This window comes from Vitis riparia, chromosome 4, assembly GCF_004353265.1.
Source record: "Vitis riparia cultivar Riparia Gloire de Montpellier isolate 1030 chromosome 4, EGFV_Vit.rip_1.0, whole genome shotgun sequence".
In the NCBI taxonomy this organism is placed as follows: domain Eukaryota; kingdom Viridiplantae; phylum Streptophyta; class Magnoliopsida; order Vitales; family Vitaceae; genus Vitis; species Vitis riparia.
This window is the reverse complement of record NC_048434.1, coordinates 22,760,046-22,821,876: the sequence shown is the minus strand read 5'-3', so window position 1 is coordinate 22,821,876 and position 61,831 is coordinate 22,760,046. Positions and strand designations below refer to the sequence as shown.

Genomic DNA, 61,831 nt, shown 5'->3' with positions numbered 1-61,831 from the left:
CAATTCGTAGAGATATATGACCACATGAGGCTCTCACCCATATGTCAAGTCTCCTGCTGATTTCAAACAAGCTCAATATCCTCTTAAGGTTGACAGTCCATGTAACATAGTAGTTTGGTAAATCATGACAATTCAATAGCTTTACGTCATGATTCACCATAGGTAGTTTAATGCGTAAACCATACACATTAGTGCACTGATCATGGAAAATTCATCCTAACAGCCAAGACAAGTCATCTCGTCAATTATGAGGTAGTGCACTATAGTCTCTATTGGATTGCCTATATCCATGAATCGACTGTGAACAACTTATCATCTGGCAAAAAACCCATGACTTGTATCCCTTATGTAACTCCTAATTCTTTTAAGTCATGTACAATGCAAATTATATGAGTCTAAATGTTCAAATCAATATTAATGCATAAAATATAGAAAGGGACATAAAGTCTATCTCCATTACATCATGTCTTGCTTTTAGGAATTGAATCCCAATAGAGATAACTTCATAATTAGATTTTGAGGGAGTTAGTATTTTCTCATAGGTCCTAATGGTCCTCCCCTCAAGTTTACACTCTTTCGTAGCATATTATTTTGAGGGATATTTGGGTTTTTATTCATAGATGTGTATAAAGGTGTTTTGACAAAAACATAAAGTTGTAAAGAGCTTATGAATTGGCTTTCTGGATTAGACTAATTAATTAATTGGAGCCTAATAGTATAATTAATCAATTAAGACCTATTGGGCTAAATTAAGTGACCTAAGCTCAAGATTAACTTAAGTCACTTAAACCCATTAGAAAGTCTATATAAACCTTCTTGGGCTATATTTGGTTGGCAGGATAAAAAAAGATAGGATATGTATGACCTAAGATATGCATTTTTTATCCAATAAGATATGATATCTTAGGTTGTGATTTCTAATGGAAAATGATATAATTGGATATTAAATCCAATAAACATGATGTCATAAGTTAACATATTCAATGAGATATGTTATAATATTCTTATATCTAATTTGTAAAGTAAATAAAAAATAAAAAGAATATATATTATTTTTCAATGTTTAAAATAAAAATTACATTCTATTCTAATATTTAAAAAATATATGAAATTTCTCTTACATTTAACAATATTCATAATTAAAATATTTAAACTTTATAAATAATTTTTTTTTATATTATGTTAGTCAATATATAAAAAAGAATTTATATACATATATTAATATTTTTTTACAATATATTTTATAATTATTTTTTAAATTCTTCTTTTTTAACCACAAATTTAATTTATAATAAAATATTTTATTTTTCAAAATAAGTAATATAAAAAAAATAAAAAAAGATAAAAATTAATAAATTTATGATTCTTGGTATATGTATATTCTACATCTTAGACTAGAATTAACATATTCTACGTAAAAGAAATATAAAAAGAATGGTGAATAATATATTTAACAACTTATCATATCCCATGTTTGATTGAATATAAAATATGATAAATGATGAGATAACTTATCCTACCTTTTACCAACCAAACATGGGATAGGATAAGAAAGAGAATATATAACATATCATATCCTATGTTATATATAATCAACCAAACATAGCCTTGAGATTTAAGATTAGACATTGAAGTTGATTATTATCGTTAAGAGAGAGAAAGAACCTTAGCCTTCACACCTTTAGAAAGAAAAGTTCATCCTTTTTCCATTGCCAAGATCCAAGGAGTTATCAGGTTGAAGATTTTTAGGTCTTCGAGATCGTTCATCATGACCCAAAAAAGATTTGGAAACATCCAAATTTGATGCATAGATTCTTGTTTACTTTACCTAAAATAGGTTTTTAAAGGTTATTGCACCTAGGATCTTAGATGTCGTGCCCGTTAGATATACAAGGCTTGGAATGGATTTTTCTAGGGTATTCCAACATTTATTTCTTGGGTTTTATTTTTTATTGCCTTTAAAAATTAAGTGGTGACACCAAGTAAAAAATAAATATAAAAATCAATTTCCAAATAATTATGTTAAAATTTTGCCTTTACATGTGAAAGTATATATTTGTAAAGCAAATTGTGAATCATGAAATAACAAAATAAGTATGATGAAATATTTTTAATTATGTTGGTCCTTTAATAGCGAAAGTCTCCCATGATTGGTTTTCTAAAAAAATTGAATTCTTTCTCTATTTATATGCAATGTTCTAGAGAGCTATTCAAAGAACTCATTTACGGAGATCTCATACTCCATTTGCCTAACGGTCCCATATGGAACAACTATGCTCATGAAAACATTTGTAGGATCAAAGAAATAAGTGTAAGGTACAAAGTAATGAAATCTAGATATCAATAGTGAGGCCAAGTATAGAGCGGCTCGAAGAACTTATTTATAAGACACTCATTCTCTATTCCCTTAAACGGTCCAATTCGGAACATGGAAGCATTTCTAGGATTATGTTAGTCATTTCATTAAATAATGAATCCAATATGAGCACGTGTAAAAACAAAGGAATAAAATAATAGGATATATATATATATATATATATATATATATATATATATATATATATATATATATATATATATATATATATATATATATATATATATATATATGTATGTATATGAAACACACAAAGTAATAAGAGGAATATACAAAGTAATAAAATCTAGATACAATGCAATGCTATCAAGGTACAAAGTTAGGAGATCAATGTTACAAAGCAATAGGATCAAAGTACAAAGAAATGAGAATAAAATTACAAAGCAACATGACCAACCAATAATGTTTTAATTTCACCCTTAGGAGCAAAATTACATATTTATGGAGCAAAATAATTATTTTTAGGAGTGTTATTAGAAAATTTGAGACTATCATATCGATTTTGTAAGTGATTTTACTACTTTTGGGAGCGAAATTAAATTTTAGGAACTGAATTTACGTATCTTCTCCAATTTCTTAATTAGTTTATTTCTTGATTCTCATAAATAAAATTTCAATTTTTTTTGTAATATTAATAAATAAATTATTATTTTTTCCTAAATTGTAGCATATATATGATCTTGTACATGATTTTTTTTTTTTTTTGGTAATTTTTTTCTTCAAGACAATATTTATTTCAATAATTTATTTTGAGATGATATTTTATTTCAACTAAGTAATTCTTTTTCTTTTTTTAATCTATTCATCAAGATAAATAAATTTGTATATAAATGAAAATTTAAAATTCTATTTTTACCTCTATTGGTTATCATATACATAAAACAAAAATTTTCAAGAATTTGTGTTATTTATGCCATTTTTTTTACTAATTTATTTGTTTCTTAACTAAGTAATTAATAATCATGATTAAATAATTATTTTTATTTAATTTTCATGCTAAATAAATTTTATAGTCATTAAATTTTACAACCTCAAAATTTAGGCCTATTTAGGCTATTTTTTGTTTTCATTTTCAAAGAATACGAAAATTAGATAAAAAAAAAATGCTTCAATGATATTTTCCCATTTTCATTTTTTAGAAAATTGATCTTAAAACTGAAAAAAAAAAATGAAAACATCAATTTGGTGTTTCCAAAATTTTCTTGAGAAAACTGAAAAATGTTTTCTAAAAAATTGAAAATAAATAGGGTAATAAAATCACAAAGAAGACATTATTGGACCATAATATAAAAAGGAATATAGATATTAAATATCAATATAAATAAGATTAGTTCCTATATTTTTTAAATCAAATATTATACATAGTCTATTTCATTTATTTAGTAGACTATAGATTATTACACACATTTTTATATTCAAATAATTTAGTTGATTAATTATAAATGTTTTACAATATTTTATTAAACCATTTTAAAATAAAACGGATAATAAATAAAATGGGTTATATAATATTTTCTCTTATAATATTTTAATTATATTTCATATGCCTATTATTATGCACATGTGTACATTTTCCCTTATAATACACATATATCTCACGTGTATTATATAATATTTTAATTATATTTTTTTCACCATTTTCTATGTTAATGAAAATTTAAAACAAAACAAGATTTTACAAATTTTTATTTTCTTAATTAATCATATTTTCAAGAAAAGAAAATTATGAAAATAGAGAATAAAAACTAAAAATTGTTTTTGAAACCGAACTTAAACTCAAATGTTTGAAGGTGATTTTCAAAGAAATAAGGTAACTTCATAAATCTATACTAAGATGTTCACTCTCATATAATGTTTCTTATTTAAAAAACAAAATATAGAAAATAATCCAATTACACACTAATAACTTGTATGGTAATAATTATTTTTTAAAACAATTTTTTGTTCTTTAAAATAAAATGAAAACATAAAATAATTTTCTATTCTTAAAAATATAAAACAGTATTTATAGAGAATATCTTTTAATTGTTTTTAATTATTTTTTTATTTTTTAAAATTAGAAAAAAAAAGATAAAATAATTTTTGTTTCTTAAAAGTATAAGACAGTGTTCATACATAATGTCTTTTAAATATTTTCAATTATTTTCACTTAATTTCCAAGGAGTGTTTTAAAAAATAATTATATTAATAAAGAATAATTAAAAATGAGGTAATATATATAAATTATTTTCAAAATATATTTAAAGACATAGAAAATAGGTTAAAATATTTCAAATTCTTAAAAATACTTTTATTCTATAAAACACAAAATAACAGTTTAAAAACAGTTCTAAAAGACATTTTCAAACAAAGCCATGTGTTTTTCTATTGGGAAATTAACTACCATCTTCCATCAGTCTTGCGTGTCAGCCGTGTTGGACAGTCTACAAATCGTTATTTGATTTCTCATACAAGGAAAAATTTTGGATCAGCACCGTCAAAGAAGGCGCTTTGTTTATTGGTTGATGTTAGCGCATTTATAAAATAGAAAACTTTGAAGAAGAAACATATACTTTCAAGTCTTTCCTCTGCTTTAAACGTCACGTCAAATAATTTTGTTTTCCCTCCGTGGAAAGTTGGAACTAGAAAAGTAGCAAGTGGTGTAGCAATTGGTGATGATAAGGACACCGTAGACCAGCATTTAGTAGGGGAAGCCACCCATCTGAGTCTTTCCACAAGGCAAAGTAGGAAATGGTCTAACAATTGGCAATGAAAAGGACTCGGTAGACCAGCATTTGGTGGGGGAAGCCACTCATCTGAGTCTTTCCACAAGGTGAAGTAGGAAATGGCGTAGCAATTGCCAATTGGGGATGATAAGGACTCGGTAGATAAAAGTAAAACAGATGAGATTGCTCTTTTCAAATATTTTCAACACTCAAATTCGAGCAGGGACACAATTATTTAGATTTTTTTTTATTAATTACATTAGAAAAAGGAAATTGTTTTTCTTCATATCCAAAACAAAACAGAGCTTTGAGAAAAATAATGAATATGTAAAACAACTACTTAGGCTTGTAATCTATATTATTAAAAGCCACAATTGTTTACTTGTCCCTTGTTTTGAGGCCCATTAAAATCTTATGGTTCCAAACTAAACATTTCTAGAAAATGTTTATTCCCTTATCTCCCATCGTGTCTATCTAAGGCGGAAGAATAGCGTTTCAGCGGAACAAAGAAAGCCATGGGTACTTGCAAATGTGTATCCATGAAGTTACCAAGTGGAAATTCAATCTAATGGACAATGATTTTTTTTTTCAAAAAAAAAAATACTCATAATATATTAAAAGGAAGGAGCATGTACTCGTACCTGATGATATCCAGCTCATAAGTCTAGTTTGGTGAAATAGGCTGCCCCATACAACTCATCTAGCATTTCGTCTACTGTAGGAATGGGAAATCGGTCTTTAATGATGGTTGCGTTTAGTGCCCGATAGTCTGTGCAAAATGGCCAAGTGCCATTTTTTTTTTACCAACAAAACGGGATATGAGAATGGACTGGTGTTGGGTCGAATGACTCCCATATTGAGCATATTCTCAACCTGTTTTTCGATCTCTGCTTTTTGAAAATATGCATATCTATAGGGCCGAACATTTTTGGGTTGAGTACCTTCTTTGAGAGGAATATGATGGCCGATATTCCTCAAGGGTGGTAGTGTGGTTGGTTATTTGAACACGTTTGCATAGTCCTCCAATGTCTGCTGCATGGTTAGACTAGTGTCTGTCCCAATGGACTTCTCGACAGTTTGTAGGTAGACAGCAAACAACATTTGGCCTTGGTGCATCTCTTTCGCAACCGACGCCAATGATGTCGCTTGAATGGTCTGGTTAATTTCTTGTAATCTTCGTGCTTGATTACCCCAGTGAAATTCCATGGTCAATTGTTTCCAATTGCAGACCACAGAGCCTAGCATCTCCAGCCATTGGATGCCTAACACCATATCAAGTCCTGCTAGGGGTAGAGAATAGAGGGTGAGTGAAAAAGTAATACCTTGCAAATTCACTTGCACCTTCTCAAAGCGACCCTGGCAGAGTAGTCGTTCGCCACTTGCTACGCGAACAACAAACGATTTCGTTGGCACCATTGGAAGTTGAAGAAATCTAGCTATTTTCTCGCTCAGAAAATTATGAGTGGATCCACTGTCTATCAATGCTATCACGTGTTGAGATCCAATGGTGGCTGCTACTCGCATGGTTCTTGGAGATGCCTAGCCTGTTAGTGCATGTATTGAGATTTTTGGTTCGGCTTGATCTCCCAGAGTATCTTCCATCTGCAACTTTTCGTCCACCACCTTATAAAAGTCACACCGAATAATGATGCTTCTAATAAACATCATGGAATTAAAAAAAACTACAATAACAATTTACACTTCTGATAAGCGCCATCGTATATCCCAACATAATGATACTTTTTGAAAGTGCTAAGGATTAAAGCATTATGATTTTCGATTTTTGTAGTAGTGACAAGTAATGAGACCAAGTATAGAGGACTCGAAGAACTCATTTATAAAACATTCATTCTCCATTCGCTTAAATGGTCCAATATGGAACAATTGTACTCATGGGAGCATTTTTAGGATTATGTTAGCCATTCATTAAATAATGATCCAATATATAAAATAAAAAAAAAATAAAAAAAGGTAGAAACAAAGGTACATAATAATGAGAATGTACAAAGTAATAAAATCTAGATACAAATTACAAAGATCAAGTTTTAACCAGAGGTACAATGCAATGGGATCAAGTTACAAAGTCAAGAGATTAATGTTACAAAGCAATAAGATTAAATGTACAAATAAATGAGAATAAAATTGCAAAGCAACATGACCAACCAATAATGTTTTAATTTCACCCTTGGGAGCAAAATTACAAATTTATGGAGCGAAATAATTGCTTTTAGGAGCGTTGTTTGAAATTTTGAGAGCATCTTATTGATTTTGTAAGTGATTTTACTATTTTGGGAGCAAAATTAAATTTTAGGAACTCAATTTACCTCTCTTCTACAATTTTTTAATTAGTTCATTTCTTGATTCTTATAAACAAAATTTTAATTTTCTTGTAATATTAATAAATAAATTATATTTTTATTCCAAATTGTACCATATGATCTTCTACATGAATTTTTTTTTCCTAATTTTTTTCTTTAAGACAATATTTTTTTAAATAATTTATTTTGAGATGATATTTTATTTCAATTAAGTAATTCTTTTTCTTTTTTAATCTATTCATCAAGATAAATAAATTTGTATATAAATGAAAATTTAAAATTCTATTTTAAAATTCATCAATATAAAATAAATTTTTGTTGCAAAGAATGTCTTTTAAATATTTTCAACTATTTTCACTTATTTTTTAAGGAGTGTTTAAAAAAATAATTATATCAATAAAGAAGAATTAAAAATAAAGTAATATATATAAAAAAAAGTTATTTTTAAAATATATTTAAAGACATGTTAAAATATTTTAAATTTTCAAACAAAACTTTGTTTTATAAAATATTGAGTCACAATTTTTATAAATTATTTTTAAAAACAATTTTAAAAAACATTTTCAAACACAGCTAAGTGTTTTTTTTTTTATTTGGAAATTGGCAACCATCTTTCGTCAGTCTTGCGTGTTAGACACTCTACAAATCGTTATTTGGATTTTCATTCAAGGAAAAAATCTTGGATCAGCACCGTCAAAGAAGGCGCTTTGTTTGTCGGTTGATGTTAAAGAAGACTTTGAAGAAGAAACAAACACAAGACTACCAAATAATTTTGTTTTATTAGCTGAAGCCGCCCTCCGTGGAAAGTTGGAAAAGTAGGAAATGGTGTAGAAATTGGTGATGATAAAGACAGGGAAGACCAGCATTTAGTGGGGGCAGCCACTCATCTGAGTCTTTCCACACGGTAAAGTAGGAAATGGTGTAGCAATTGGTGGTGATACTGACACGGTAGACCAGCATTTAGTGGGGGAAGCCACTCATCTTAGTCTTTCCACAAGGCAAAGTCTCCGGCTCCGAAGAAGAGAAATTTGAGGCGACTGGTACTACACGCATAAAGAAAGTTGGTCATGACACCTTTAAAAAGCCCCCTTAAATCTGAGTTTAACCCATGTGGGAAGGTAGAAATTGTTACTTCAAAAAAGTCTTTGTAAGAAACGTTTTTCAGATAATTTTTTCTAAAAAAAAAAAAAAAAAATCATGATTGTAGATCCGATTATTATAAAACTGTTTTAACTAAAAATTTGTGAAACATATTTTTTAAGTGAGAAAACTACTTCTAATTTAGAGAATAGAAAGATGTTTTTCAAAAATAGTTTTGATGCATGTAGGTTTTTTTGTCTTGTCACTACTCGATCAAGTCTAGTAAAATGGCAAGTCTCACACGTCTGGTTAATGAAAATACATGTTAAACATGCATCTTAGTTTTTAACATTAAATATATTTCAAGTGGTCACCTAGATACAAGTAATATGATCAAACTACAAAATATATGACTAAAATATTAAAGTGAAAATGTGATTTAGGTATGAATCATTTGACCAAATTACGAACAATTCAAGTAAATCATCGTCACATCCCAAAATTGGGAGGTCAAGGGCATCACGGTCAAATCACATCCCAAAACCAGGAGGTCAAAGGCATCATGATCAAATCACATATAAAACTTTAGAGCCCATCATCTTAATGAATTTAATCAACAAAACCTAAACTATTTAATTTAATGATTCTATCAAACACTTAAATAAGAATTCAAAAAAAAAAAAAAAAAAAAAGACAAAATTGAAAAGAGTCTTTAAGTCAAGAATCCTAAATAAAAATCAAATCTAAAGTAGTTTCTGATCAAAACATTCTAATCCCTTCTCTCTGATATCACTTGATCCTGAAAAGTTGAATAATAAATATGGGTGAATTTGGCAACTCAGTAAGAAAAAATAGTTTAATAAAAAGGATCAAGTATAGTACAAAATTAAATCATGGGATATATCACGTCTTTATCAAATATAACTAGCAAAACAATTAGCAAGCTATCTCATTTAATACACATTTTTGAAAACTTCAACACTTTCAATTTAAAGATAGAGCCAAATAATACATTTTATATAATCAACTCATATTCAAAAGAATTTCACAAACATTTTATTCTGGTCTACTAACACTAAACCAAAATATTAGGACTTGCACTAGGTGGCTAGCCTCAAAATATTTCTCTTACTGGTGAACAGAACGGTTTCCAATTAATGATATACCAAAAGCCAAAAACACCCTGATTAGTTAAGGTTGTAATGAAGGTCAACAACTTATTTCATGTTGACCAAGGCGACTAATAACCAAAGTTTCAAAATCATCATATATAATAAATCAAACGATAAAATTTACTTGTCAAACAATAAACAAATAATATGATATTCCCAATTTATTTAATAAATTAAGGAGCAAATCAAAATATACTTCAAAGAAAAAAAAAATTTTGACACTTCCAAAAAACAGATGAAAAATAGATAGGGAATTATAAAATAACTTGTTGCACTATTAACCCTTATCGGGAGGAAATCACTCAAATTCTTGAAAGAATCAATTCACACTTTTAAATTGTAAAAACGAAACAAATATTAAAACATTATGCTTTTTAACTCTTTTTGAATCAAAGTTCTTTGGAGACTTTTTTTTTTCTCTTTATTTTGGCAATTGATAACACATAAAAAGCATAACAAGATAAAGATAATTGATGAGATAGTGGATGGTTTACAGGACCAAAAATATCTCACATATATTTTTTTTTAAATACAAAAATATCCCTAAAATCAAGGTAAGTCTTTTTAAAATTTTAAAATACATAAATATCTCTAAATCAAGTAAGTAGGTCTTTTTAAATTTCCAAAATGCATAAAACATCCTTAAAATCAAAATCAAGGGAGGGATGTTACGTACTTGGCTCCTTATAAAAATTTCATCCTCAAATTTGCTAAGTCGTTTGACTTTTACACTACTATATTTATTCATCATGAAATCAAATAACTCAATTGTAGAAAATAAGTAAATCATATAAAAAAAATCATTAAAAACAATCATATTTATGTAAAAGTAATGGAGTCCATATATATATATATTAGGAAAAGTTGTTTATGGGAAGAAATGAAATTACATATGGTTGGTCACACTTTTTCTAACTCATTCCTAACTAAATAAATAAGTCTATAGGGCCCTATCCATTCTGTAACACCCTAAAACCCGAAGGCTAAGGGCATCACAATCAAGTCATATGCAAAACTCTAGAGCCCAACATATTAATGACTTTAATTAACAAAACCAAAACTATTTAAAAAAACATTTGAATAATAAATTTAATGATTCTGTCAAACACTTAATAAGAACTCAAAAAAAAAAAAAAAATAGAACTGAAAATTTATTGGAGTCGAATATGTGCTCTAATGACACATATGATATGACTTATGTAATTTTAAAAACTCAAATCATTGAACATAATTCAAATTGATGCTAAGATCTTAGTTATGGATTTAACTTTTATCTTGTGTTAAATCTCGGGTTTAAAGGATGAAAATAATGCAAGTTGAAGGAGTTATTTTTTCAACCATGGTAAAGAAACACTATGACAAATATAAGATTTAGATATTTCATAAAAAAATTCACTAATAAAAAAATATACTTTAACATATTGTTAGTCCTCTGTGCCACCAACTTGATCTACACCTTTTACCTTCCATTTGTGAGTCCTTTCCTTGTGTTGGTTGTCACATTCAATGTTTGGTAGTTCCCCATAACCTTGCCGTTGATTCCTTATTCCATCTCCACAATTTAACACCTTTGAGCTGGTTTACTGGGTCTTCGGTAAGGTCAATGTGTCATGTGAGTCAAACTTTAATACATTGTTTACCCGAACAACCTATTAGTTGTTTTTTTTTATGAAAATGTTAGATGACTTAGGTCAAGACAAGACCATTTAATAAGGCTAAATAAACACAATCTGTTAGGTAGCTCCCGAGAACAAGCAGGCTGAGCTCCACAAAAAAAAGCCCCAAAGATATCCAGTGGCCTAGTCAGAAGGAACACGGGGCTAACAGCCCACCGGCCCACCTTCTCAAAATCAATGCTTTCAGTCCAGCGAGACCCACACATCTCATTTAAAGGCACCACCATTCCATATTTAGTTTTGTTTCACTGGACTTCATCTAATTACTGGTGGAGTTCCACCATTCTCACAAACAGTTTTACCAAAGAGAACAAAATACAGAGATACTCAGTAATATTATAAATATTAGTAAACAGAGCTGTCAGAAGAAACATATGAATTTATTTACAACCAAGTAAACACCCCAACTTACAAAAATTTGTTTCAAACATGAAATAGGTATAATTTGAAATCATATGCTTTTGCAATATCCATCAGTGTGCATCAATATGAAATTGTATGTTTCTGTGATATCTATCAATAACAGCTCAAGAATAAAAGCAAGAAAGGTTTTTTCCCCCTTTCTTCTTTTTATCATTTTTTTTTCTGTTCTTTTTTTAAATTTTTATACTTCAATTCTCAATTTTTTTTTTTTTTTAGCTCAAACAAGAATAAAAAAAGGGGAAAATTGACAAGCTACAACAAGAGGAGAAAAAAAATGTACATGGTTTAACAGTGAAAGCCAACACAACTACAAGGGGCAGTGAGATTTCTGGTTTGTGAAGGTGATGGTTTTGTGATCATCATCTACACCCAAACTATCCTGGATTGGGTTTTCATATCAATTGAAATGAAATGAAACAAAATAATTGGAAAAAACCTCAGAAACTAGTAGCCTGAGAGATAATTAAAGAATTTTTTTAAGCAAATAAAGATGAGAAAAAAAAGGCTTGAGAAATATCAAAAAGGGAGAGATCTATGGGAATCATAACTTATAACCTTAATAAAATAAAATCACCACCTTAGAAACTTATTGAAACACAATTAACCTTTTAAAACATAATAATACATGTTAAACCAAAATAAAACATAATTTCCAACTTATAACCATAATAAAACAAAATTAAAAAATTATTAAAATGAAAACCAAAATGAATCAACATATGTTCTCTGGTGGAGACCTAACCCCACGAAACAGGCTTACTTAGTGGAACCCTAACCCTCATGTCTTGGAGAAAGTGGCCTAACCATTTTTCCATCTTTACATGAAGTTTGTTGTCTACAGCATTAACATCGTGTTGGCGAGAAGGAAGTACGAAACCTCTTTCTCTTCAAATCATAACCATTGGAAAGGGAGTGAAAACGAAAACGATAGGAAAATCAATGGTTTACATGGACTATTTATTAGTTCTCACCTCTGATTTCAACAACTGTATTTCCTCAGGTTGTAGAGACACCATGGATTCTGTCACACCCTCGAAAATCACCCTAAAATTTTCACCTGATGCGCGGTGCTAAGAACCCTTCCTTAGCCAACCTTCTCTCCCAGCCTTCTCAAAACGCACACAAACAATAGCAAACCAAAGGAAATAGGGACACAACGAGGTTACAGGAAATCTTTCCCAACTTGTATTAATCTCAACTACAAGATACAAAATTGTTTCCCTGAGTCATAGAGCAATGCTTACATCCCAAGCATTTAGAGACTACTTTCCCTCTTGTCTCTCCCTTTTTTTCCTCTCAAGGCTGTAGGAGCCCTTTTAAAAGACTCACCCTACAGTTTTTCCCTTGGTGGTTATGCAACCGTCCAGAACCGCCCTGAACTGCTTGCACAACCACCCACTGTGGGATCCTCCCTAAAAGTGCCGAGTGGCTCCCTCTCCCTTGGACACGCAGACGGCCCCTTGCGACACGTGGCATTGCTCATTCCACCCGAACGGAAATTCTCCCTCATTCCACCCGGATATCTCATATCCGGAATTCTGTCCGATCGACGTTCCACCTTCTCCGGATATCTCACATTCGGCGCCTGTCCGACCGACATTCCAACTTCTCAGGATATCTCACATCCTGCGCCTGTCCGGCTGACGTTCCACCTTCTCCGGATATCTCACATCCGGTGCCTGTCCGGCCGACGTTCCACCTTCTCCAGATATCTCACATCCGGCGCCCTTGTCGCCGGATGGGAGAGGAGGACGATTCAACTTCCCCCGGCAGACATGTCCGGATCCTTCGGTAACGCCTATCCGGAGTGCGCGCTTGACTTGTCCGTGATCCCCATACTTAGCTCCCGGGGTTTGAACCACCAAACCTCCAGGCTTTCCTTGCTTTCCGCCTAGGCTCTCATGGGTGCAAGGCCTACCCATGAGGCCTATTTCTCTGGGTCTGAATCAAGTGGCTAAGGGGTTGACAAACCCACCCCCACCTGCTGAAGTCGACACCCACGTTGACTTAGACTGCCAGTATGCCTAGACCTCCTTCTCAAATTGCCATAAAGTAACATCTCTTTCCCATGAAGCTTCGGTTTCTGAAATCCCCTTCCACTGAACCAAGAAACCAGTTCGTCGGTTCTTTCTGCTGTGTCCCATGGTCCTGTGATCCAAGATCTTCTCTATCTCCCGATCAAATTGTTTCATGACCAAGGGAGGGGATCGCTTTGTCTGCACCCTCTCCGCATCCAGATCCTCATGGTAAGGTTTCAAAAAACTTACATGGAAGGTCGGGTGAAGCTTGAGCCTCTCAGGCAGCTTCAACATGTATGTCACCTGCCCAACCCGCTTTATTACCTCAAAGGGTCCATCATACTTGGAAATAAGTCCCCTCTGCCTTATCTTGTTGCTGATCTTCTTCCATATTTGAGGAGTTAATTTCAGTAGGACCCTATCCCCAACCTGAAATTCTAAGGGTCTTCTATCTCGGTCTGCATACTTCTTCATGCGTCTGGCTGCCTTCTCCAGACTGTCCCGGGCTTCATCAAGCATCTCTTGCTGGGACTGCGCCATTTTATAAGCTGCAGGGCTGTTACCTCCTACCTTCTGCATTACCACCTCTAGAGGCATCCGAGACTGTACCCCAATGGCTAACTCAAAGGGACTCATCCCTGTTGCTGAGCTTCTCTGCAAGTTGTAACACAACTGTGCAGTGTCCATCAAGTCCACCCAATTCTTCTGTGTTGCCGTCACATAGTGCCTGAGGTATTCCTCCAGCAAGGCATTGATCCTCTCTGTCTGCCCATCAGTCTGAGGATGGTTGGCTGTAGAGAACTTCAACTCTGAACCCAAGAGTTTGAACAACTCAACCCAAAACTTGCCTGTAAATCTTGTATCCCGATTACTGACTATGTCCTGTGGCAACCCAAAGTGCTTGACAACGTTGCTAAAGAACAATTTAGCCGCTTCCTCCGCAAGGCAAGCATCAGGGGCAGGTATAAAAACAGTATATTTTGAAAATATGTCCACAACAACAAAGACAGATTTAAAATCACGAACTTTTGGAAATCCAGTGATGAAGTCCATGGAGATGTTTTCCCAAGGTTTCTCTGGAATGGGGAGGGGCTACAGCAACCCTGCAGCCTTCTTCCTTTCAGTCTTGTCCATTTGACAAACCAAGCAGGACTTCACATAGGCCTACACGTCCTCACCCATCTTAGGCCAGTAATAGGATCTAGCTAATAGGGTCAGAGTCCTTTCTTCTCCGGGATGGCCTGCCCATTTCGCATCGTGAGTTTCCCGCAACAGTTTCTTTCTGAGGCCGCCTGTAGGAACATACCATCTTCCTCCTTTTGCCATAAGGAGGTCACCTTCTAGCCAATACCTCCTAATCACACCCTCCTTCACGTGTTGCTTCAGCCTGCCATATGCAGCATCCTGCTCCGCAGCTTGTTTGATTTTCTCATTGAAGTCAGAGATGACTTCTGAGAGGGCTGTGATGTAGGCAATCACTTCTCTCCTGCTCAAGGCATCAGCTACAGTGTTATGTCTCCCTGGTCGATGCAACCACCGTGTTTGTCTGGGGCTCAGCTTCTTCTGGGTTTTGAAGAAGGTATTGACCACATTGTCCATGACCACCGTAAAAATACTCCCCAGCAAGTAGTGCCTCCACTGCTGTAGGCAATGAACCACAATAGTCATCTCCTTCTCGTGAGTGGAGTACCTCTGCTCAGCATTGTTCAGCTTCCTGCTCTCAAACGCCACAGGGTGCCCTTCCTACACCAAGACTCCACCCAAAACTCTATCAGAGGCATCAGTTTGGACTTCAAAGGGTAAGTCCAAATCTGGCAACCGCAGTACAGGCTCAGTGGAGATGGCTTCCTTCAGGCTTTCAAAAGCCATCTGACACTGCATGCTCCAATCCCACTGATTGTCCTTCTTCAATAGGTCAGTAAGGGGAGACACCATCTTTGAATACCCCTTAATGAACCTTCTGTAGTAGTTGGCCAAGTCAAGGAAGGACCATAGCTCCGTCACTTTGGTAGGGACTGACCACTCCATAATAGCCTGCACCTTGCCCTTGTCCATCCTGATCAGTCCTACACTGATCTTATGTCCTAGAAATGTGATCTCCTCCTGAGCAAACTCACATTTCTTTGGCTTCACATAAAGCCTATTCTCCCTCAATCTCTGGAACACCAATCTCAAGTGTTTCTCATGTTCTGTTAGTGTCTTGCTATAAACAACAATGTCATCTAGATACACTACCACAAACGCATCCAAATAGTCAAACAGAACATCATTCATTAAATTACAGAAAGTAGCAGGGGCATTGGTCAATCCAAAAGGCATTACCAGGAACTCGTATGAGCCATACCGAGTTACACAAGTCGTTTTCCCCTCATCTCCTGCTGCAATCCGCACTTGCCAATAACCTGATCTCAGGTCCAACTTGGTGAAGTAAGAAGCTTTTGACAATCTGTCAAATAGCTCAGCAGCCAAGGGGATCGGGTACTTGTTTTTTATGGTCACCTTGTTGAGTGCTCTATAGTCCATGCACATGCGGAGAGAGCCATCATGCTTCTTTTGGAAGAGCACTGGTGCACCATATGGGGCCCTTGAGGGCTGGATCAAGTCTGCATCCAGCAACTCCTTCAACTGCTTATGTAATTCCAGCAGCTCTGCAAGGGACATTATGTAAGGGGCTTGTGCCGAAGCCTTAGTTCCAGGCATCAACTCTATCTTGTGGTCAATAGGTCGCCGTGGTGGCAGTTCCTTGGGGAGTTCTGCAGGCATGACATCCTTGAACTCCTTAAGGATACTGACGACTAAATCAGGGACTTCCATAGACTGTCCCTCCTTGATCTCGATCAAGGCTGCAACATAGGTCTACTGGCACCTCTTCAATCCTTTCTTCAACTGGATAGCAGACAGCATCTCGGGTTGGCCCTTGCCACCATCCTTTGCCCTCAAAGCTTGCACGAAGCAAGGTTGCTTCTCTTCCAACACCATCAACCCACCAAGGTGTGGGATCAGGGCCACCTTAGCCCTCAATAGGAAGTCCACCCCAAGGATCAAGTCAAAATCGTCCAAAGGTACACAGAGTAAGCTACACATACCTTTCCAGTCACCAATTTGCATGGGGACATTCTTTGCTACCCCTTGGATTTTCTAAGCTTTGCTGTTTACTGCCTTGATCCTACTAGTGTCCTCTTCTAACTTTAGTCCCAACCTGGCTGCTTCTTTGGTGGCCACGAAATTATGAGTGACACCACTATCCACCAAGGCCTTCACCTGCACACCATTCACTATTGCATGAATATGCATTAGAGACTTCTGGACTGGAGTCTCACCATGAATCACGTTCAGAAGTTGCAGGGGATTGACTCTAGGAGGAGTGTCTAGGTCAGAGTCTCCCTTGTCATCTGCAGTCACCAGGGCTGAGAGCTTCTTTCTTTTGGGGCAGTCTTTGGCTCGATGTGGGCCATTGCAGATGAAGCATCCTGTCATCCGAGTGGTCTGCTGCACAACCTTTATGGTTTTCTCCACTGGTTTTCCTCATGCAGTAGGCTTTTTGTTCTGCTTCTTCCACCCAGACTCCTTAGTCTTGCCCTCAATCTTAGCCTTCTTGCCCCCTTCTGACCTGGGTCTCTGCGTGGTGGAGATGGCACCACCCATCTTGTAGTCCACCAAGCAGTTTGCTGCAACCATGGCAGCAGGGAGATCATGAACCCCTTGCCTCCTGAGCTCCGTCTGAGCCCATCCTTGCAACCCAGACATGAAGTTGAACAGCTTGTCCTCCTCGGACATGTCCTTAATGTCCAACATCAAGGAACTGAATTCTTTGACGTATTCCCTCACAGATCCGGTGTGTCTGAGCCTTTTTAGTGCCTCCCTGGCCACCTAAGCCGTGTTGGTGGGAAGAAACCAATCCTTCAATTCCTTCTTCAGAGTCTCCCAAGTGGTGATTTGGGGCCTTCCAGACTCTGCATCGTCCTCCATCCTGGTTCGCCACCATAGTTTGGCATCACCAGTCAGATACATACTGGTGATGGAAACCTTCTCGCCATTAGGAACATGAGCAGCCTTAAAGAACTACTCGATGTCCCACAAGAAGTTCTCCAGTTCCTTCGCGTTTCTGTTGCCATTGAAGCCTTTGGGCTCTGGGACTCGAACTTTGGAAGGGGCTTCAGGGCTTGAGGCAGATCCCTGCAACACCGCCTTCTTAAGGATGGCGATGTCTTCTCCATAGGACCACAGGGTCTCCTTGAAGTCATCAATCCGGGACTGCATCTCGGTTTTGAACTCAGCCAATTTCTCCTCAAAGAAATTGTCATGGGACTCCAACATACTCCTCTGCACTTGGACTTCTTCCCTGGTGTGCTCTGCCCACGAAGCCACTGTGCCATCCTCACGTGGCCATTCTCCTAGCGCCTTTTCTATTTGAGTCATCCTCTCCCGTAAGGCCTCCATTGCACTACCACCAGCCATCTCTGGTGCTTGCTCTGATACCAACTGTCACACCCTCGAAAATCACCCTAAAATTTTCACCTGGCGCGCGGTGCTAAGAACCCTTCCTTAGCCAACCTTCTCTCCCAGCCTTCTCAAAACGCACACAAACAATAGCAAACCAAATGAAACATGGACACAACGAGGTTACAAGAAATCCTTCCCAACTTGTATTAATCTCAACTACAAGATACAAAATTGTTTCCCTAAGTCAGAGAGCAATGCTTACATCCCAAGCATTCAGAGACTACTTTCCCTCTTGTCTCTCCCTTTTTTTCCTCTCAAGGCTGCAGGAGCCTTTTTAAAAGTCTCACCCTGCAGTTTTTCCCTTGGTGGTTATGCAACCGCCCTGAACTGCTTGCACAACCACCCACTGCGGGATCCTCCCTAAAAGTGCCGCATGGCTCCCTCTCCCTTGGACACACAGACGACCCCTTGCAACACGTGGCATCGCTCATTCCACCCGGACGGAAATTCTCCCTCATTCCACCCGGATATCTCATATCCGGAATTCTGTCCGACCGACGTTCCACCTTCTTCGGATATCTCACATCCGGCGCCCCTATCGCCGGATGGGAGAGGAGGACAATTCAACTTCCCCGGGCAGACATGTCTGGATCCTTCGGTAATGCCTATCCGGAGTGCCCGCTTGACTTGTCCGCGATCCCCACACTTAGCTCCTAGGGTTTGAACCACCAAACCTCCAGGCTTTCCTTGCTTTCCGCCTAGGCTCTCATGGGTGCAAGGCCTACCCATGAGGCCTATTTCTCCGGGTCTGAATCAAGTGGCTAAGGGCCTGACAGATTCCCACTAATGGCCTTGATTTCCTACCAAACTCCGACCTTTTAGGGTTTATTCCTGTGTCATCCTCTCACAATGAGTCTTATCCATGTTTTTTTTCCTCACCTTTTGTAGAGAAATTTATTTGGAATTTGTTAGGGTTTTTTCTTCAATTGGGTGTTTTTATGATAGGTGCTTGGGGAATTTCTTAGGAAGTTGTTGGGATTTTTGTGGAACTAGTTGTTTTGTTGATGGGTGGTTGGGGAATTTAATTTATGTTTGACTTTGCCTTCTGTTTGGAGAAAATATAGGAAAATAAAGAAGGATGGAGTTTTTTTAATGTTGTTTTAGTTGAATTGAGTATGGTTCAGTTTGATTTAGCTTTAAATTTTGGTTTCACCATGAAAAATATGAAAGAAAATAAAATGAAATTAAAATTAGTTAGAAATTCATATATTTAAAGAATATTTAATCTTAAATTTGAAGAAACATATAAAAATAATCTTTCCTTTCACTTTTCCTCTTTATTTTCTTTCTCTCACATTTTCCCTCAAATTTTTTGAGAACTAAAATTGTCTTTATGTTTTTTTTTTTTTTTTTCATCTAGAAACAGTATTTTAAAATTAAAAAAAAAAAAAAAAGATATGAACTTTGAGAGAACAAGTGTTTGGTTGTGCTTATAGAGTAAAAAGGAAACATGAAGAAATATAACCAAATTTAGAAAACAAAACCATTCTCTGATGAGTACTTTGGCTCTCCACAATTTACTCTATGCAAAATTTTTTAGACCCTAGACAAATAAGACTTAATATGTTGGATTTATTTAAAAGTAATTTGAAACACAAAAACCAAATCAATTAGTACCAATTGGATATAGTTGATAATGTTTTTGAAAACCAAGAACAAAGTTTTGAGAATTCAAATATGAAAATTAGTTTTATTACCTTATTCTCCTTCAAGTTACTATACACTAATTTACAATGCATAAGTTTGAAAAGTAATTTTCACATTTTCAATTATTGTCTGGAATACTTTACAAAAAGTAATTGAAAGCACCTTAAATTTGTTCTTTAAAATACTTGTTTTCATAATAAATTCTCAAAAAAAAAAAAAAAAAATTGTTTTCTATGAAAAGTTTGCTAAACATTTTTTTAAGTCATAAAAGTATTTTTATAGGTTATCTAGAAACATTATTTGAATTAATTATATATAATAATATTAGGAAATAAGCACATAAAATAGAAATGATAAGGTTATTTTTAGAAAAAAAAATTGTAAAAACATTTCGTACTTTTATATAAAGTATGGAGATATAAGGAACAAGCATATGGATTTTATGAGTAATGCTAGGCTAGGAGAGGAAGGAAAGTCATATGTCATCTACTATGCTAACAAGACCCTTAATGAAGCTCAAAGAGCTTACACAACTATCAAGAAAGAGTTGCTTGCTATGGTGTTCGCACTTGACAAGTTTAGAAACTATCTATTGCATACTGCCATTCTATTATTCATAGACCATTGAACCCCAATGTATTTACTCAACCAGAAGGATGCAAAGGCAAGACCTACGGTGGATATTAGTACTTCAAGTGTTCAATATGAGAAGAGGTATTTTTTGTCGAGGGCCAAGAATTCCATCTAGGATGATCACTTGTATCGCTACAAATGTTGTCCAAACCAGGTTATAAGGAGCACAAATATACAAATGTTGTCTAAACCAGGTAAACGGGTATAGTGAAAGCTTATTAAGGAGAATTGAACCCCAAACAAGAGACTTACCTGAACCATGACCTACCACTAGGGCAAGTATGCCCATTGTTAAATGTATTGCATCAAACATATTTATATTCAAAGTCATCATATAAGTCAAATATTAAAAGAATATTTTAGAGAATAAATTATTTATAATTATTTTATAATTAAATGAAATTTTTTCATTTAATTGATTACAAAAAATATAAAAATTATCATGATAATTTTTTTCATAGTGTTTTAAATATCATTAATAGATTAATTAAATATTAAAAAATTATACATATATCACAATTTATTTTATATCATTTAATACAATTGAATTAAATAGATCATAATTTTAATATTAAATATATTTTAAAATTAGACATATTATAATCAAATATCACAATATTATTATGAAATAATATTTGATGCAATTTAATAATAAATATACAATTATAAAATTCATATTTTTTATCAACGTATATGATATTATTATCAAAGATGATAAATCATATTGTACATATATCAAATTCGTCAACAAAACAACTTTAAAATATCTATTATATTTCTAATTACATTTTTATAAGGTTTTTCTTATATTTTTATGAATTTTGATCAATTTTATGTCTATCAATATTTTTTTTCAAAATATCTGCCTATATATCTATTATATCTATAAAATCAAAATACTAATATATCTGTAATTATCAATATTTTCATCCTTAATTACTTAAGGAGATGTGTTCATAAGGAAGAACAAAGGAAGATTCTTAATATGTGTCATGAAGGGTGCTTGTTGTGGACATTTTAGTAAACACATTCTTGCAAGAGTTGTATGTAGTGCTAGTAGATGGGGAAGATTAGCAAGAGATTTCAGATGCCCATGATTCGTGTTCAAGTTGTAGAAGTGCTCAACTGTTAGGGACTTAAGACTTTATGAGGCCTTTTCCCTATCTTTGGGAATCCATACATTTTTGTGGGGTTAGACTACATTTCTAAATGGGGGTAGAGGTTGCTGCATGTGAGACAAATGATCATAAGGTGGTACTGAAATTCAAAAAGGAGAATATCTTTTCAAGGTTCGGAATTCTAGGAAATATGATTGGTACTTATGGAAGTGCTCAATTTCGTGCTTTCTCTATGCCTGCAGAACCAGTCATCTCAAATTTCTCTTCTTTTCCACATAATTTGATTGTAACTGCTGGAGACTTTGCCGAGTGGAAAGACTCTGATGTGTCGCATCCCCCACTAAATTTCTGGTCTACATTGGTTTTACACCATTTCCTAATTTCTAGTACTTCAGAAAATCATCTTGTTTTCACAGAAAATAGAAGAAACTCCTGCCAATAAAACAAAATTATTTCATGTCGTGAAATTTAAAGGAGCGGTGAAACTTCAAAATTCTTTCTTTCTTCTTCAAAATTTTCTATTCTACAGCCAGCCAACATCAAACAATAAATAAACCGCCTTCTTTGACGGTGCCGACCCAAGATTTCTCCTTGAATGAAAAATCAAAAAACGACTTTAAGAGTGTCTAAGACGCAAGACTAATGCAGGATGGTTGTTAATTTCCACAAAAAAAAAAAAAAAAAAAAAAAAAAAAAAAAAAAACACCTTGTGTATAAAAAGGCTTTAGAAGAAAAGCTTAGGAGCACACCCAGTCCAACACATTAGCACTTTGCTTGTGAAAATGGGAAGCAAAACGGTGAAGGAAGACTCCATCTCCATGGCCTCCTTTACCAATTCTCTCTTCATAGTGGTTGTCTTTCTAAGTTTGCTGCCCAACACCTCAGCATACTTGCGTTACTCCTCTCCACGCTTCCCTCACCCATTTCCACGCCGCTTTTCTCCACCTTCACGGCTTCACTACAAATCACCACCATCTCGTCGATATTTTCCTCTTCCTCCTCAGAAAAAACATCACACGCCACCAGCGCCACCAACACCATATAAGAAATCTCCACCTCCTCCTCCTGAGACCAACCATACCACGCCACGAGCGCCACCAACACCATATAAGAAATCTCCACCTCCTCCTCCTGAGAACAACCATACCACGCCACTAGCGCCACCAACACCATATAAGAAATCTCCACCGTCACCCCGTTTCCCTGGTGGACCCCCAATTAATCACGTACCTAATTTACCTCATTGAGAAAAGAGACAAGCGCCAACCATAGAGAGGAAACTGTAGGCCTTACAGAATATTCTTAATTTCAACTGCTTATGTGTGTAAGAAGGCCCATTTCTTCGGAATACAATTTGATCATATTCTTTTCTCTCGGTGCAGGTATGGAGGCCAGTACTAGTCAAGAGAGGATACTGAACTTATATTTAAAGAATAAAGGGGCTCTCCTGGTTATTTCTATCGATACATACATATTTTGTAATAAAAATGAAAGGATAAATGTCCACCCATGTTGTAATTTGGTTTGTTTGCTTGTATCTTTTGATGATTATACTAGAAATGAATTCGTTTCTCTGATTCATGCATAGATTGGAAAATTTTTGTGTGCAAGACTGAAAAACTGAAAAAATAAAAATAAAAACAGTTTCAATCATTGGAAGTAATAGAAAAGAGAAATAAAAGACTACACATAATCCAAATTCTCCCTCTTCTTATATTCGAAATTGAGAAGTAGAAAATCAACAAAATTTATCCAAAGTGGAGTCTGTTTAGGAAACACAAGTAGTTGCAAGCAAGACTTGACTCACCTCCGTTATTTAATTTGGACATATAGCTCCTTCCAAGTTTGTTTCAATAATTCTTTATTTTTTTTATTTTTAAACGAATTAATAGTTAAAAGTCCATTGAAAGTGATTCTAAGAAGCACTTTTAACATTTCTAAAACATGAAAAAAAAAAAAAAAAAATCTTTCAAGTATTACAAAGGTTAGAAACATTTTTTAGTGTTTCTAAAATTACTGTCAAACACACTCTTAATATGAAATAATTTTTCATACTTATCGTGTAAAAAAAGGCTTTTATAAGATAACCCGTGGTTGCTTATGTTATAAACTTATTTTTGAACTTGAAACCTTCTTGGGCCTTTTGAACTTTGTGATTTGCTTGGCTTTTCAAAAGCCCAAAGCTCTATTGTAAGTTTAACAAGGTTAATTAATATGTTAAGAATAATTTTAGATAATGAGTTGAAAAGATGTAGAGCTTGTTTTAGTCCGGTGATTAAAGAACAATTTTTTTGTTTTTAAAAATAAAAAATTATTTTTAAAAATTCATAGCATTATTTGGCTATAGTTCTCTTTTTCCAATTTTTAAAACAAAGTGAAATAGAAAATGGGTTTTAAATTCATTTGTTTTAATATATATATATATAGAAATTAAACGAACCATAAAAAAAAAAAAAAAAATTGAATCTGATTTTTTTTCCCACTTTCCATAATTCAATATTAATGCTAAAAATCTTCAAATATGATCTTCCTTCAAATTACGCATATTTTGTTTTTAATTTTCTTTAATTGTTATAAAATATTTCATTAAGTAAATAAATTTCAAACAAACAACACTTGATAGATAAAATAAGTCAATAACATTAGAAAAACATGAACCAAAATTAATTTTGAATGACTTAACTAGTTTCTTCTTTACATATAATCATATTTTTGTAAAAATTTTTACTATTCAAATAAACTCTAAAATAAGTAAGACTTAATGTATTACATTCATTAACTAATCTACTAATTTTTAAAAATAACTTAAAACTCAAATAATGATAAAATTAATACCAAAACTAAAGTGACTTTATTGTTTCTCTTCTACATCCAACTACATTTTTCTGATTTTTCACTTGATAAATAAACTTCAAATTAAACAAGACTTAATACATTGGATCATTAATAAGTCTATTAATTTTTTAAAATGATTTAAAACTCAAATAGTGAAAAACCTACCTAGAAAGGGCAGTAGGTCAACCGGTTTAGAAATGGGTACCCTTTACTAAGAAAGGTTTTCCCTCAATCAAGAAGACAGCCCTTTTCGAAGAAAGAGAAAATTTTGCACCCCTTGACCAGTTCTCAACCTAGAAATAACAATAGGTCAACTGGTTCCTTAATTGGTTGAGTCAATTTAGTTCACCCTTAATCGATTGGACCCTTTTTAGCTCAACAGTCATATTTTTCAACTCAAAACCTTTTAAACAAGTTTTTAAAAGTATTTAACAAGGTTTTTAGTTGAGAATAAGAAATCATCCAATTATGAAATATTTCAAATAAAATAACTCTTAGATGAATTTTTTGTGTAAAACAAACAAAATAAGATACATGAAAAACCTACTATACCAATAACATTACAAAGAGATTCTATGAAATATCTTGAAAGCTCTTCTCTTTGAGGCTTCATCTTTTTTGCCCTCAATTCATGCATATAACTCAAAAGAAAAGTTCCTTTGACTTGATTTAGCCTTTATAATTGCTACTTTGGAACTCATCTTACCTAGTCATACTTAAAATATAATCATTAGTTCCAAACATCATTAAAACCAAGATTAATCAAACTTTAGTTTCACAACAACCTAATATCACAATTTAAAATAAAAACTAACTTTAAGTATTAAGTTAAAATAATTATTTATTCTTATTCTCAGCTCTCTTTTGTCTCATTTGTCCATGTTCAGTAAAAATATGTTACAACTATAATTTCACATTCATAATTCATATTTTATGGTAAAATATTTTTATCATTATCTTACATATCTCCAATATTTTAAATGTGGATATTTAACAAATTAATTTATTACTTGTGATTAGTGAAAGTATAAATATTAGTTAAAAAAATTAAGAGAAATATCTCAAATTGATGATTTAAAATAAATTTTAAGTTAATCTTACAAAATAATTGTTTTACTTAAAAGTAAAAAATTAAATAATAAATTTTAAATCAACAACTTCAAAATAATTTAACTTAAAATTAATTTAATTTATTAAATAATAAGTATTAAGTTTTACCAAATAAAGAGGCTTATCAAGTAATTTGGCTTTGATATGGAATGGGGTGATGGCTGACAGTAACGTTCATTCATTTAAGGTGACTAGATTTCCGATCCTCAACTAAATCAAACTAATATACATGGCCTACGAGCAAGGTTTTTTGGATCTATCGGGCTAGGACACCGCATATATAACAAGGATGCTCTAAGCTTTTAGATTAATTAACAACTTAGCAATCATAGTAATTGATGCATCCTATCATCGACTTCAACCAATAGGTTTTTTCCTCACAAAGTTAACGAGGATTATAACGCAAGCTGCAAGGGGACTAACACCTCGTGGTTGAAGTCGGGGTCAATCCAAGTACCGAGGAGATGCCGCATAGCGTCAAGAAGACGGCTTTTCGACAACTCACATGCCTTGAATCTTCAATTCTCTTAATCGTCTTTCAGGAAATTTTTCTAGGGATCCCTACAGTGCTAGACCTCTAATGGCCCAGCTTATTGTCATCGAAGCTGTCAATTACCAAAACCTGCTCCTAACCTACCTTTTAGAAGTCTAATTTTCATACACTCACTCGGGCCATCTTCTATTAGATTTCTTTCATATGTTCTCGCAGAGAATGACCATAAGGCTAAATAAACACAATCTGTTAGGTAGCTCCCGAGAGCAAGCAGGCTGAGCTCCACATAAAAAAAAGGCCCCAAAGATATCCAGTGGCCTAGTCAGAAGGAACACGGGGCTAACAGCCCACCCGGGCACCTTCTCAAAATCAATGCTTTCAGTCCAGCAAGACCCACGCACCTCATTTAAAGGCACCACCATTCCATATTTTAGTTTTGTTTCACTGGACTTCATCTAATTACTGGTGGAGTTCCACCATTCTCACAAAATATTTCCCAGTCAGCAAAAAGATTGCCATTAAAACTTGCAATATTTCAAATAAGAGTGTCATTGCAAACAAAATGGTCCTCTTATTCTATCAAATACTTAATGTGCATCGCACGATCAAAATAGGACCCGTTACAGTGTTTTTAGATGTGTACACTCTCCAAGACAAATTTAAGACAAACAGTTTCCTTAGATGTCCTGAGGACCATTGATCACCTGAAAATCATAATAATATAGTGAGCGCAGATAAAACGATAACCTGTGGTTAAAATGAAGGACCTGGTTTCCAGCAACATTGATCACCTTGTTTGCAACTACAGCTCCATTGGGTATTTCCAATTTCACCCCAGCCTTAGCTTCAATAGTCACCTTCCCCTTTAAGAAAGAAAATTGACATAGAAGTAAAGGTCAAACACAAACAGTTTTACCAAAGAGAACAAAATACAGAGATACTCAGTAATATTATAAATATTAGTAAACAGAGCTGTCAGAAGAAACATATGAATTTATTTACAACCAAGTAAACACCCCAACTTACAAAAATTTGTTTCAAACATGAAATAGGTATAATTTGAAATCATATGCTTTTGCAATATCCATCAGTGTGCATCAATATGAAATTGTATGTTTCTGTGATATCTATCAATAACAGCTCAAGAATAAAAGCAAGAAAGGTTTTTTCCCCCTTTCTTCTTTTTATCATTTTTTTTTCTGTTCTTTTTTTAAATTTTTATACTTCAATTCTCAATTTTTTTTTTTTTTAGCTCAAACAAGAATAAAAAAAGGGGAAAATTGACAAGCTACAACAAGAGGAGAAAAAAAATGTACATGGTTTAAACAGTGAAAGCCAACACAACTACAAGGGGCAGTGAGATTTCTGGTTTGTGAAGGTGATGGTTTTGTGATCATCATCTACACCCAAACTATCCTAGATTGGGCTTTTGATTAGCTAATAAGTTCAATTTGTGTAATGTAAGAGTTTATAAGATCCTATTACCAATTAAGCTTTGTAACCTTGTTCTTAATTGTAGGGATAAAAGAGAAGATATGAACAGATTATAACTTAAAAGTTCAAACAATTTGACTCAGGTCTGTTGTATGTTTCCAAAACAGTTACTTGGGTGGGAAGAAGAAGCAAACAAAGTCAGTAGTGTGGTCTAGAAGTACAAGGAGAATGTTACGGAACTTATCGATTGAAATAAAATAAAACAAAATAATTGGAAAAAACCTCGGAAACTAGTAGCCTGAGAGATAATTAAAGAATTTTTTTAAGCAAATAAAGATGAGAAAAAAAAGGCTTGAGAAACATCAAAAAGGGAGAGATCTATGGGAATCATAACTCTGTTGAGTGCTCCCTAGTTGTTTCCCAAAGTTCTCCAAAGAAAAGAAAAAGAATGTTTTCCAAAGTCCCCCAATTGCTCCCCTAAATTTTTGAAAGCATTCTTCCCAGTTTGTAAAACATATTCCTGTAAAATAACATTTCACCACCTAAAATAAGTTTCCTGGCAAAAAAGCACCAACCATGTTAATGAAAGTCATATAGTAAAAAATGAAAAATGAAAAAAGAAAAAATAAAGATTCTCATCAGAATTTAGCACCCAGTTTTTTTTTTTTTTTTTGGTAAATATATTAAAGTTATCATTGATCAATCAGTTCAGTTTTTATAACATTTTATAGAAATCAATAATTATTCTAATAGTAATATTAGTATGAAGTTTTGGTCGGACTCAGACAAAAATTTGCAAGTAACCTTGGTGACATGAAGATATATAGAGGCAAATCAACCATACAATCAAGCAACTTCAAAGTTTCTACATCAATTATTTTGATCAACAATATGCATCTCTGACATTGGTCTCATCAATCAAAATCTGACAAGAAGGAATCCTATCTTAACAAACATAGCAAGTGTCCATCGCATATGCCTTCAGTCAACGGAACTCAATTGTAGAATTAAATTGCAAGTTAGACTGCATTGTAATCTTTATCAATGTTTGGGCTATAGGTCCAATTTCAAACAAAATATAACATTAAATTCAACCCCAACACTTAAAAGAATCAGATACCTAGTAACTCATTCAGGCTGAAGAATTTTACTTCCATATATTAGAATTTTTTAAATTGGAAAATACAAGGACAAATCCAATTCCTAAAACTAAATTCAGGATTTTGATAGCATTTCATACTATGGAGATCTCTTTGCAACATAAATCTTCAAACTGGTATTGTTACCACCAAAACCTTATGAGAACACTAGCTAATATACACCCCGCTGGTCATCAGCTAAAATGTCTAGGATCCTCTGAAGTTAAATCCCACATTCTATCAACAAATTGTGCAACCAAATCTATTTGGATCTTGCAGATAAAACTTCAAAGAAATGAGTAACAGAAAAGGCAACAGTATTATATTTAATAGTCACCTTCCCCTTGAGAATAACACCAGACCCAAACCATACATCACCAGCTACCTTAAGACTATCCAGCTCAATGATACTAGGGATTGACTTGAATCGACTCAAGAAGTTGCCAACCTGTTATAGAAATTAAGCAATTAGAAATATCATCAAAATAGCCAGCCATCTAACAGCACTCAGTAGCTGCAACAAATGTTCACCTTCTTAAATTCAGGCCCCAACTCAATAACAGGATTTTCAGGATTCTTTCTAGCTTTGTTTCGGACAACAAATCCATCAGATAAGGTGTAAAGATCAGACTGTGAAATAAGATAAAAGTGTTAGGAAAGCCTGAAATTATTATCCAACTTCCTAAGACAGCCATCAGAAAGAGGACAACCTGGACAAGAAGCAAATCCGAAGTTGCCTTCACAGGAAGAAAACGGGAGCGGGGAACATTGATACCAATAGCATTATCGAAGAACTGGTTGACATAATATAGAGATAAAAAGTGAAAAGGAGCATCTCAACATTTTAAAACATATTAAGAATGATGTTATGCATGATGGGTACCCTAATTGCTGCACCAGCCGCGGTTTCCAACTGAAGAACTTTGATACCATCCACTTCCTGTCAAAGTATTAAATTTCATCCCTAAGTAGCCATAACATGGGAAAAATAAAAATTATAGAAAATAAATAAATAAATCAGCATTTTAGTACAGAGAACCTCCAAAGCAAGAGAAAGATGTACCTTGGGGTTTGGAATAATCTCCATCTTAAGTGCATCAGCTTCCACAAGCCTCTTAATTGCATTCAAGTTCACCCACCTGTATAATATGTGGTTAGTGGTTAGTATTTAATCCATGTGTATGTTAACAAAATTTAAGGCAACATGACTTACAAATTGTTTGTATTGAAAATTTTGAACTTCTCTATTGACTTGAATTCATTGACCTGGTTGAAACAAAAAAAGAGCATCAAAATATCAGATTAAAACTGGTCAAAGATATCCTATTGTCCATTAACACTGTCAAGTACGGCAACCTATGATGTCAAAGTTGTTCTGCTTGTCTAGGGAAAGAGGCGGTGCTGGTGCAGGATCCCACACCATGCTAATAGAGGCAAGTTCAGCAGGTCCAGCAGCCTCCATAAAATTGACTATGAAAAACTCAGTGTTGTTTAAGGTGCTTTGCTTGCATCCGTTAAGGCAAGAGAATATTATATCACCTCAAGTTTCTCATCTTGATATCTCGGAGATTCATCAGGACAGAAGTAATGAAGCAAGAACCTCTTAGCATAGAATTGAGGGAAGACTCTGATACTACACCCAATCAATTATATTTGAGATATTCGACATAAATTTTTTTAAGAATAAAAAAAAGAAAGTAAAAGAGAAAAAAGTTGGGGATCTTCTAAGATTCTCCTTTTATTGTGACTGGTTCTTATATTTTTCCCCTTTCCTGCTCATTGTATTTGTCATCATCTATGGTTAAGTTATCAGTACCGTTGAAATCTGAAAACAATCAATTCCCTAGCCTTTAGTCAACCCCTCTGTGTTGACTCAACTTGTTTGGGTGATAGGTGGCAATAAATGCATTCAGTTTCTCAACTTATCCAATTGATCTCATCTAGCTCATCATCATTGATATCAACAAACTCATCATTGTTTTTTGATATTCTTATGTACTAATCAGGATTTTTTTTTTTTTTTTATAATTTTTGGAGCAAGTAGCTTCTAGAATGAAATTAAAATAGCAAAGGAGGAAAATTAAAATCAAAATGAAAACAGGTGGAAAAAATAGAAAATAACTTACATGTTCATCTGGGACCTGTGCAATTTCCAGGAGCTGCATTGCACAAGAAGGAAGTGTCATCTAGAGTTTTTTACTTATTAAAGATTAGAAAACAATTGTAAGTATATAAATAATACAAATTAGAAGCAAAGAGAAGTTGTATCATCTAACCTATCAAAAAAAAAAAAAAGGAAAGTTGAATCATCCATTAACTAAATCAGAGTTGCTACCAAAACTAATCACTCCACATTGTTCAGATGAAAAATATCCTTATTCCATAATAACAAGATACCAGATTAAATATAAATGACTGATCTAACTGCATAATGATAAGAATAGATCACAAGCCACAACCTCACTAAGACCATCTCCAGTGATATTCTAATCAGTCCATACAGTACAAAAGGTAAACATGTTTGAACAATAAAAAATAAAAAAGAAGTTAACACATGTTGTAAAATTGATATCTGGATTCAGTGGGGTTGGGTGGACAAGATAAGAGTATGGCAAAAGTGAGATTGAACCATAACAATTTGGATACTCTAGAAACTAATAGCCCATTTGCTGCTTTCTAAACCTGTATTGCAAAGTTAAAGCCGCATTTACATGGGGATTCACTGTCAGGAGTGGCAGCAAGTCAAGTTTTGAGACATCTGACATATGAAGGCATTCCTCTTCAGTTGACTTCTTAAGGCACTAACAGAATTTTCTGGTTAATGACAAAAGTTTCTTAGTGCTTTACTGTGATCCCAACCCCAAGCCAAAACACCAAATATGAAAAAAAAAAACAAAAATAGAAAAATAAAGAACATGTGGAAAGAGATGAGAAATCTAGCAAGAAAATATGGAACTATAGATTATTTATTCTTTGGAGAGTAAGATGGTGGTACAACCATAAGTCTTAGTCCAAGTCTTTTGAAGAAAGATAGGCAATGGTGGAGATTCTGCCAGTGTGGATTTCAATTAAATCCTTCTTACATAGGGTGAATGTTGGAGGAGCCACTTTCCTGAAAAAGGTCACCTGGAAAGCTGCAGTCTTATCCAAATTTTCCTTCTTTGTATGGAATGTGTGTACTTATAAAAGACTACTGTTAAATCCCAGCAAGTCATACCCCTACAAATATTTACCTTTGCCAGACTATGCATGGTTGACTGAAAATAGGTGGACCATTTATTCATTCATCACCCCATTTAGAAGTATCTGGTAAAAAAAATCTGGGAAAAAATCATGTTGAGTTTAAATGAAGCAATTTTTATTGGAATCTGTGATGTTTCCATATTATTAATTTGGTGATTTTTTGGTGCTCTTCTAGAAATAAATGCAGCAAAGCAGAATAAGTTACCATGGAAGTGTAGCAACCTACCAGGTGTCATGTTAGTACGTGTGAGAGTAACAGGATTTCAACAAGCAATTAGTCAACATAAATGACATCTTTCAAAGAGCTCAATAAATAATCAACCAAAATCTCACCCATTATCTGATTAAGAAATAAGAGCTTTATCTGTGCTTAAATACTAGCACTTAGTAGATTGTAATTTTCTTTTAATAGTGATTTGAAAAATTCATGAATGCTATTCCTTAATTTTTTTTCCCTCACTAACTATTATGGTTAATGAAATTCATTTAGAGGCTACCAAAGAGCCAAAGCATAGGCATAGAAGGATGCCTTTAGATTATCATAACTTTGACCAATGAAAGTTGAATTAGAGCATTGCTTCCAATCATTTCTCTCTATTCCTATATCTTTTGATTACTGTAATTTATTCTTCTCTTGCTTTTCTTCTGACCTCATTGCCCAGTAGAAAATAATTCATACTTCCTCATTTTATCTAAATGGTAACTTCATAGATATTCCACTCAGCATGGTTCCCAGTGACCTCCTTAATATGTAGGGCATGGTGCAAATGGATGCTATCACAACCAATTACCACTGGCTTTTCCAAAACAGGTTTTTCTCCAATCTATGTAAACAAGTGTTGACCGTTTACCTAGAAAGTAGTTTATGAAAACAGGTTAAACCAAGGTAATATTCTCTATATAAAGTTGTTTAAGCTATAGCATCTGCTTTATAGTTGAGAATTTAATACACACAGTTGAATGGATGTAGTCACTTAAGCTTGACCTGTTTCATAGCTATCAATACTGACAGTTACTACTCCCCATATGAATAACATTTCAATTATTATTAACAGATTACCTCCTCCCAAAAGGCATAAGAGGATATCATTAGACTCCTTTTGAACTACACAATAGTATCAAACTATTGAAACATCTTTACCACCAAAAAAAAAAAATCATGTGAATACAAACTACAGATTATCTATTTCATCACTAGCATTCTCTAAGATATCATTTAACAGTATCATAACTTAGATGAAAAATGTATGGTTTTTTTTTTTTTTTTTTCCTTTTTTCTTTTCATAAGTAAGAGAATGTATTAAAAAGCGCTTAAAGCGCACAAGAGTATATAGGACATATACAAAGTGCACTTGACAAAAAAAACAGGAGAGAGGGAACATACAAAAAAATACCCCCTACCTCATCCAAGCTCCAACCAATCTATGAAATCAACCATATGCATCTACCCACCGCCTATATACACCCTACCTACATAAAGAAATTGTTAACGAAAATAATTTTTAGCTTTTGATAAGACAATTCCTCACATTCAAAAAAATCTCTCATTTCTTTCCTTCCAAATCATCTAGAAAATACAAGGAGCGGCTCTCCAAGGCATAATACGTCTTCTATCTACAAAAGAGTCATGTCACTCTAGGAGAGTCTCCCTAATCAACTCAGATAAAACCCATCGAATACCAAAAACAGAGAACACTAACTCTCATAAAATTCTCGTCTTATCACAATGAAGAAGGATATGATCAATGGACTCTAACTCCTCTTTACACAATGCACACCTATTAGCTAATGCCCACCCTCTTCTTTGAAGTTGACCCAACGTCAAAAGCTTTCCCCAACAAGCCTCCCACGTAAAGAAACTCTCCTTCAAAGGACTCTACAAGTTCCAAATTATTTTTAAAAGGAAAGGGATGGTATAATTTGTTTCCAACAAAACGTAAAGCCCTCTTACAGAGAAGACCCCTTTGTTATCTTCCTTCCACACTACTCTATCCTCCTCCCTCTTCACTGTCTGTCCTTAGGGCTTAGAAAGGAACCACTCCATGACACCCAACTCCGAATCATTCAGACTCCTAACAAAATGAAAGTTTCAATTTCCTCCTTCCTCACTTGGCCCCTAAGAATCAGCTACCCATGCCTCCTTCAAATCAAAAAGGGCAAACAAGGACAAAAAAGTCTCACATAAGGGTTTCTCACCACACCATTTGTCTTTCCAAAACTTCACTCTACTCCCATTACCCACTGCAAAGGAAATCTTTGTATTAAAAAAATCCCACTACTTCCCAATCTCTTTCCAAACCCCAACCCCATAGAGCTCTATCACCACTCCCAACCTCCAACCCCCTTCTTCCTCCCCAAACTTTCCCTTTATGATTTTCTTCCACGACGAATCACTTTCACTAGAGAAGCCCCAACACCATTTGCAAAAAAGGGCCTTATTCGGCAAAGAAAGAGAGCGAACGCCTAGTCCTCCTTTTGATTTTGCTTTACAAATGGAAGACCACTTGACTAAGTGCATTTTGTTCTCTAAGGCCCCTCCCCCCCATAGAAAATCCCTTTGAATCTTCTCTAATCTCAACCTTGCAATTTTTGGGATGGTGAACATGGACATAAAATAGATTGGTAAAATGGGTCAGGTACTACGAAGTAAAGTGAGTCATCCCCCTTTTAAGAGGTGTTGTCTCTTCCATAACGAAAGCCTCTTACGAAACCGTTCCTCTACCCCATACCAAGCCGCCACAAACTTGTATGAGGCCCCTAGGGGAAGCCTTAGGTAAGAAGATGGCAGCTTTCCCACCTTGCACTCAATTTCACAAGCCAAATCTTCCACAGTGTCCACCTTCCCCACTTGAATCATCTCACTCTTCTCCAAGTTAATCTTCAACCCCGACATGGCTTCAAACCACATGAGTAGCCAACACAAGAAAGTCACTTAATCCTAAGAGGCCTCACAAAAAAACAATGGTGTCATCAACAAAAAGGAGATGAGAGATCTCCTCACCCCCACCCTCTCTTCTCCCAACCTTGAACTCCGAAATAAAACCACCATCCAACCTTTCGAGAGCAATCTACTAAGGGCCTCCATAGCAATCACAAACAAGTAGGGGGAGATAGGGTCCCCTTGTCTCAATCCCCTCGAGCTTTGAAAAAATGTAGGGTCGCAATTTACAAATATTAAGACCACAAACAGATTATACAACTTGTGTTTAAAGATTTAAACTAATCCTATGTATGAAAGTTTTAAGGATATTAGGTTCAACAGAGGCCTATGAAGAAAGACATCTGCTACACTTATCCAGAAACAAAATAGAATAATATAGAGGAACAATACTACTAGTGAATGATAACCACATACCTGAACCTTCCCTTCATAAGAAATGAGGGTACCACCCTTCACATCAGCCAAGGTTTTGGGTGTCACCTGCAAAAAGATGAAGACATAGAAATAGTTTTGAAGTGTTAAAGTCAGACTGATAGCATAATCATCTTTTCAGTACCTCCATACAGTATTCGTTCTTGTTTTTGATCAAATGATTTAAGATTTCTATAACATTAAGTCAAGGATCGCAACTGCCAAAAAACTAGCTGCTCGCACAATATCATTCTAAATAAGCCAAGCATAAAACCACAGAACAGTAAAAACCTACAAGCTAGAAAAACATGTCGCCAGTAAAAACCATAATGAGGATACTCAGGTCAACCACAGCACCCAAGTTATCTGAATTGGCGACAAAGACATACTCCTTGCCCTGTAAAAGTAAAAACAATGAAAACAAGGAAGTTTTAGGGCATTCTCAATATAAAAGTTAGCAATAATCATAAACTGCACTGCAGTGCCAACCTGTGACAATAATTTTTCAAGCTTGCCACTGTTCATCAAGGCTGGGAACACATCACCATGCCCAGGAGGGTACCTTCATATGCATACAGAATTGAAAAGAATAAAATCTGGTCAATTATATAGCCAAAACATCATGGAAATAGAAAAATGTCTAAATAGAATAAGCCAAGCTGCAGAGTTTTCTTGAATCAGAAGAGTAACTAGTGATGGAATCCAAATTGTGTTTATGGACACTATTAAAATTCTCTAAATCATTTAAAATTACATAAAAGAATCTAACATAATTTTAAAACATAACTGGAGGTAAAACATAACTGGGTGCAACAAATGCCTAAGGCTTCAAAGTTTCCTTGCGTTGTGGTGGAATAATGTGATGGAAGTTTAAACCATTTATATGAGTTCGTTCAATTTGCGTTTTTAGGACCACACTTATATCGATCGCTCATTGTCTTGTCAATTTGAGTTTAAGTTTTCAAGTTAGGACCGTACCTATATCAATCGATCATTGTCTTATCAGTATGAGTTTGAGTTTTCGGGACCACACCCATATTGATTGGTCATTGTCACGTCAATTCAATTTGTGTTTTCGGGAATGCACCTATATTGATCAATCATTCATCTTGTTAGTTTAGTTTTCGGGACCGCACCTATATCGATCATCTTCCTACCAGTTTGTGTTTAGTTCGAGTTGGGATTGCACCTATATCGATCGGTCATTCATCGTCATGTCACTTTGAGTTTTTGGGACCACACTTATATCGATCGGTCATTGTCATATCAGTTAAGTTTGAGTTTTTGGGGTCGTACCTATATCGATCGGTCATCTTCCTATCAGTTTGTGTTCAGTCCGAGTCAGGACCGCACCTATATCAACCTGTCATTCATATTGTCATTCATCGTCTTGTCAGTTTGAGTTTGAGTTTTTGGGGTCGTACCTATATCGATCGACCATCTTCCTGTCAGTTTGTGTTTAGTTTGAGTTGGGATCGCATCTATATCGATCAGTTATTCTCTTGTCAGTTCAGTTTGAGTTTTTCAGGACCGCACCTATATTTTTTTTTTTTTTTTGATAAGTAAACAGGATATGCATTAGAAAAGGCTAATCGCCACAAAGCATACAGGGAGTATACAAGACGGCAAAAGCCTCAAAAAGAGAAAAAGGACCAAAGAGAACTACCTCCCCTTAAGTGGAAGCTATCCACTCCAAAAAACCTATAAGGGAGAAAGACTCCTCACCTAAATACACTTTGGCCCAACTCCACAAATTACAGACAAAAGAATTCTTTAATCTCTGAATATTCAACACACCCCCCCTAAAGGCTAACCTATTCCTCTCCTTCCAAACCGTCCAAAAAATACATAACGGAATGGATTTCCAAATCTTTTTCCTTTTCTTCCCTACAAATGAGCCCCTCCAAGAGATAAGAGTCTCCTTTACAGTTTTTGGAATGACCCACTTAACATCTATCAACCCAAAAATAATATCCCATAGGACTCTAGTCACTATACAGTGTAAAAGAATATGATTTACATTCTCTTCTTCACAACCACACAAAAAACAACAGTTTGGGAGTTGCACCCTTCTTAGCTGTAGTCTATCCAAAGTAAGCACCTTCCCCCACGTAGCCTCCCAAGCAAAAAAACATACTTTGGTTGACACCCTATCCACCCATATTCTCCTTGCGAGAAATATTGTGGTATTAGGCTTGTCTAGCAACCTGTAAGCTTCTTTGACTCTGAACAGACCTTTTCTTCCCTGCCTCCACATAACTGAATCATCCTCCATGGAGGGCCTATGACCCCTCAAAGTATGAAGCAGCTCCCCAACCATATCCAACTCCCAATCATTGAAGTCCCTCACAAAGACAAGATTCCAATCTCCTTGGCCCGAATCCTGATCCCACATCTCCTCAATCGTAGCATCCCTATGCACGGCAAGGACAAAAAGATGATTGAAACATTGGGACAACGGAGTGTCAGTGCACCATCTATCTTTCCAAAATTTGATTTTGGAACCCTTCCCAACTTTAAAAGCCAAGTTTTCCCAGCACCAATCCGCTTCTTTCATAATCTCCTTCCAGACCCCAACACCAACCGCCCCAATAGCCCTCTTTGACCTCCAACCATAAACCTCTTGCCCATATTTCGAAATGATCACTTGTTTCCAAAGATTATCCTCTTCACAAGCAAACCTCCAAATCCACTTGCCCAGCAGGGCTCTATTCAGAGTGGCTATTCTCCTTATTCCTAGCCCTCCCTTGTGTTTTTCTGTGCAGACCGCATCCCAATTAACCAAGTGAACTTTTCCCTCCAAGTTTCCTCCCCCCCATAGGAAATCTCTTTGGGTTTTCTCCACTCTCTTAGCAACAGACTTCGGCATTCGGAAAATAGACATTTGGTAAATTGGCATGCTAGCCAAGGTACTTTTTATGAGAGTGATCCTCCCCCCTTTGGAGATGTACTGTCTTTTCCACAGTGCAAGTCTCCTCTTGACCCTCTCTTCCACTCCATCCCACATTGAGGAAGCCCTAGTGGGAACCCCTAAGGGAAGGCCTAAATAATGAGAGGGCAAAGACCCTACCCTGCACCCTAACTCAGCTGCCAACTCAAGAATTTCCTCCACTCTCCAACTAGAATAATTTCACTTTTGGCTAGATTAATTCGAAGACCCGAAGCCGCTTCAAACCAAAAGAGTATCCAGCTTAGGTGAGAAACTTGCTCTTTGCTTGCCTCACAAAACACAATCGTGTCATCAGCAAAGAATAGGTGGGAGATATTCAAGGAGGTTCTACTACCACCCCGAATGTTGCATCCTGAAAGACATCCCCCCTCCACCGCTCTCCGGATAAGGACGTCCAGAACTTCCATTCCCATAACAAAAAGGTAAGGAGATAGAGGATCCCCTTGACGAAGCCCTCTAGTGCTAGGGAAGAACCCAGCTGGCACTCCATTGACAAGAATAGAGAATTTAGCAGAGGACACGCAGCTCCACATCCATCCCACCCACTTGGTCCCAAAGCCCATTTTTTGAAGGACTTTCATTAAAAAATTCCAATTGATACTGTCATAAGCTTTTTCTATATCCAATTTGCAAATAAGGCCCTTTTCTTTTCTCTTCTGCCACGAATCTATCACCTCATTAGCAATTAAAGACGCATCCAAAATTTGTCTTCCCATTACAAAGGCATTCTGAGCATTAGAGACCACCTTGCCAATCACTTTTTTGAGCCTATTAGCTAAGACTTTAGCCAAAAGTTTATAGAGCCCCCCCAACAGGCTGATAGGCCTAAAGTCTCCAAGATCCTCAGCCCCGCTTTTCTTAGGTATCAACACCAGGAAAGTGTTATTAAGGCTCCTAACAAAGGAGTTATGCTCATGAAATTCTTTAAACATCTCCATGATCTCCTCTTTGGCAAAATCCCAAGCATTTTGCCAAAAGGCTACAGTAAAACCATCCGGGCCAGGGGCTTTATCCCCATTCATCTCCATCAGCGCCGAGTGAATCTCAATCTCTGCAAATGGGATTTCCAGACTCTCTGCTTCTTGCTGGCTGATGCAACCCACCTGAACTCTACCAATATCCACCTGCCAGCCCATATCTTCAGTGAGCAGCTGTTGAAACGAATTCACCACTCCTTCTCTCACCTCCTGCTCCTCTACTAGCCACTCCCCATTAACCTTAATTCTGTCCATAGCGTTGTTTCTTCGATGAGCACTAGCCATTCTATGGAAGAACCTCGTATTTCTATCCCCCTCCCTTAACCAAATCTCCCTTGAATGCTGTCTCCAATGTGCTTCCTCCAACATGACCCATTTCTTAAAGGAATCTTTAGCTTCCTTTTTTAACTCAGCTTCCTCCACAGTCAAGATTCTCTCACTTTCCACCCGGTCCCAAAAATCTACTTGTTGTAAGGCTGAAGCTTTATTAGTTTCCAGCCTCCCAAACACCTCTTTGTGCCACACTTTCAGCTTCTTTTTAATTTCTTTCATTTTAACAGCCAGCCTATAACTAGCGCTACCCCTGATATCAATTCCTTGCCACCAGGTTCTAACAATATCATTAAACCCCTCAACCTTAAGCCACATATTTTCGAATCTAAACGGTGTTGGGCCTCTTCTTATTCCACCCCCCTCTTAACACAATTGGAAAATGATCAGAAATTGGTCGAGACAACCTGCCCTGAGTAACTCCACTAAACTGATCTAACCAGCTGGGGGAAACTAAAAATCTGTCTAGTCTCGCCCACGCCTGATTATTGAGCCCCCCATTCCATGTGAACTCTCCCCCCTGAAGGGGCAGGTCCACCAGCTCAAGATCGTCCACAGTCTCTGCAAATCTCCGCATGACTGAGCTGATTCTTCTTTGGCTGCTCCTTTCTTGCTGAAACAGAGTGATATTAAAATCCCCACCGAGACACCAGGGATCATCCCAAAGGCCTCTTATTGCCCCAAGTTCTTCCCACATACCCTCCCTTTCCACTTTGGTAAAGGGACCATACACTCCCGTAAAAACCCAAGTAGCCCCATTTTCTATGGTCTTGAATCTACAAGACAAAGAAAACTGACCCTCCTCCCAATCCAAGATGTCCAAAACCCGCTTGTCCCAACATATCAAAATGCCACCCGCAGCCCCTTCCGCATTTAGGGCTCTCCAGTCTAAGAATCTCCCCGAACCCAAACTTCTCACAATACCCTCCGACATCACCTGAATCTTGGTTTCTTGAATACACATTAGATCCACCCTCTGTTTCCTTATATAGTTCTTAATAATTTTCCTCTTAGAGCTGTCATTAGCTCCCCTCACATTCCAGCTTATAATCTTCAGCTTCATTGAGCAACTATCAACTGATTCCCTTTGCCCTGAGAAGGACCTTTCTGCTTAATCCCCCCCTCGTAATTAACAGAACATTCCAGCCTCTTTAGCTCCCTTTCAAACTTGGACTTTTCCAAAAGTTCTTTGCTGTGAATCTTTTCCCGCCTCTTTCTGATCTTAATCAGAAAATTCAATATCTCCTTTTCCAGCCCCTCCGTAGAGAATCCCAAAAATTGACTAAATTTTGCTAGACTACATTCCTCCCATAGATCCTCTTTCTCATTTTCGGTTTCTTGAGAACCAGAGACATCAGTGTTCTCCTCCTTGCCCCTAACCTTGTCTCTGGTTTTGTTGTCCTCTCCCAACTTCCAGGATTCATTGTCATTCTCCACGTTCCCCTCATAAACTGTTAACCAAGTTGACATGTTCCCCCTTAATTCCTCCACAATTCCCCCTGGGCGATCGAAAGACTCCCCCTCCGGAGCCCAATCAGAATTAGAAAAGAGAAGAAGAGGAGCTCCCATAACCCGTTGTCCTTTAGAATGGGAAAACGGGACATACCTTTTAGCTTCCTCTTCCAACTCTCAATCAGTCTTTGACAAGCCATCATCCCTCTGTCCCCTTCTAGCCTCCTCTGGCATCCAGCTCGTCACAGGATCCTCTGAAATGGGTTCTTTTCTGGATCTAAAACGGCCCAAAAGTCCATCCTTCTCTAAGGGAACAGTTGGGCCCTCCCTTACCAGGCCTTCCACCTCAACTTCATGATAGCAGCCCAGATCAGCAGCCCGATTACTAAACGATGGGTCTGCCTCTGAATCACCAGCCACCTTTGATTTATTCTTTAACTTTCGGCCCAAAGGCCCGTCTATTTTGGACAACCCTCCCTCTTTCTCCAATTCATTAAGGCCCATACTTGGGTCACATGCAATCGACCCAGCCACTCTACCATCTGAACAGACCCCATCCCAAATCACCGGACCATGGACCTGGGTCCTGGGCCCTAGACCCGGCCCATTCTCTTGCAAAACACTCCCATCATCTGGCAAGTGCAGCTCCTCGTTTCCCGCGACTACCAATTCCTTCCCCACGCGCTTCCCCGCGCGTGAATGCGACTCACCCCTGACCTCAGTTCTCCTTCTATTATCCGACGCAGAGGATAGCCGTCTCACCATTGGCCTAATCTCCCACTACAATGCCATAGTGTATACCTCTTCCTCTACCTCAATTTCTAACATACTTGGTCTAAAATCTCCTCTTATTTTGACCAATATTCTAGCCCATTGAATCTCCCCCATCGACCTTGTGCGCTCGTCAATATCTACAAATCCCCCACATTCCTCCCCTATTTTCTTCAGAACCCCCGGGCTCCAAAGAGAAATTGGAAGACCGAAGATTTTAACCCAAGCTTCCTATTCCATCTCCTTCTCTACCCAACATCCCATCTTTGGATTCCATGGATCCAACTCTAAATGGGCTCCTCCTATCAGTCTGCTCCCCGAGGAGACCACTCGGTGTGCTGATTACTACTCAAAAAGTGCTATTTGATAGCTTCTAATTAATCCTTTTAAGCACTTTTGAGTAGTAGTTAGTGTCTTTTAACCCAATTAGCATGTTAAGGCCCCTTTCAATCAATACTAATCAAATTGTGTAAGTTTTGGTGTTTTTGTTAGTATTTTGATCACCAAAGCATTATGAGATTGAGGAGAGTTATATGGAATCCTTGGCAAGCAATGGGAAGCTTAGAGGCATGAAGAATCAGAGCCTTGAAGCTCTTATGCCATAAGCAAAGTGGAAATGCAAAGGGGAAGCAAAGAGGATTCAGCCGTGGAGCACTCTTGATGACAGTCACTGCAGCTAGTTTTGGAGCACTTCCTGATGTCCAAATTATGCATACAATATGTCATTTGAAAGCTTGGGAAGTCAACAATCCAATGCCTCAAACCGTGTGCAATTTGGATCTGAAATGAGGAAGCTACAGCCATTGGAAGATAACTGCTCCAAGCTGAAGGAAGGAAGGCTTCAGAAAAGTGCTGCGAAATCACCATGTTGTTGCGAAGTGATTTCGCAGCCTTTTTGCACAGTGCTATGGAGTTCCCCTGAAGCTTCACGCCGCGATGGAAGACAAACACCTCAAGTTGGAAGTTCACTTTGCAAAGGTGTTGAAGCAGCTGGCTGCTATGAAGGAATTTCGCAGCTCCTCTTGTGCACCTGCGAAATTCCGCAGACCTCATCTTTCACCTGCGAAGTGGTCCTTAGTGCTTCCTGATATTTGTAACCGACTCTTGGAGATATTTTTCATTATATTTTTGTTGCCTAAATGCCTAAATTCTCCTTGTAAGTCACCAATGATAGTTTTCCTTAGCTTTTAAGTTGGGAATTTGGCAAAATATCAGGGTAATAGCTATCATTGTGATTTTTGGTATAAAGGGAGCCCGAGGAGCCTGTTCTGAGGGTGTTCTGGTTGTTGAACCTTTTGTAAGTTCCAAAGAAAGAAATACAAAGAGCTTTAGCTCTTCACTACCTTACCTTCTCTCTTTGTATTTTAATATTTTTACTAAGTTATGCACTCTCTGAGGAATCTTCCCCAGAGAATGAGTAGCTAAACCTTTTAGTTCCTTGGAGTTAAGGTTGCCGGGAAAGGTTTCAAGTGCAAGAATCAGAAGCTTTGTGGTTTCAGCTATGAATGAAGAGTAAGTGTGTCCCGTGAATGGTTTCTAATGTTTTTAGTTAACTTAAAACACCTTGGAGTCACCTGGGCCAACACTTGGTAAGGCAAGTGATCTTCACCCATGGAGATGCACTAGTTTACCCCTTGCGAGCCTTTGGTAGGTGACTTGAAGGTAGGTTTTTCTAGAATAGCCAACACTTGGTAAGCTTTTGGACTCTTAGGAGACATCCATTAGTTACCTCTTGCGAGCTTTTGACGGATAATCCAAGGTTAAAGATCACCTTGAATGGTAAAAGCTAAGTGAGAGGCTTGAACCATTGCAAGTTGCATCAGTGAGAGAATTAAAGCTGAAATCCAATTGAGGGATGCATTTATGCAGCACCTGTTAGAGAATTGACTTAGTGTTAAGTCTCTAATGTGAGTAATTGAACCAAGTGACCGGAGCTATGCTTTTGCATGAGAAACCTCCCCTGTATACCTGAATCTCCAAGGAATGCTTTTCTTCTTAAGTTATTTTCATCACTTGTTGTGTTGTTAATCTAAGTCCAAACCTTTTTCAACCAAAGTTGTGCTTTATTTCTTAAACTAATCTTGAAATGAAACAACACCAATTCACTTTGAATTGGTATCATTTTTTACTTGAGTGTCCTTCCCAGTGGAACGATCCTAGAGCCACTATGCTATAGTAGCTTTGTATTTGCTACCCTAGTTCATGGTGTTATAGGTTATAAATATTGTTGATTACTCTCGCCATCAAGGAGCACCAGCTGGACATGAACCCGCTGAGACACCAATTAGGCATGAATCATGTGCCTCACTAAGATCTTCAAACTCCAACAGAGCCTTACCTCGTTCCAGCTTGGCCAGCCCTAGCTTGCCTTTTAGGCCCCAAGACTTTGCCTAGAGACTTCCCAACCTCTCCAGGTCGTCTTCTTCCCTTTTGTTGGACCACCTTGCGACAAAGCAGTGCTCCAGCTTCTGTAGATTGCCAGCAATCTCCTCCTTGGTGACCTTCATCTTGACTGCGTTTAAGCCATCCCGATTTGATCTCGTAACTGCTTCTACATATGATTTCGCCGGAATAAATTTTCCGACAGTCCTTACCTCCTGCAGATCTGTCCTTCTACCAACTATCTCTTCCATTTGACGTACCATCTCCGCCATAGCCGTCCATCCTCTTTTATCTCTCCTTCCTCTCGGTAAGACGATGCAATACCATTTTCGATCCAGATCCACAACCTCCAACCTTAGGAAACCACCCGCTCTGTTGAAACCCCGAACCAATGTATACAGTTTGCCTCTATCTTTCCACTCCTTTTCCCATCTCCCTTCTTTCTCGTCTCGTATACAGTGGTTTAGTCCCTCCTTAAAGAGCCCTAAGCTTTCCAGCCCTAATCGAACCCATGACGCTACCCCCCGCTTCTTCTCCACGATGCGAATCTGGCTTTTCCCTTTCCTAACCTCCAGGGCAAGCTCGAAGGTCTTGGATTCCACCGTGAAGCTTCGCGTTCGTCTCGCCTCGCCGTTCTCATCGTCGTCGCCGGCACACGCGCTCTCACGCTCCCTCGCTCCCTCTCTCTCTCTCTCTCGTCCTCTCTCTCTCTCTCTTATTAGTTCAATTCGAGTTTTTCGGGACTACACCTATATCGATCAATCATTCATCTTGTCAATTTGAGTTTTCGAGTTGGGGCCGCACCTATATCGATCAATCATTCATTTTGTCAATTCAGTTAGAGTTTTGGGGTTGCACCTATATTGATCGGTCATTCATCTTGTCAGTGAATTTGAGTTTTCGGGACCACATCTATATCGATTGGTCATCTTCATGTCAGTTCTGCGTCAGTTTGGTTTCAGGACCGCACCTATATTGATCGGTCATCTTTTTGTTAGTTATTTTGAGTTTTTCGAGACCGTACCTATATCAATCAGTCATTGTCTTATCAGTTTGAATTTGAGTTTTTGGGACCGCACCTATATCAATCAGTCATAGATAATCGATCGATATAGGTGCAGTCCCAACTCGAAAACTCAAACTCAAACTAATAGGAAGATGGTCGATCGATATAGGTGCGACCCCAAAAACTCAAACTAACATGGACAATGACCGATCGATATAGGTACGACCCTAAAATCTCAAACTGAACTGACATGACAATGACCGATCGATATAGGTGCGGTCCCAAAAACTCAAACTAACAAAACAAATGATCGATCGATATAGGTGCGGCCTTGACTCGAACCAAATACAAACTGACAGGAAAATGACCGATTGATATAGGTGTAGCCCTAAAAACCCAAACTCTTCATAATTTAATAACAATACCAACAATAATAACTTATTTCCTAGAGTATGTTTAAATTAAGGATAAATTGCTTTTTTGATTACTTTTTCCAAAATAACCCTGAGTTTCTAGATGTTTCTTTGCTGAATAATTCCCATTTTTTACCATATTTAGGACAGTGATGGTTTGGAACGCAGACTAGATAATTGCTGGCTAATTTTTCACTCTGTTCAGCAGCTGTCTTGTCATTCTAGGAGGCAAAAGCAAAATTTGATGAGGAGTGAACAGGCAGATCGTCTTTTAACTGTAATTCATCTCCAATACTGACTGGTTTCCATGCTCCATAACAGCAATTAAGCTATTGTACACGTGTCACACTTTCCAATCTGGATGGCTAGAATCTTGGCATATCTCATCCCAAATCAGGAAAAAGGTTAGAAATTAGGAGTGCCTATCTTCACTTGCATTTAGAATTGAATAGTGTTGATGATCAATATCCACCAGCAGCACCAGGATCCATGGCTATGTGGTATGTTCCATGGCATCCTACTATTTTAATGTCACTTGCGATCAACTCCCTCAATGCTTCTGGGTAATCCTGCTCTATGAAATGGTGGCTACCTAGCAGGGATCCCCACTTCTCAAGTGGATGCCTGGCCCCAGGTTGATGCCCATGTTCTTGATGACCATCATGATGGTTCTTACAGAGGAAAGCTTCCTCCTGAGGGGCCTCCCCTGGAGGAGAACATCCTGATGCTTAGATGTCTACCCAGACTAGAAGTAGAGTCCAAGGGTTCGTACCAACTAAAATGCACCTGGGTGTTTAGCTCAACTTCTTAACATCTAGGCATTAAAAGAATTTGAGGCTCTTGGTTCAGTGGCTAAAGTTGGAGGCACATCAGGCCACACATAGAGATCACACTTTTTTGTTCAGTTTAGCCCATATCGCACCTTTCTTACAGGTTACTTGATAAGAAATTTCCCCACACAGTTATTGTTATGCTTGCAGCTCATCAGGGCCTTGGTGTGCCTACCACAGCTTCCCACTATAGGACCAATTTTTATTGAAATTGTACTGGTGGAAAAATAATTCAAGAAGTATGATAAGCAGAGGAAACTAGAAGGCATCATATTATGCTTAGTTGTGAGAACAGAGCATACCATGCCAATAGAAAAATAACTCAAAAAGTGTAATATAGAGAAGAAACTATATGACTGTGCTTAGCCATGAGAATGAGTATATCGACCCACATACTGGTGTAGACCACATGGAAAAGGTATAATGTATATAGTTGTTTTAAGATTTTAAAACTGGCTTTATAGGTAAAAATAGAGATCTTTTGTTATATTAATTATTTCCCTGCCTTTTTTTTTTTTTTTTGATAGGTAAAGAGAAATTGTATGTATAGAAAAAGAGATGACAAAAACAGCGCCCCCAAGTATTACACAGCAAAAGCCTAAAGCCTCACCCCAAAGGAAGTATACAAGAATTATTTCCTTGCTTTTTAAGCAATATAGCTTTTTTTTTGTTAAATTAGATATTCACAATATATATCCATATATGTCCTCATGGGGTGAATCAGGAGTCCTTTTGAGTAGAAGCCTCATTATATATGTTTATATTATTGTCAATCGGGAGATGATTATTCAGTCAACAAATAAAAAACCCATTTTAGAATTCTTTCAGATTTCTACCCTTTTTCCATTTTTATTTTTTTCTGAGTTGCACTAATTGTAGCAAAATAGAAACTTTAAAGCTACACCTTGATTGACAATGGTAAAGGTCATGGTGGCAGACAAAATCAGTACTTAAAATCAAGGATGGCTAAGTGAGGCATACAATTGGAGGTTTGTTATATGTAGTGCAAATGCAACAACAAGAACAGTGATTCAGTAAGGCAACTACAAACCCTTGGACATACCAGAAGTTAATCTTCAAGATGAAGTTTTCAAAAGATAAGAAAATATGATTGTCGACAAATACATATGTAAGAATATAGAAATATGCAAAAATATGATTGTACACTCTACATCAATACAAACATAAATACAAAAACATCACTCTACACTCTGCATGACTTAGGTGCATTTGTATGTAGGAAACTAAGTATGCAATCATCCTCACAAGGAGGTAAATTGCAGAGCACTACTTTCAAATTTTCTAAAGGGAATTCACATGGTTTGATAGTCATAGAACAACATGGAAGTGCAGGTCTAACAAAGTTTTCCAGTTCATAGATTAGACAAGTCCCTAATTTCATCCAAGGATGACATAAAATAAAAATAAAAAGAAAAAAGGAAAAATCATAACTATGTGAACTAAAAAGAAGGATTAAAGTCAGATTTACCAATGTTTAGCAATTCAATAAGTAACAAAGCCCCATTGATTTCATTAATGAAGGACAGTGTTAAAAACTTGTGAAATTTCAAGGGTTTTAGATAATGATTCCACTTCTCAGCAGATTTCAAATATATAAAGAGGCAAAAGAAATGCATTGGCTTTCTTTGGCAGACACTAGCACATTAAAATTGACATGGACATGAAAAGACCTAGAATATCTACCCTAATAAGAACTACTCAGTATGGCAAACATAGATGCTAACAACTAGAAAATCATAAAAGCGGAATAATAAAACCAGAAAGATAAATCAACTTAATTGCTCAAAAAATGATTTATCATCAGCACCAATTCATATGGCTTAAAACAAAAAATAGTGCTATAATTCATCAGCCAAACAATTGTACTAAGCATCTCATACCACCCATCTTTTCCAGTATTTCCTTTGGACGGCAGTGGGCTAAAGTCATCAACAACCACACGAGGGTACTGGCTCTGTACAAATCAAAGGAAAAACTAGATTGAATTATAAAAATATAGGTCTTCAAATAAATTCCAACAACAGAAGGTATAGCAGCATATCAAGCATTACTACAAACCTGATTAAAAGTATGGATCTCAATGTTTGATTTCTCATATTTTTGTACAATCTACATTGGACAAGATTAACTAATCAGGATTCAAGTATGAAAGAATGAAGAATGCATATAAAAGAACAGAAGTGAACACAAAGCACAAGTACCTTCAGCGTATCATCATGTGTGTTGAATGAATTCATCAGAAGCAGAGGAACTTTGCACCCATACTTGTTGTTGAGATTCTATAAATGATTGAAAGGATGAGTTGCAAGCTAACATGGAACTACAAAAAACAGAGCATAATAGAAAAGGGAAAAAAAGAACCTCAATCTGTATGACAATTAAATCAAGAAATGTCAATCCATTGCGAACTTCTATTACCGATCTGCATCACCCAAAAAAGGGTAAGTTAAAGGCTATAATTATGGGAATGAGTCATGGCAAGAAGGCATGATAAGACAAAAAATGAAAGCACTGTCATGCACAGGAACACTCATTGGCTTGATTATTTGAGGTTCTTTTGGTCCCCTTGTTTAAAGGCAAACTTCAAAACAATCAAACAAGTATCCAGTTTTTATTTCTAAATTACTAATCCAAAAATCTCATTCTTCATCTCCATGAGTAGCAGACTTCCTCAATTCCAAAATCTTGTTAACAAAATTTAACATGTTGCACCCATCAAATCTATACAAGATGAAAGTTTTAACAATATCAATCTGCACAAAGCATATAAACAACAAAAAAAGAGTTACAACAAGCATTGCAATAAGAGAGATATAAATCAAATTCAATGTACCGAATGACATGTTTCTTTCAGGTGGAGAAGATAAGCAATTTATAAGAAATAGTAAAGATTAAAAGAATGTTGAGGATGGATAAAATCCGTACTTGGGACCAGTACAACCCATTGTTGTTCCCAACCCTCCATTGAGCTTTAACACAACAAGTTTGTCCAAAAGCTTCTTGGTTTCAACTGAATCTGCATTATTTAAGATGATTGTAAATTCCAACTCAGAGTGCCATCAGACCAGATTAGATAACATAAAAATAAACACAAAATAAAAACCATTGTTTTAAAACATTTTATTTGACAGGAGTATCATTCACTACCAATCAGTCCCTTTCCCTGTTTAGACAGACACCCATATCGGTTTCACCTTCTCTTCAAGATTGAAAGTGTCTCACTGTTATGTCTTGGAAGATATAAAAGATCTTATATTATTGTGCTTTTAAATCTCATAAAATGATTTCTTTCACAAATTTTTTTGTACTTCCTAATCACATTTTCTAGATAAACATCCAACCATATAAAAATAACCACTAACTAAAAACCATTTGACTGGACAAGATAGGTGATTCCATGTCAACCAGTCCCTTTCCTGTTTGGACTGATACAAAGCCACTTGACCTGCTCAATTATTAAAATATAAGTGTGGGTGATGGTAAAAGAGATCTCACAGTCATGCTTCTAAATCACATTAGATGACCCTTTATTTATTTTTTTCACTTTCTAATCACATTTTTGTCATTTCTATGTGATTTTATTATTATTATTATTATTTTACTATGTATTGCATCTTAGTTCAGAGTCTTCAGACGAAGAATCAGGGTTTAATAAAACATTTTTTTTTTTTGATAAGTAAAAATAAAAAAAATAAAAAAATTGAGATGGTTGATAAATTGAACCGAGACAAATGAGATGGTTACCTTCAGGAGTGGGTGCTAAAGTATCATAAGGAACCACCACTTCATCAGTAGGAGTCTTGATCTTGCTCCATTCAATGTGCTGCGCTTCACCACTTCACAAATGCAAAATACCACAAGAACCAAACAATCAGTAGAAATACCAAAATTAACTTCCTGTTTGGTTGATCAGAAAGTGCACTAAACCAAAGAAAATTCAAATCTCCGAATCCAATAGATCTTTCAGTATCCCGAACCACAATTAAAAGTCTTATATTTCCGGAACACATACCAACAAAAACCACAATTTGAAAAAAGAAAAACAAAATATTTTCTTTACTATTCCTCCCTTTCCTCAGCAAGCAAACAAAGGAAAAACAACCAAAGAAGAAACTTTTGAGTCAAATAATTTCAATCCGAAAAATTTGAAGAAACTGAATTCACCACTGAGATAGCGAGAGACGAGGTTAATGAATCCGGATTTCTCATTCTCGCTGCAAACAAAAACATAAAAATCAAAATCAAAATCAAGAACCAAAAAACCGAGATCTAAAGATCTCATCCATTTGAAAGAAAAATAGTGAAAGTACCTGATCTGATCAAGACCAGCCACTGCAGAGCGGAGCTGAGAGAGCTTCTCCATTGTAGATGGGATCTAGAGAGAACGAGAGAGCGAAATGGGTTCGGGTGGTGACGAAAGTGTGATAACGTTTTGTTTTATAGCATATTATTATTATATATATTTGGTCTTATTCTATTTCATGTGTTTTTTTCTGCGTTGTATAAATTTTAGAAAGCGATTGTCTGTAAGTGACGCGTGTGGTATTACGAATCGACGGAGTGACACCCACAGATCCGTTTAAAAGGGTAAGGGTGAAGAAAGAATATGCCGGAGAATATCACGGGCCCACGTCCAAACTCAGATTACGACGGCGTCGTTTGCACGCAACGTCTCCTTTCTTTGGGGTTACAAGTCGCACGCCACCGGTATCCCGCCACGTGGGTGCCACGTCAAAACAGGAGCACATTCTATTACCGTTAGTTTTAGGTGTTAGGCAATTAGTCTCTCTTAAGTTCTGACACGTTTCCATAATAAGACCTCAGGCCATTATGCTAAAATAATTTTTAATTTAACAAATGGCTCCGATGCGAAAGTGCCACCTATGCACTTCGCTCTCATTTATTTCTACCTTGATCTAACTTTATACCTAATCTTAACTCTATGGATTATATGCTCATCTACCAATTTAATTTTTTTATTATTATTTCTTTAACAATGAAAATCGAAAGTTGATTGATATTTTTTAAATATCTTAGGTGTTTTTTCTTAACCACAATGTAACTGGAAAAAAACAAAAAGTAAAAATATAAATATTAATAAAAAAAATCACCTTTTATTACTTTATATTAAAATTTATATCTATATTCACCTTATCGTTTTAAACATTCATCATATTTTCACATCCAATTTAAAATACTAATCATATTAACCTATTCACCTAAGAAATTTTAATATACCTAAATTACTCTCCTCAATATTCTCTTTTATATCTACCTTTTCAATTTGTTTCCTCCCCGTTAACAAACCCTAAAGGCTTGTTTGTTAATGAAAAAAATATTTAAAATAAGCCCAAAGCTAATTCTTAACATATTTATATCATATGAGGGCTTATGTTTTGTATAAATTTTGATAAAAATTTATGGTAAAGATAGTTAAAAAAAAAAAAAAAAAAAGTAGTTAGGAGTATTTTAAAAGTGAGAGATTTCGAAAAAGTTGAAGAGAAATGAAAAAAAAAATGAAACAATTTCATTGTGTCGAAACCATTATTTTAAAATTTGGACCAGACCAACCGATCCGAACTGTTGACCAATGAACTTTTCTGTTTGGTCCATCTTAATGAACCGTTTTATGGTTAAACCGACATTAAACCGTTCAAACCGAAGATTGAACCGTTGAACCAGACAAACCGTCTGATTTTTTACAAACCGGCTAGATCTTAATTGGTACAAATATTTGTTTACTATTAAAAGGCCCATTATCCATCAAGCCCATTCCACGCCCACTACCTTTAAAACTAAAACTAATTATAAGCCCATATTTGATCCAAGTCACTAGGTCCAATCCAATGACAAGAAATGCTTATAAAACTTATATTTGGGTCATGTCTCCAACCTAATTTGCTGGCAAGTTTGGCTTACAAGGGTTGTTGCAAGGTATTTATAGAGCACTCAAAATTTCTGTGCTTCCGATGTAGGATTGGGATTGATTAGAAGCAAAACATTGCTTTTTGGAGGGTTGGACACACGAATCTCTTAAATATTAAAGTTTAAAGTTTTTGAACCATTGAGCATTGCACCATATTTATTAAATGAGGTTGTTAAAATATATATATATATATATATATATATAATATATATATATATATATATATAATAAGAATCTAAGCTTAATGTTTTTATTTCAAATTTTTACCACATAAAATCTTAAAGAACTGTAAATATTTAAATTCCTATTTATTTTTATAATAATAATATGATAATAATTATAAAAAATAATATAAATTTATTAATAAAATAATTTTAAAACAATAAAATAATAAAAATACAAAGAAAAAAAGATAAAATTAAATATTATAAATTTTTTCATCCTAAATATATCTTCATTCTTAAATATTACATATTTCTATTTAATAAAATTTAAAATATTAAACTTTATCATTTAATTTAATACACCAAATATAAAAATCAAACATTATTAAAATTTGTAATTTGATATATTTTTAATTTTTTATAATTATTTTTAATTTTATATAATATATAAATAATATATATATTGCATCATTGGTTCAACCGCGGTTCAACCACCGATCCGATCAGTGAACCGTGAATCGGTAATTTTTCCGGTTCAATGACCGGTCAAGTTCTAAAAACATTGGTCGAAACATAAAAAGTACGTTCAAAAGTATAGTTTTGAACAATGTTAACTTTAAGAGTATTTTTATTTAAAAAAATGTTACTTCAGGTGGATATTTAGAGATATTCAATGGATGCAAATATAAACACTCTTATGGTCATGTACTCTTATGAAAATATTTATCAAAAGTCAAATCTTTTGGATCTAAATAAGAATATTGCAATATGTTTAAATGATTTTAATAAGGAAGGTTTTGGTTTAAGGAAAAGAAAACTTTAACAAGAAAATAAAATGATATTATTATTTATCATATTGGCTTTTTTTTTTTTTAACTTGTGTAAAAAGTTGTTTTATAGTTGGTAAAATTTTCCTAATATTATTTTTTTTGTTATAAAAAAAATAGAAATAAAATAAAATAAAGTATATAAAGGAAATTTGGGAGAATCAAAGAATAAACTAAATGAGACTTTTCTTGCTCGGGATGTCATATGTACAAGGGACCGGAGAAGAAGCCTTTTTATAGGCTTTACAAATGTCTTTCATTTACTATTTCTTTTTTTAATGAGTAAATGAAAGTCCATTAAACTTCAATGTTTACCATTCTTTAATATGGTAGTCATTAACCACCTTATTTATAGCAATCCCTCTTGAATGACTACCACATTAAAAGAATACGTCTCATTACAATATTACTATTCAAAAAATCTTATGGAAAAAATCTAGCAAAGAACAAAGATTTTAATATTCTTATAATTCTTTAGTTATTCTTGGTCTACTAGGATTACTTTATTAAAAATTATATTAGTAAAACTTAATGAAGGAAAAAATAATACAGTATACTAACATTATTTTTTATAAATACGTTCTCCCTCGTACTAATATTTTGATATTAATTTGTTGAAAAAGATCTTTGAGTTGATGCATTCCAATCTTGTGTACTAACCTCTTAAGTATTGAGGTTGATAATGATTTTATGAATAAATTTGTTAGAGTATCACTTGAACATATTTTTTAAACAACAATTTCACCACTCTTTTGGAGTTCATGTGTATAAAAGAGCTTTAATGAAATGTATTTGACTTTATCTCTTAAAATAACCTTCTTTTATTTGTGTAATGCAAGTGATATTATCCTCATATAATAGTGTCAAATTGTCTTGATTGGAGGATAGTCAATAGGATTATTGAATGTGTTGGATCATAGATTTTAACTATATATTTTCAGGATTTGCTTCATGAATTTGCAAGTATTTCTAACTAATTTGACAACGTGACAACCATTTTTTGTTTAGCAGATCTCTATGAAATAACAATATCATCACAATTAACCACATATTCTATTTGTGACCTATCTTTATGTGGGTATGAAAGATATATTGCATTTACATATTCAAGCAATCATAACTTCAACCTTTTTTTTTTTTTTTAATGAAATACTCATATTAATGTTCTATGAAGATAACACAATATATATTTGATATCATTTCAATGTCTTTGGGTTGGAGTGGGATTGTCTTTTTTATTAAATTGACAAAAATAAAAAATAAAAAAAAAACAATGCCTTGAACTGTACAATTGACAAGATATAAAAGTGCACCAATAGCACTTAGATGTAGTATTTCAGGACCCAATATAATTTTTCACCATCTTCAAGGGGGTGAAAGGGTCCTTTTCAATTTAAGTGATCGGATAACTATTAGAGAAATTAAATAATGTGCATTACACTTATGAAAGCTCTTTATTTTTTTCTTAATGTACGTTGATTGATATACTAACACTTCATTTTGAAAATTCTCTATTTGTAGGTTGAGATAATTTGTTTTTTTTTTTTTCTAAGATCTTTCATCTTAAATTCCTTGTCCAAATGATTTTTTATTTTTGTGAGCTCTCCAAGAGTCCTAATAAGATTAAGTAATCAACATACAATATAATAATTAGAAATCTAGTTTCTAATTTCTTTGATGAAAATGCATAGACATAAAAGGTTATTCACATACTCTTCTTTTAGTAGGTTTCCTTAAGACGATTGTGTCGCATGTGTCCGAACTATTTTAATCTATACAAGGATTGTTATAACTTGATTGAATACATGCTACAAGGTTTCCATTATTTGCTTCAAGAAATTTAAAATTTTTCAAGGAAATCTTTGCTTTAAGCATTTTAAATTCTTTAGGGATTTGGTTGCTTCATACATTTTGAATCCTTTAGGGATTGTGCAATATTTGTGGATCTGTATAAATATATTTTAACTAAATCATAAAGCATAGATTAAGTCCTTCAAAGACTATTGATCATATAACTAAATCATTATGGGAGTTGATACAAGGTCTCTTATGGGAACCTTATGCTACTTGAAAAATGGTAAAGTACTTGACACCACTTAAAAAACCTACCGAAAAAAACTATCGAAAGTCCAATAAGGAACATCCAGAGTGGGTGAATGGGTGTTTTAAAAAGTTTAAATAAAGATTTATATGATATATTCAATTTTACTTCTCTCAAGATATTATAAGGATATTCAAGATATCCAAAAAGGAGTTTATCCGAAATTTTTATTGATAAACACTTTATTTTTATATTTAATAGATACCCTGTGATTTGGTAGGGATAAAGTAATATAACTATTAATATCTCAAATATATATTAAGATACATCAGGGATAATAATAACAATAATTGGTTATAGGGTATAACCAACCCAACCACCAAGATAACCAATCCAACAATCCTCCATAACCAACTAATCAATTAATCATAAGGTTATTAATATCATCAATCAATATAAGCAGTAATAAAAAAAATATGCAATAAGGCATAAGATTTTTAGGTGGAAAACCCTCACAAAATGTGGAGATAAAAAATCATGAGGTTTAAGACCTATCAATCTAAATTTGCTATTTAAAATCAAGTTACATAAAATTTATCTGACCGTTTTACACTAAAAACTTACTCTTCAACACTTACAACTTGATCCATGTCCGCGACGCAACAACTCTCTATTGCTCCTTAGTAGATAATTCGACCATTCTAAAGGTATTAAGGTTTTCAACTCGTGATTCAAAGATTCAAACTTTGAATGAGAGATTGGGAATGGTGTGATAATTAGGCCTTCTCTTAAAGAGTCCCTCTTTTAAGAATGAGAGATCTCTCAAACGATATATCTTCAATTTCCCAAAATCTCTAAACCTCAAGGGGTTAAAAATGAGGTATTTATAGGCAAATACCAAAAAAGTCTTGGTAACTTAAGTTTCCAAAACAGAGTTTGAGTAAAATTCATTCAAAATGTGTTTCTAAACTTGGCAGGACGATCCTGAACACTTGAGTGGACTATGTTCTCTTGAGCAGACTTAGATCACTTGAGAGCCCCACTTGAGCGATCCTTATTGCTGGAGTGGTCCCTACTTCTTTTGAAAAATCATTTTAAAATATTTTAAGTTCAAAAATGATATTGAACCTTTTTATACTTCAAAAAAGCCTTATATACCATAAGCCAAACCTTTTTAAACGTACCTATGACTTCCTACTTGGTTATATTCCATGAGCCAATGAATGTTTGAGAAATAAATTCACTAGCACTATTAAGATGCATTCAGATACTCTTGAAATTATTCTTGTAATCTTATTATTTTTTAAAGGAGCCTAGTAAAGGCAATTTTATATTTAGAAAAGAGACAAACGTGTGACCATCTAGTAGAGACATTTATTAAGATCATAAAATAACGGAATGGTCTACATGGTGGGTGGATAAACTTATATATGTTTTCATGTATTCTTTCTAAAAAGACTAGTTGTAACACCCCAAAATAAACTTTAGGGGCAAAATAGTAAATTACAAATTATTTAATTATTTAATTAATTAAACTCATTAAAGGTAAAGAGTCCTTTTACAATTAATAATCCTTGGTATAAATTAGATTTTCCTCTTGTCTTCTGTAGTAAGAAAACTCTATTAACCAAAAATCAAGGAATTTGAGAACGTAAGACTAAAGGTTTGAAGGTCTAAAGTTGAAGTTCAAATTTTTCCAAATAAGATTCTAACCTTATATTAATATATTATATTCATTAGTTAGTTTTGAACACATTAGATATTCTTTAGAAAATTTTAATTTAGATTAGGGTTGGTTTAGTTAATTTATTTTAAGATCAAAAAATTGAAATTATGAATATAGGTTTGTTTCATTGATGAAAATAGGGAAATTCAATTTTTTTTTTTTAGATGAATAGATCTAAACAATGAAATTTTAAAAATTAAATGAGTAAATAAATATATGATTATATGTGGTTTAAGGGATTGGAAAATAATGAGAAGAAGAATTGCATGTTTTTGGATTTTGGATTTGAGGCACTGTGTTGGGGTGACAAAATATATATATATATATATATATATATATATATATATATATATATGTAACTGTGAGAAGCAAAGGGTGGTAGTGGAATAAATTAAAATAATAATAACGAGTAGAGTTGGTGGGGTTGTTGGAATTATTAAAAGTACATGGGGTATTTTGTTAAGTAAGAAGGGAAATTGAGATAATAATAATAATAATAATAATAATAATAGTAAGAATTGTGTGATTTGGATGCTTGTGAGTGACGTACAGTAGAGCTATTTGGATGTTGCGGGATATCGAAAAATATAGTAATAATAATAGTAATTGTGTTTAATAAAAGTTTTAATTTAGTTTAAGTATACAAAAGAAATAAATGGTTAGAATAAGATTTGAAAGAAATATGAGTTTATAAAAAATTTGGAAATTCATTAAATTATATTATTATCATTTAAGAAGTTGAAAATAATATTGGGTAGTAATAATACTAGCATAAGAAATTAATTAGGATCCCTAATATTAAATAAAATATTTTTAGGATTATCAAATTTTTACTTTTAGATAATTGTATATGATATTATGTTAGGTGAGGAGTAAATTCGTCAAGCTAAATACTTCAAGTTTTTAAGCACTTCTTCAAGGTAAAGGAAATTAATGCAGATTTTTATAAAAGAAAATAATTTTCTTTTTATATTGTATTTTGAAATGTGCAAAAATATTATTTTTATCTTTACGCATGGATCAAATACATATTTTGTATGGAAAGTATATTTGAGTATTTTCTTTGTTTATGAAAAATGAAAAATTGAGAAGATATGATGTTTAGTTTTGTAAGTTTGAAGTAATGAAATAAAGTGTTTGACTTTAAATTATATAACTCTAGTCAACATTATAATTGTTGACATTTTCGGCTCTAGCCAACGGGTTATAATTGATTACTACTCAAAAAGTGTTATTTCATAGCTTATAATAAACTCTTTTAAACAATTTTGAGTAGTAGTTATCACCTTTTAACCCAATTAACATATTAAGGACCCTTGCAATCAATTCTAATCAAATTGTGTTAAGTTTTGGTGTTTTGATAGCTTTTTGATCACCAAAGCAATCCGTGATTAAGGAGAGTTCTTTGGAATCCATGGCAAAACAATGGAAAGCTCAGAAACATGAAGAACCGAAGCTTTGAAGTCCTTTGCCATAAGCAGATCCAGAACGCAAGGAGTAAAAGATGTCCGGACAGGGCGTCCGGACAGGATGGCGGCGGAAGTTAATGATCCGGACAACATATCCGGATAGGATATGCTATCGTCCGGGTGTGATGTTCACGAGTGCCGTGTGCTTCTCCCTGAGGGAGTCCGGATAGGGGGAGCGCGCCACATGTCCTTTTGGGGAATCCGGATGGAGTTGATCCGGATAGCCTTGAGCGCTCCTTGTCATCCGGGAGAGGGGTCCCTACACCTTGCACACGCAGACAGTCCCCATTGCGCAGCATAGCTCATTCCACCCGAGGAAGAATTCTATCCGGCCGACTTTCCACCTTCTTCGGATATTTCATATCCAGAATTCCGTGTGCTGACATTTTACATTCGGATATCTCACAGCCGGATGGGAAAGGAGGACGTTCCGTCCGCCGACATTTCACATCTGGATGTCTCACAGCCGGATAGGAGAGGAGGACGTTTCAACTTCTCCGGTCAGACATATCCGGATCCTCAGACAGCACTTACCCGGAGAGTTTTTCTCTCAGTATACAGTGCAGTGGTGTTCTCCTAAAGTTTCCTGATATTTCCGACCGACATCTTGAGATATTTTCGACCGACATCTTGAGATATTTTGCTTTAGATATTTGTTGTCTAAATCCCCAAACTCTCCTTGTAATCCACCTATCATAGGATTCCTTAGTCTTTAAGTAAGAACAAAGGGGTGAATAACCTCATATATATAGTTTGTAATTTTCTTTACAGAAGATTATTATGTAATCGGCGGAAGAAAGAAATATATTTCACAGAGCACTTGCTCTGTTTTTCCTTCATATAATTGTTTTTCTCGTTAGTTTTCTTACTAGCCAAACAAGCTCTGAGGAAGTTTCCTCAGAGAATGAATGGCTAGACTTTTAGTTTCTTGGAGTTAAGGTTGTCGGGAAAGGTTCCAAGTGCATGAATTAGTAGCTTTGTGGTTTCAATCATTAATGAAGAGAAAGTGTGATCCTTTAATGATTTCTATGTTTTTAGTTAACTTAAAACACCTTCAAGTCACTTGAGCCAACACTTGGTAAGACACGTGATCTCCGTCCATGGAGATGCACTTGTTTATCTCTTGCGAACTTTTGGGAAGTGACTTGGAGGTAGGATTTTCTAGAATTGCCAACACTTGGTAAGCTTTTGGACTCCAAGGAGACATCCATTAGTTATCTCTTGCGAGCTTGAGAAGGGAAGTCCAAAGTTAAAGATCACTTTGAATGACAAATGCTAGGTGAGAGGCACGAGCCGTTGCAAGTTGCATTAGTGAGAGAGAATTAGAGCTGAAATCCATTTAAAGGTTACATCTGTATAACACCAGTTAGAGAATTAACTATATGTTAATTCTCTAATGCGAGGAAACGAACCAAATGACCGGAGCTCTATTTTTGCATAAAGAACCTCCCCTGTGAACCTAAACCTCCAAGGAATGTTTTTATTCATAAGTAATTTCCATTACTTTCTTTTTAGTTAGCTTTAAACAAAACCTCATTTAAACAAAGTTTGTGTTTTATTTCTTAAGCTAACCTTGAAATGAAAAATCACCAATTTAACTTTGAACTGGTATCAGTTTTGAGTTGAAAACCCTTCCCAGTGAACGATCCTAGAGCCACTATGCTATATTAGTTAAAACTATCTTGATGCATGGTGATATAGGTTATAACTTTTGTTGATTACTCTCTCAATCAAAGAGCACCAGCTGGACATGAATCAGCTGAGACACCAATTGGGAACGAATCAATAATAGTTGATATTATATGATCCTAGTCAACAGGTTTTAATAGTTGACCTTATGACCTTAGTCAACGGGTTATAATTGTTGACATTCGGTTTTGTTTACCTTAAATGGAAAAAATTTGAAACTAGTTACTCAATTGTGAAGTCCCACCTAATTAGGTATCATTTGTCATATGATAATTAAAGATATTTTGAATGTATTTGATTTGGTTTTGATGAGAAATTGTTTTGAAATGGATACAAAAAAGTTTTGTTGAAAAGTTTGAATGTATTAATATTTTGAACTCAAACGTTTTTATGAAAATAAGTATATGTTATATCTCCTATTTGCAAGCATGATTGAAAATGTTTAATCCATGAAATTGTATTAATGTTCCTTATTAGGATTTGAGCTCATCCCCCTATGTTGATAATCATTCAGGTAACCTTAATTCGAGTAAAGAGTGACCGTTAAGAGAGAAATTTGGCTTTATTAGGATATTTGTTTAAACTCTCTTTATTTTGGATATTGTTTGATGTTAAAATTTAATTCTCATTTGAATTATTTTGAGTTTGAAGTTATTTGAACAATAACACTTTGGTTGATGTATTAGTTTTTTTTTTAAAGTTGATATGTTGAGATTTTAGAATTTTTTCCTACTACTTTGAACAAGAATTTGGCAATTGATAAATTTCTAGTTACAATACGAATGCTTGTATCATTTCCACTTTGAGTCATTGGGTTTGAGGTGTGAAAATACCGTCATGCCCTCGAAGTGGGTTTTGGAATGTGACACTAGCAATAGATATGACTCTAGCTAAAGATGGTTTAACTATCAATTTACCTTTCGAGCAAGCAATTCATAAATATTCATTAGGAAAAAAGAATCAATCTTTTAGTTCTTTAATGGATGGTCATACAAGTTCCATTATTTGACACATCATTGAAGACCTTGGATGACCTAACCGATCATGCCAAAGTAGTAAAATCTTTGGGTGTTGACAACATATGACTCAATGGGTCTTATGCCAAAGTGGAAGGATTAATTATTTGCTATAGATATAGAAACCTAATTTAAATAAATAAGAATAAAATATGGATAAAGATTTCTTAAAATATTTAATAAAACAAATAAACAAAGGAAAGTGTTTAGAAGAATTTAATAATGTAATGTTGAATCCTTAAAGAGAGTAAATTGTAAAATGTAGGGCTTAAGATCAAAGTTAATTTAAGATCAAATTGAATCTTAAGACCAATATTGTATCTAAAACGTAGATTTTTATTTTTGAAAACAAATCTCTTAAACCTATTAAATATGATAGTTAATTTAAAATTTTCAGTTCTATTCAATCAAGGGTCTATATCCATCTTGTAGATTTGACTCTTAAATTCATTTATAGTAGGATCAAATTGAGATAACTAGTGATCAAGGTCTTTCCAAGAATCATTAACACCTTGGTAAGAGTCTTTTGTGCCTTATGTAAGGTGAACTAACATAGAGGATTTAT

At 34.9% G+C, this 61,831-nt stretch overlaps 1 protein-coding gene and 1 long non-coding RNA gene across 2 annotated transcripts; one reads left to right on the top strand and one right to left on the bottom strand.

Moving 5' to 3' along the window:
• Positions 1-22,430: 22,430 nt before the first annotated feature.
• Positions 22,431-23,257, top strand: LOC117913164. The gene is made up of 2 exons (XR_004651082.1): positions 22,431-22,952; positions 23,053-23,257. It is a non-coding gene; the product is annotated as an uncharacterized LOC117913164 (long non-coding RNA).
• A 3,343-nt stretch (positions 23,258-26,600) lies between these two features.
• Positions 26,601-50,832, bottom strand: LOC117911981 (UTP--glucose-1-phosphate uridylyltransferase). The gene is made up of 21 exons (XM_034826379.1): positions 50,719-50,832; positions 50,573-50,622; positions 50,153-50,242; positions 49,334-49,424; positions 48,770-48,830; positions 48,610-48,687; positions 48,467-48,517; positions 48,289-48,362; positions 35,766-35,838; positions 35,616-35,673; positions 35,422-35,468; positions 35,280-35,345; positions 30,808-30,840; positions 29,895-29,947; positions 29,745-29,820; positions 29,565-29,621; positions 29,392-29,475; positions 29,213-29,311; positions 29,019-29,129; positions 26,900-26,965; positions 26,601-26,812 (listed from the first exon to the last, which is right to left on the bottom strand). Exons 1-21 carry the CDS (start codon positions 50,769-50,771, stop codon positions 26,786-26,788), a joined length of 1,398 nt encoding a protein of 465 aa, XP_034682270.1. The 5' UTR covers positions 50,772-50,832; the 3' UTR covers positions 26,601-26,785.
• Between the last annotated feature and the right edge of the window lie 10,999 nt (positions 50,833-61,831).

What these genes read in the sequence shown, in the direction of transcription:
- LOC117911981 (XM_034826379.1), bottom strand. Translation starts at nt 50,771, where the DNA reads ATGGAGAAGCTCTCTCAGCTCCGCTCTGCAGTGGCTGGTCTTGATCAG. An exon ending in TAATTGTCATACAGATTGAG is followed by an intron (nt 48,688 to 48,769) that starts GTTCTTTTTTTC and finishes AATCATTTATAG; the next exon opens with AATCTCAACAACAAGTATGG. An exon ending in AGAACGAATACTGTATGGAG is followed by an intron (nt 35,346 to 35,421) that starts GTACTGAAAAGA and finishes ATCTTTTTGCAG; the next exon opens with GTGACACCCAAAACCTTGGC.